General features: G+C 38.4%; 1 protein-coding gene across 3 annotated transcripts; it reads left to right on the top strand.

Annotated features, from left to right (window-relative positions):
• Positions 1-22,292: 22,292 nt before the first annotated feature.
• On the top strand, positions 22,293-63,874 carry MYSM1 (Myb like, SWIRM and MPN domains 1). 3 transcript variants are annotated; one of them, XM_060206286.1, is made up of 19 exons: positions 22,293-22,368; positions 27,012-27,084; positions 30,762-30,832; positions 34,356-34,433; positions 35,417-35,495; positions 42,124-42,222; positions 45,002-45,759; positions 47,670-47,800; positions 48,755-48,855; positions 50,222-50,299; positions 53,228-53,310; positions 55,908-55,962; positions 56,294-56,344; positions 56,868-56,942; positions 57,818-58,006; positions 59,327-59,459; positions 61,519-61,624; positions 61,793-61,850; positions 63,007-63,874. In XM_060206286.1, exons 1-19 carry the CDS (start codon positions 22,304-22,306, stop codon positions 63,172-63,174), a joined length of 2,451 nt encoding a protein of 816 aa, XP_060062269.1. In that variant the 5' UTR covers positions 22,293-22,303; the 3' UTR covers positions 63,175-63,874. The 3 variants fall into 3 exon arrangements, with proteins under 3 accessions (XP_060062269.1, XP_060062268.1, XP_060062267.1); XM_060206285.1 differs by lacking the exon at positions 22,293-22,368 and having other exon boundaries at positions 26,712-27,084; positions 61,796-61,850; positions 63,007-63,170; positions 63,273-63,874; XM_060206284.1 differs by lacking the exon at positions 22,293-22,368 and having other exon boundaries at positions 26,713-27,084; positions 63,007-63,170; positions 63,273-63,874.
• Positions 63,875-72,089: the final 8,215 nt, after the last annotated feature.

The following is a 72,089-nucleotide window of genomic DNA, read 5'->3' as shown; positions in this document are numbered from 1 at the left end:
ACCTCCCTAACACTTCCTCTCCACTATTCCAAGCTTGGGATCCATGATTGCTCAACAAATTGTTTGGCTTCATATGTTAACTCTCTTTTCAATCACCAGGTTCCAGATGCCACCAGGAAGCTGGCCAGGCTTCCCTGGATTGAAGACCCCACCAATGTGTCCTGGAGCTCTGCTTCCCCAGAGACACACCTTACTAGGGAAAGAGAGAGGCAGACTGGGAGTATGGACTGACCAGTCAATGCCCATGTTCAGCGGGGAAGCAATTACAGAAGCCAGACCTTCTACCTTCTGCAACCCTCAATGACCCTGGGTCCATGCTCCCAGAGGGCTAGAGAATGGGAAAGCTATCAGGGGAGGGGGTGGGTTATGGAGATTGGGTGGTGGGAATTGTGTGGAGTTGTACCCCTCCTACCTTATGTTTTTGTTCATTAATCCTTTCTTAAATAAAAAATTAAAAAAAAAAAAAGAAAGAAAACCAGACCAGTAAAGAATTAGAGGCTTGTGGGACATCTTGTCCCTTGGCTGTATAATTAATGACTCTCACAGCACATAATTAAAAATAATTGTGTCCAGGTACATGCTATCTATAACATATGTATGTATCACTTCTGTTACTTGCTTTCTTTTGTATTCTTTTTTCATTTTATTAGATAGGAGAGAGAGAAATTGAGAGGGTAGGGGGGAAATGAGAGGAAGAAAGAGACCTGCAGACCTGCTTTACCATTTGTGAAGCAATCCCCCTGCAGTTGGAGAGTTGGGGATATGAACCGGGATCTTTGCACAGGTCCTTGTACTTTGTACTACGTGCACTTAACCCAGTGCACCACCACCTGGCTCCCTTGCTTTATTTTCTGTATGTATGTGTGCGTGTGTGTTCAGTAAATTAAAATCACATTTTGGTGGTCTGGGAGGTGGCACAGTAGATAAAGCATCGGACTTTCAAGCATGAGGTCCTGAGTTCAATCCCTGGCAGCACATGTACCAGAGTGATGTCTGGTTCTTTCTCTCTCTCCTCCTATCTTTCTCATTAATAAATAAATAAATCATTATTATTAAATTTATTAATTTCTCATTAATAAATAAAATCTTTTTTAAAAAAATCACATGTTAGGTACTAAATGTCATTGTCTTTCATATTCAAAATTGTATTGTTATATTAACTAGATAATACAATTTAAAACTTGAAAAAGAAGAACTAAAAGCTTGTGTTTGCTGGAACAAAAATGAATGTGGTTGTTTTCTTCTTTCTTAAGCAACTTCCAATCTTCCTGCCTCACAGCATGAAAAGAAATTTTCATATCCCCAAACTTTTCAAGTCATACCGACATTATAGCATGGCAGGAAAGATGTGGGCATAGTCGAATAAACTTTGCTATAGACTGCACATCAAGACTAGCAAAGGGCCATTATGTTCACAGGACCCCTCCCTGGGTGAGCAGCAAAGACCTGGTCCCCCATGGTCTTCTTGTCATACCTCACAAGAAGAGTTACCTGCCTAAGGAGGAACTCGTTTCATATGGCCCTCCAGCATATGTAATGGTCAAACAAAACTGTGGGTATGGAGTGCAGCCACAGCCAAGAACAGCTATTGTCCTAGACAGGAATATTTGTTAAGTGAGACTTTGAGTTAAACCTCTGCACTTAATTTATCAACTTCAACCTTCCAACAGCTCTCTCAGGAATCATTATCTATGATTACAGATGTTGAGAGGGAGATTCAGACAGGAAGGGAGCTTTGAACACACACTAGGAAACCCAGAAGATAGCTTGAGCCTTGGAACTCGGTAATTACATGCCCAAGGACTCAGATTTGATCTTAGACACTATATAAGCCAAAGTTGAGCAGTGCTTGAGATTTTCTTTCAAAATAAAAATAAAATGAAAGAATGAAATCTTTCCCAACTAGTAAGTGCAAAGTCAGAATTCCTTCTGGTTTACTTATCCCTCAGCCACTCACTCTTCTCTCTGATAAGCGTCAGTTTTCCATTCTGAGAATCCAAGTTGACTTTTAAATTAGGGTGAGTCGTAAGTAGAAATAGAAAGTCTCTGTTGTGAAAATGTAAAGGTGTGTGTGTGTGTGTGTGTGTGTGTGTGTGTGTGTGTGTGTGTGTGTGTGTGTTCTCTCTAGGGAAGAGCCTTGGCTGTATATGTTGCTCTTCTGAGACCCAGGTTGTCTAGGCCCCAAACTGGGATGGGAAAATGTGGGCCATGGGGTGGAGGGTGTGGGCAGTCCCTTCTCTATGCTCATGTGATGTAATCACTGCACCCAGCTATCAGTCTTCCAAGGTTTCTACTCTTTTTTTTTTTTTATACCAGGTCCAGACTAAGGCTGAAAATTCCTAGTGGTCATAGTATATTTTCAAAGGCTTAGTCAGATCAACAAGAAGAATGTCTCAAAATCTTCACTAATGCATTGAGGTCTGTTTCCAAGACATGGGGCTTAGAGACCAAGAATCTTACTGATTATCATCTGTGCTGCTTCAGGGAACAAAATCACAGTTGAGTTCAAGGTGTCGGTAACTGTGATGGAAATGGGCTTCAGTGAGCATGAAATTAAATCAAATAAAAGCATGGAAACCCTTGAAAAATTCCTTCCTGTCTTAAATGAAAACCACAGAACATCGATGTGAATAATTCCTTGATGTTCAATTTTTTCTTTGAAAGTAAGTCCTTTCAAAGGACTAGGAGATTTGAGAATAGCATGTGGCCTTCCAAACACACTTCATCTGTGAATAATTAATGCAATGTCTATACTTTCTAAATTAATTTTACTATTACCTAAGATTTTTTTTTAAAAAAAGATATTTTAGCTTTTCTCCCCCCTTCCCCCAAAGCACTGCTGAACTCCGGCTTATGGTGGTGATTGAACCTGGGACTTTGGAGCCTCAGGCAGGAGTCTCTTTGTATAACCAGTATACTATCTACCCCTGCCCAAGAAACTCTAACTTTTCTCATTCCATGTGATACAATAAGATCTATGACGTAATGAGAAATATACACGAAACGCATTGTGGAAATCTCACATGCTTTAAGTTCTTGAGTTGGTACCCATAAAAAGGTGATAATCAATTTTCTTGAGTAGGTACCCATAAAAAGATGGTAATTTGTGGATACTCACTACTAATGGGTCTATTACATTATTTTATATATATATATATATTTCTATATATATTTATATGTATCTGAGATTAATGATGAAATTCTCATCCTATAAAATGTGTGTTGTATGTCTGAAGTTGGATATTAAAGACCATGTACAAGTGGGTAAAGATAAGAGACCTGTTCTATTAATACAACATACATTTGCTAAACACCTATGATACACATGGACCAGGAATTGTCCCAAGCTCCTAGAAAGATCTGAAGCTGAGCAAGTCAAGCTCCCAAATCAGCAAATCAGAGCTCACTATCAGCTGGGAGAAGTGGCCTTGCAGATATCCTCACATTTCTGAAAACAAGATGTATCTGACAATTGACAATATATCAAAATGTAACTGGCAGCACTTTTTCTTTCATAATGACACATAAAAATAATAGAACAATTCACTATCAATTAAAGTTTAAAGTTAACGAAATGTAGTCATTGTTGCATTAGACAGAACATATGTTAATGTAAAGATGGCAGAAATTCCCCATCCCCCCTTCAACCAAACAATTTAGTCTTGGGAGAGTTATCTGTAGTATCTGCAATGTAAATCCCAATAGGCAATTAAATGTAAATTCCAATAGGCAATTAAACTAGGAATGGCTTACTACAATGCACTTGATTTATTTTCTTCATAGTAATGAATGTAGGTGGGGCTGGTAATGGTGCATCTGGTAGACCACACACATGACAATGTGCAAGGACCTTGGGTCAAGCCCTTGGTCCCCACCTACAGTGGGAGAAACATCTCAAGTGGCAAAACAATGCTACTGCAGTCTCTCTTTCTCTCTCCCTCTGTCTTCACATTTCCTGTCAACATCTCCCTGTCTCTTTCTAAATTTAATGAATACAATAAAATAATAATAATAATAATAGGCTGTCATTTTGTATAACTTTGGCAAATAATAATAGACAGTGCACATTCCGTTTCCATTTATTTTCTTAATTTGCTTGAATTGTTTTCCAGACCTTCCCTTTTTCAGTCACAATTTTGCTATTCATGTATATAATAGGTATATTAAGAGTAGTGGTTTCTTTTGCAGTATTTAGCTTTTTGTCTTGACTTCACGACTCCAAGTTGCATGACCTGCGTATACCATTGGTTTCTCAGATCTGAAGAACAATGCTGATGCTTACAACAAAGCGAACAATATAAGGGATGACTTTTTTTTCAATATTCTTCTCTTAGTGTATCTGGTATGTATTTCTCAGTTAACTACCTTTCCACCTGTCATTTTTTCTTCATGTCATCTGTATGTGCATTATTTCAATCACAACAGGAAACTACAGATGTTTGCACATAGTTTGTTATTGATGTTTCCTTAGCTTTGTTCCTGCTTTTCCCTTTGTTCTCTCGTACCTTCCTTATTTTTATACTTGGAAAACTCATGCTCAACTTCCAAAACCTAACCTTACTATTGTGCCTTGGGCTTTCTCCAGGAAAAACCTGGAAACCAGGTGTTGGAGACAATAATTTATTTGTGTAGTTGTTTCTCTATCTTCCCCTCCCCTCTCAATTTCTCTCTGTTCTATCCAATACAAAAAAAAATGGGGAAAAAAGGCCTTCAGGAACAGTGGATTCATACAGGTACTGAGCCCCAGAAATAACCCTGGAAGCAAAATAACAATAATAAATTATAATAATAACAATAATAATAGTAAATAGAATAAAGTGAAAGTCTGCACAGGTCCCATTTGATCATTTCCTTTTTTTTTTTCTTTTTCTTTCTTTTTTTCACCATGTGCACTTAACCTGCTGCACTACTATATTACTTTTTTTAACCATGTAAATTTTTTCTTGTAATGAGCTCTTTTAAGATTTGCATATCTGGGAGTTGGGCGGTAACGCAGTGGGTTAAGTACATGTGGTGCAAAGCACAAGGACCCACGTAAGGGTCCTGGTTCGAGCCCCCGACTCACCACCTGCAGGGGAGTCACTTCACAGGCAGTGAAGCAGGTCTGCAGGTGTCTATCCTTCTCTCCACCTCTCTATCTTCTCCTCCTCTCTCCATTTCTCTCTGTCCTATCTAACGACGACTAAAACAATAATTACTACAACAACAATAAAAAAAAGGGCAACAACAACAAAAAAAGATTTGCATATCTGCTTGCAACTTTGAAGTAGAATGTTAACTATAGTAACCATGCTGTACAGTACATCCTTATATTCTTATTTAGAACTGATGCCTAATAAACTATCCTCCAATTTGTATATTGACCTTCTATCTAACTTTGTTATTCCCCCAAAGTATAAACTCTGAATAAATAGACAGACAGTATGACCTCTTGTATGTGTGTCTCTCTCAGTCACAAGAAAGGACTTTGGGGACCTATTGAGATTTTATAATTTCCTCTTTCCTGTTTTGGTCAAAACTATAACTTGGGTCAAAATTGAAATCATAAAAAATAATTTTATATTTCTATAGTTTTTCTCATTTAAAATATCCATTCATAAAAAAATAAATAAAATTTGGTGTATTGCACCAAAGTACAGAATTCTTAGGGGGAAGAGGGATTCAGGTCCTGGTGCATGATGGTGGAAGAGAACCTAGGCTGGGGGTGACAGTGTCTTGCAGAAAATTGAGAAATCTACACATGTATCAACAACCGTATTTACTGTAAATCATTAATCCCCCAATAAAAATATTAAGAAGAAATAAAGTATCCATTTATTGTGTATTTACATAGTGTTCTGATTTTATTATTATTATTATTCTGACTTGGTTCTTGCCAACTGATTCAGTTGCTCATTCCTATAACAATTACCTCTCATTCCATAGGAAGCGTTGAGCTATATTCTGTGGATAAAATGAAGAACAGAAGAGGCCAGGCAGTAGCACAGGTTAAGTGCACATGGCGCGAAGTGCAAGGACCGGCTTAAGGGCTCCTTTTTGAGCCCCTAGCTCCCCACTTACAGGGGGATTGCCTCACAGGCAGTGAAGCAGGTCTGCAGGTGTCTCTCTTTCTCTCCACCTCTCTGTCTTCCCCTTCTCTCTCCATTTCTCTCTGTCTTATCCAACAACAAGAAGAGCAACAATGAAGGCAACAAACTGGGGAAAATGACCTCCCGGCGCAGTGGATTTGTGGTGCAGGCATCGAACCCCAGAGATAAACCGGGAGGCAAAAAAAAAAAAAGAAGAACAGAAGCATATGCCCAAGCTTTAAGTTTTTGATAGTGGGCCTGGCAGACATGTTAAAATAAGAACATTAGGACATTAAAAGTGGAATGAGAGAAGGATCTAGGGCAACAATAAATCACACGGGAGATGTTGCCCCCTGGAGTCTTTATCTGGTGCAATTTTATTTTTGAAAATTTTAAATTGATTTTCAGAAACTACTCCTGATGTCTGGCCTCTCTTAAAAGAAGAAATCAGAAGTTCTGGCAATTTTGAGTGGGAGCACCAAGATGGCAGCAATTGGCCAGAGCTGGAATCCAGATAGTCCTTTTAATGAAGAGAGAGCAGGGAGGGAGCAAGGAAGTAAAAGGAGAATGGAGAATGAGGTAGATGGGCTGGACATGAGAGAAAGTAGAGGGGATATTTTCTTTGTAGTTTGCACATAACTAACTAGATGACCCAAAGACAAACCTATGCAAACCCCAGTACTCCTATTTTCTCCCATTTACAGTGCTTAATAAATGTGAGGTATATAGGAACATGATCTGAAAATTTTAGCCCTGCAAGAGATGATTTCATAGGTCATTTTACAAAAGAAGACGTCAGAGTCTATAGATAGGTTGAGTAACTTGCTCAGTGCAGCGCTAACATGACATTATAGTAGTGAGCAGACTGCATTATGGGCTTGGGAGAAAAGAAGATAATTGTGACACTGAACAGAAGAGTGGGCATCTGTTGTTTCGCTTACTCACAATCCATTTCTTCCTCCCCCCCTTCTCTCTGGAAACAGTACCCTTATTTTTCTTGGGGAGCTACCACTCACTCCTATTCTATTTGCTCCTGGAGGAACCAAGTCTCCCTTTCTTCTGGGTATACCATCTCACACAAGCCTCACCAATAAAATTCATCTTCCTCGAGCTGTAGAGAAGGAGGCACAACTTGGGATTGCCAAGGAGATGCAAGTCTGAGTCATGCTATTGGTACATAACCTAAGATACCATGATGGCATGGAAAAAAATGAGATCAGCATGGCCTGAGGAAATTGTTTAACTAGATTGTATCTTGGTTACCATGTCTGTAAATGAAAATATCAATCCTTTGCCTCAAAGGGCTGTAGAGAAATAATGTATGTAAAATGCCTGGCGCACGGTAGGCACTCATTAATGTTGGCATCCTTCTTTCCATCCCCAAAAAATGTCAGATGGATGGCGCATTACTGTAATTAAAATGTAAGAAATACGTTGGCAGGCTTTCCTTATAACATATTGAGAACAGCTTTTTCAGTAGCTACCTTATGTGATTTCAGGGAACTGGGGAGAGAAAATAAAATAAAAATGCAGCCTGCTTTCCTGGAACAATTCAAGCCATATCCAGCGCCTGCCAAGTGTAGCCTCTAAGTCTATGTTGGCATTCATCTATCATCTCACCTCTATGAAGATAAAGAGGTTTTCCTCTCTGCTCACTGGTCACTGGATTTTTCAAGTGGGAATTCTTGGATCTCTGGCAATCATTTAACTGACTGTTTAGATCATAATGTCATAATAACATTAGTGAGCTCTTATATGACACTTCCTGCTTTGAAAGTACAAATCCGAGCTAATTAGCATGAATGCTAAATGCCAGTTTTTATGGATTAATTTTCTAATTATATTTTACTTTTTCAATGAAAATGCAGTGATCCTTTTTCACCAGCGATGGAGAAAAGCACTGCTTCTCTAATGTATTCAAACACAATGCAGTTGAAATATGTGGTACTTCACTGACTAAATGATCCTCTAACAAAAATCATGAGAATTTACAGGTATAGCACCTCCTCTCAATTCTGTTTTGGGATGAATAAAATAGAGTACATTTTCATAGGGTCAGAAAAGGAAAAATTTGCAAGCCTAAGTTTCCAAATTTCAAGACCTAGGCACCTCAATGAAGTCTGAAAACTACTGGCTTATGCTTTATTCTTAAACCAAATGAGAAAAATACTAGCTCACATAACATTGCAATATATCCTATCCTTTCCACTGTAAATTGAAAATATAACAACAGAATAAGTATAGAGTGAGAAGGCTTAGGTTAGATTCCAAGGTCTGGTATCCAGCTGTGTAGTTGTAACTCCCCTGAGTCTTGGTTTCCTTGCATTTAAAATGGAGGTAATGGGGCCAGGTGGTGGCACACCTGACTAAGTGCACATGTTATAAGGCGCAAGGACCTGGGTTCAAGCCCCTGGTCCCAACCTGTAGGGGGAAAGCTTTGCAAGTGTTGAAGCAGTGTTGCAGGTATATCTCTCTCTCTCCCTCTTTACCACTACCATCTGTCTCAATTTCTGGTCTCTATCCAATAAATTAATAAAGATAATAAAAAAATAATAAAAATAAAATCAACCAAGTTTTTTGTTATAAAATCTATTTTTTAAATAAATTAAATAAAATAAAACTGAGGTGATGATACTTCACAGAATCCCTAAGAGATCCAAAAGATTCTATGATACACAATATCTGAGATATGACAAGTGATCACATTAGCTTTGATCCACCCTTTCAGTCTGCAGTTCATCTTCTTCCCCCAATCATCTAAAATTATTCTGACGTTCATTTGGTTTGCAGGAAGGCAGAACATCATAATGAATTCAAATGTTCTTTTCTATACTTGCGCTATGTATTTTAAAATGTATAATTAAATTATAAAGGTACTAGAAAATTATATACAGGCTACTTTAATGAGAAAAATCTAAGCCTCTGACCACTTGAAAACTTTCCTTTTAACACACTTAAGTTTGGTCATTTTGTCCTCTGTTCTGTGAACAAATCTAGTAAAAAGTGATGTGATGAGATCTGACAGCAGGAAAGGCTTCCTAGAATTGTAGATGTCACTTGTCTATAAAGCTCAGATCCATGTGTTCTGTCAATTCTTTTGTTTTTAAGGGAAAATTATTCACCAAATCTGGGGGTTGCTCAGAACATGAAGAGCAAATATATCAATATTTTCCAACACAACAGTACGAAATCATGGCATTTAGAAATCATTAATTCCACAACCGTTTATTCAGTGTCTGCTATGCAGAGAGCACTGTAATGAGCTAGAGGAATAGAGCAATGAACAAAGAAAGCCTAGTTCTCTCCTGAATCTTACCTTATCATGGGTTTTAGCAAATGCTGGAATCTTTTCTCTACTCCTATTTAACTGGAAACCAGTGATACTCTAGTTCCTTCTTCTTGGACATTAGATGTGTGAATCAGTTCAGACCACAAAGTCCCACAGTATCTTTCTATTTCTTTAGGTTTATCTGGTTGTATCTTCTCTGATGGGGTGATTTCACCACAGTTTTTCTTTTAATAGAACACTGCTCAGCTCTGGATGATAGTGGTCTTGGAGATTGAAACTGGGACCTGTGTGGCCTCTGGCCTCTGGTATAAAAGGGTTTTTTTGTTTGTTTGTTGTTGTTGTTGTTTTACCAGAGCACTGCTCAGTTCTAGTTTATGGTGATGTGAGGAGACTAAATTTAGGACTTTAGGGCCTCAGACATAAGAGTCTCTTAACATAATCATTATGCTATTTACTCCTATCCTATGAGGGGCTTTTTATATCACCATTATGCTGTCAACTCAACCTGGTTTCCACTACTTAGTTCTAAAGACAAGCTGATGCTCTATGATATCCTTGAGAGTGAATGACCTGTAGCCCCAATAACAAAAAAAAATGTACTTAGTGTATATATAAGCCAGAAACACTATCTGATTTTTAATATGGCATCATTCTGAATACCTGCTTCATTAATTCCAAATTTTGCTTTCTTCTTTAGCCTATACTCTATACCTTCTATACTCTATACCCTCTTCCTTCATTGCTTAAAAAAAAATAACAGCATAAATGTGGCTAGGAGACAACTCGTCTTGTGGAGGGTACACTTTGCCAAATACAAGGACCCAGGCTCAAGGCCCTGGTCACTACATAAGTGTCATGCAGAAGAAAATCTTCACAAGCAGTAAAGTGATGCTGTGGTATGTCTTCTGCTGCCCTCCCAGTATTTCTCTCTCTGTTTTTCATCGTTGAAAAAAAAAGAGCTCACCAAGATGGGTGGTATCAAGCAAACACAGTACCTCAGCAAAGTCATAACACCAATGAAAAGAAAAGATATATATATACATATATATATAGTAGAATTAATGTATGAATAGATTTTTAGTGATAATATTCTGTTACTTTGATAGTTACTTTTAAGATCTATGCTACAAACCTTTAATATTTCTCATTGACAACATAGACAAGTGACATTATACCACCTCATGTATAATAAACTGGCAGTAGCGTATTTTATAAATACATTGTAAATCTCACTATATTGATATATTTCTGTTTAAACAGTAAATTTATTTTTAAGGAAATCTAGGTACTAAGATGTATTTTCTAAGTAGTTACCATTCTCTGTGCCTCTCCTTCTTTTATGTAAATTCAGGTTTCCATCTGATTTCGTTTCCTTCTGCCTGCATGATGTTTTTTTTTAATGTTTCTAGTAGTAATTATAGGTAGCTGATGAGTTCTTGCAGATTTTGTGCACCAAGAGACTTAATTTGGCCTTTTTTTTTCCTCAAAGATATTTTTACTAGCTCTACAAATCTCTGTGTTGAGTGATCTTTTTTTTCCTGCCAGTAGTTTTTAAAATGCTGATTTGCCATCTTGTTCCCATTGCATTGCTTCCAACAAGCTTATTTTCACTTTTATCTTTTTCCTCTGTTGGTGACTTTTTTTTTTGACCTGATAAAAGTACCAGGCTCTGCATTGTTCCTTCTGTTGGTTATTCATTATCTATTGGTTCTTTCTCCTTGATCTCTCTGGCTTATAACAACTCCAAATTTAAAAGAATTGGATATTGTACTGCTTTGCAATGTATGTAGTCCAGGTTCGAGCCCAACACCCACTACATTAAAGAAAGTTTCAGGGAGTCAGGCAGTAGCCCAGCAGGTTAAGCGCATGTGGCTTAAGGATCCCTATCGGAAGGGGCTCCCCGTCTGCAGGGGAGTCGCTTTACAGGCGGTGAAGCAGGTGTCTATCTTTCTCTTCCCCTCTCTGTCTTCCCCTCCTCTCTCCATTTCTCTCTGTCCTATCCAACAATGACAACATCAATACCAACAATAACTACAACAACAATAAAAAACAACAAGGGCAACAAAAGGGAAAATAAATAAATAAATAAAGCATATAAAATGTTTTTTAAAAAAGAGAAAGTTTAAGTGCTGTGGTCTCTTTCACCCTCTCTATCTCTGCCTTTCTATTTCTATCTAAAAATAGAAAGATAGATGACAGCAACCCCACTGTAAATGGTATGATGATCTGAATCTCACAAAGTATTCATCCAGAAATACAGGAACTAGTACAATTTTGTTTAAAGATTATATAATCTAAAATAGTTATATAAACTCTTAGGGGCCAAGTGCTGTTGCACCTGGTAGAATGCAAAATGCACTACATACAAGGACATGGTTTTAAGCCCTCAGTCCCCACCTGCAGTGGAGAAATTTCACCTAAAGCAGTTTTGTCTCTCTCTCTCTCCCTCTCTATCTCCTCCTTCCCTCTAAATGTCTATGTCCCTACCAACAAAAAGAAAGAAAGGGCAAAAAAAAGGGGGGAAGGCCATTGGGAATGGTAGATTCTTCACACAGCCCCACTAACAATCTTTGTAACAATAGTGTGTGTGTGTGTGTGTGTGTGTGTGTGTGTGTGTGTGTGTGTGTGTGTGTATACAGCCGACATTTAAATTTGGTTCTTCCTACCACTAAGAATGGCCAAGTGACGTCATGGATTTAGAGAGAGAAATCCAAGGCCTCTGTAAAGCACTTGTTTTCCAACCTCTTTGTGTCAGGTAAGTTGGTGGTAGGCATGCCATAATTATGCGTTGGAACCTCAACAAAAGGTTTTGTTTTTTTTTCCCCAGGGAGTGGGGGTGAGGATTGAATCTATTATAACAAAGAATTTACCTGAAAATTTGTTTTAAATTGGCTGTAGTGGATTGATAGGGGTCAAGATGATACACAAATTTGACCCTGTGTGGGAGGAACAGAGCACACTGAGTCACACAGAGACAGATAATCAGAGAAGAAAGCACATAGTGCCCCAGATATTTTGTGTAAAGCAATATATAAATTCCTGATAGATTTCCATTTATTTTTGTTCTCTTTTATTGGAAGGGATCAATGGTTTATAGTAAATATAATTATTGATACATGTGTAAAATTTCTCATTTTTCTGCAAAACACAATTACTCCCAGGCCAAGTCCTCTTCCACCATCATGCACCAGGACTTGAAATGTCCCACCCCCAGAGTCCTTTACTTTGGTGCAATACACCAACCCCAGTCCAAATTCTGTTTTGTGTGTCCCCTTTCTGTTATTTCTCAGGTTATGTCTATTAATGGGATCATCCCATATCCATTCTTCTCTTTCTGTCTTATCTCACTTCACATGACTGTTTTAAGCTCCATCTAAGATGAGGTGAATACAGTGAAATCATTATTCTTAATAGCTGAATAGGATTCCATTCTGTAAATATATCACAGCTTTTTCAGCCACTCATCTCTTGTTGGACACCTAGGTTGCTTCTAGGTTTTGGCTATTACAAATTGTGTTGCTATTAACATAGGTGTACACAGATCTTGTTGGATGTGTATGTTTGACTTCTTTGGATATATCCCCAGGAGAGGAATTGCAGGGTCATAGGGTAGGTCCATTTCCATCCTCCTGAGAGTTCTCCAAACTGCTCTCTATAAGAGTTGAACCGGGAGTCGGGCGGTAGCACAGCTGGTTAAGTGTACGTGGTGCAAAGCACAAGGACTGGCATAAGGATCCCGGTGTGAGCCCCGGACTCCCCACCTGCAGAGGAGTCACTTCACATGCAGTGAAGCAGGTCTACAGATGTCTGTCTTTCTCTCCCTCTCTCTGTCTTTCCCTCTTCTCTCCATTTCTCTCTGTCCTATCCAACAACAACATCAATAATAACTACAACAAGGGCAACAAAAGGGAATAAATTAAAAAAAAAAGAGTTGAACCAATTTACATCCCCACCAACAGTGCACAGTGCAGGAGTATTCCTTTTTTTTTTTTTTTTAAATTTTTTTATATTTATTTTATTTATTTATTCCCTTTTGTTGCCCTTGTTGTTTTATTGTTGTAGTTATTATTGTTGTTGTTGTTGTTGGATAGGACAGAGAGAAATGGAGAGAGATGGGGAAGACAGAGAGGAGGAGAGAAAGATAGACACCTGCAGACCTGCTTCACCGCCTGTGAAGCGACTCCCCTGCAGGTGGGGAGCTGGGGTTCGAACCGGGATCCTTATGCCGGTCCTTGTGCTTTGCGCCACCTGCGCTTAACCCACTGCACTACAGCCCGACTCCCAGGAGTATTCCTTTACCCTCACAACCTCTCTAGAATTTGTTGACATTCTTGTATGACATTCTCAGGAGTGAAGTGGTATCTCATTGTTGTCTTTACTTGCATTTCTCTGACTATCAGTGACTTGGGGTATTTTTTCATGTCTTGGATTTTTGGATCTCTTCTTTGATGAATATGCTGTTCATATCCTCTCCCCACTTTAGGATGGTTTTGTTTATTTTGATGTTGCTAAGTTTGGTGAGCTCTTTATATAGTTTGGTTATTAGCCTCTTGTCTGAGGTATGGCATGTAAAGATCTCCCATTCCATGAGGAGTCTCTTCATTTGGGTGGTGGCTTCTTTTACTGTGCAGAAGTTTTTCATTTTGATGTAGTCCCTTGGTTTATTGTTGGTTTTGTGTTTCTTGCAATTGGACTTGTATCCTTGAAGATGTTTATAAAATTTAAATGAGGGAGTTAGGCGGTAGCGCAGTGGGTTAAGCGCACATGGCGCAAAGCACAAGGACCAACGTAAGTATCCGGGTTCGAGGCCCGGCTCCCCACCTGCAGGGGAGTTGCTTCACAAGTGGTGAAGTAGGTCTGCAGGTGTCTACCTTTCTCTCCCCTCTCTGTCTTCTCCTCCTCTCTCCATTTCTGTCTGTCCTATCCAACAATGATGACAACAGCAGCAGCAATAATAACTACAACAATAAAAAAACAAGAACAACAAAAGGGAAAATAAATAATAAATAAATAAATATAAAAAATAAAATAAAATTTAGATGAAAAAGAGTGCTGACAATACTTTCCTCTAAGTACTTGTTTGTTTCTGGTCTAACATCCAAGTCCATAATCCACTTGTAGTTCACTTCTGTGTGTGGTAAGATGTAGCAGTTCAGTTTAATTCTTCTGCAAGTTTCACCCCAATTTCCCCAATACTACTTGTTGAAGATATTTTTCTTTATCCATTTGATAGTTTGGGCTCCCTTGTCAAAAATTAGATGTCCATAGGTATGGGGGCTTATTTCTGGGCTCTCAAGTCAGTTCCACAGGTCAGTTCATCTATTTTTGTTCCAGTACCAGGCAGTTTTGATTTCAATGGACTTGTTGAGTATGAGTTCTGGCAATGTGATACCTCCAGTTTTTTTTCTAGTTTCTGAAAATTGTTTTGGTGATTCTAGATGTTTTCTGGTTTGTAAAACTGTTTGATCTGATTTCTAAAGCCTACATGTAAACTAGTCAGTGAGAAAATAGATAAGCTTTTAAACAAGTCACAGAGTTTCAATCCTCAAGGACATACAACTTTTAATAATTAGCCAGCCCTCACAAGTTTGCCTAAGTGTGGAGTCATAGCCCTACCTTAGCAGATTGGGACGGGCCCCTATAAGCATGCTCTGCACAAAGGTAACTAGCCAGAAGCATCATGTGTGTGAAACATCTGACAGATCTCCCTGTTTAGAGAAATATAAAATCAAAGACTTTGAAACATATTTGAATTCTTTTTTATAGATATACATTTATTTATTTATTTATTTACTATCTTTATTTATTAGATAGAAACAGCCAGAAATCAAGAGGGGAGGGGGAGATAGAGAGGGAGAGAGACAGAGAGACACCTGCAGCACTGCTTCACCACTCACAAAGCTTTCCCCCTGCAGGTGGGGGGCTGGGGACTCTAACCATGGTCCTTGTGCATTGTAATACAAGTGCTCAACCAGGTGTGCCACCACCCAGCCCCCCAAATTTGAATTCTATATGGGTCTTTCTCTTTCGTCCCTGGCATTGGGTCAGGAAGCATTTAGTGCAGTTTTATAGAAGACAGTTTTCACATTTTTACAGTTTTTACAGTCTTATTGCTGTCTTGGGACCTGGGAGGCATTTGATATCAATTATAGACAATTTATCCTGCCGGACCTCCCCCTCATGGCCTGCTATGCAAAGATACATAAAAAGTATATCAACTCAGGTAGGGTAGATGGCATAATGGTTATGCAAAGAGACTTATGCTTGAAGCTCCAAAGTCCCACGTTCAATCCTCTCATACCACCATAAGCCAGAGTTAAGCAGTGCTCTTGTAAAGAAAAAAAAAAACTGTATCTACTCTATATTTCTTTTGACTGTTTCTAACCTTGCTCTAAATCAAATTCAACATACAAAATATCATCTCTATGTCCAGCATGCCAAACTTTCATTGGGATTGGTCATTATACAAGCTGTTTAAAGAGAGAGTAGTTACCCCAGTGTGACCCGAGAAGGTCCTAGCAGTATCCAGTTTTGAGCACTGGGTTTCCTTCTTACAAATCTTTCATTCCATCTCCCACCACCACCATATTCATAGTACAACCCATCTTATACACTAAATTCAAAAGTGAGGGGGTCGGGCAGTAGCGCAGCAGGCTAAGCACACATGGCGCAAAGCACGAGGACCCGGCATAAGGATCCCTGTTCGAGCCCCTGGCTCCCCACCTGTAGGGGAGTCTCTTCACAAGCAGTGAAGCAGGTCTGCAGGTGTCTATCTTTCCCCCTCTCTGTCTTCCCCTCCTCTCTCCATTTCTCTGTCCTATCCAGCAACAACAATAATAATAACCACAACAATTAAAAAGAAACACAAAGACAACAACAACAACAAAAGTCTCCAGGAGCAGTGAATTCATGGTGCAGGCACTGAGCCCAGCAATAACCCTGGAGGCAAAAAAAAAAAAAAAGTGAAATAGAACAAACTGAGAGAAGTATGAGAAATCACCTTATTCCATTAAATGTCTGATTGATTGATTCTTTGAGCCTCTATGTTTCAGATGCTGTGACATAACAGAAAATAAATAGAGACCAGATTGTGACATGCTTGGTTTAGTGCACATGTTACAGTGCACAAGGACATAGGTCTCCATCTGCAGGAAGGAAGCTTCAGCAACAGTGAAGCAGGGCTTCAGGTATCTCCCTTTTCCTCTCCCTCTCTATTTCTTCTCCCCTCTCAATTTCTCTCTTTCATGTCAAAAGATTTTAAAAAATAAAAACAATAAAGACTGCTGGGAGCAGTTAATACATCATGTAGGCACCAATCTCCAGCCATAATCCTGGTGGCAATAAAAAAAAAAAAAAAGGCACTGGGAGCATCTCTGGCTCTTCTATTTGTTCTTTGGTCCAATCCCTCTTACCCCTTATAAATTCCTAAGTGATAAGAGAACTAAGAACAAACTTTGTTCTGAAGAGTCTGTGGGTGGGCCGCCAGAAAAATCCTGGATGGGGGCTGGTCACCAGACATACCAACCAGTTTAGAATTTCAGTGTTGCTCACTTCTTTGGAAAAGAAAAGGAGTTAGAAATGGAATAAGTAAGGGATTATGGCTACATGATGATGCTTAAACACACACACACACACACACACGAAACTATTAACAGGGATTTCAAGTAGATAAACACATCCGCATACAGGAAGGGCTCCTGTATTTGCAATCCTCAAAGACCTTGTCCTATGTCTCTTCATCTGTTTCTTCATCTTTATCCTCTAATAAACTAGTGAGCATATGTGTTTTCTCGAATCATATATGAGTTACACCATCAAATTAATCAAAGCTAAGAAGGAGGATATGGGAATCTCCTATTTGTAACTACCTTGGACGGAAGTTGTGGCTAATTTAGCGACCTGCTTCTTATAAGCAGTATCTCAAGCTCTGAGAGCAGTTTTGTGGGGCTGATCTCTTGTGAGATCTAACACTATCCTAGGAAAATTAGTATCAGAATTCAGAAATGTAAAACCCCCTGTTGTGATATGTAATCTCTTGACTGAAGGAAAATCCCCACATATTCAGCGGCCAAAAAAGTCAGAAATCAATTATTCTGTGTGAAAGGAAAGGAAGAAAACACAAAAGGTAGTACCGAACTTTTCCTGTTTGTTTTTTGTTGTTGTTGTTAGTACAGTTAATATTGAGTATTTTGTTAATATAGACACATGAAAAATGTTGTAGTATAAAGCCTAGCAGATTCAGTCCTTGTCCTCAAAGAAGTCACAGTTTAGGTGCAGAAGCAGACAGGTGAGCAGTTCCAGTAATGTGAAAGATAGACTCTAACATAGAATAATACCAAAGACCAATATCTAAGGTCTTGAGAGGCCATAACATCAAAGAGATAAATGTTTGTCTTTCACAGTTCCTAATGAAATGATTTGTAGAAGGAGAATGAACACTCACTCTGCAGAGAGTCAAAAGGCCTGGAATTCTTATCCCAGGCCTCTAACTAGGTCTATGTCCTTGAACAGCTAATTCAGTTTTCTGAGCTTCATTTCTTCATATGCATCCTACATAACTCATTGGGTTATTATAAAGTTCAATAGCCAGAGGGTGATTTTAATTAATTATAAATAACTCTGCAAAACAAAATATGCTATTGTTAGTTTACATCCAGCTTTCTTTTTTTTAGATATTTATTTTATTTATTCCCTTTTGTTGCCTTTGTTGTTTTATTGTTGTAGTTATTATTGTTGTCATTGTTGTTGGACAGGACAGAGAGAAATGGAGAGAGGAGGGGAAGACAGAGAAGGGGAGAGAAAGATAGACACCTGCAGACCTGCTTCACCAGGTGGGGAGCCAGGGCTCGAACCGGGATTCTTGTGCCGGTCCTTGCAATTTACACCACTGTGCTTAACCTGTTGCGCTGTGCCCGACTCTCATACATCCAGCTTTCTTTCTTTTTTTTTTAGTTTTTGCCATAAGGGTTATGCTTGGGGTTCCATGCCTGCATAATGACTCCACCACTCCCAGAGGATATTTCTTTTTCCTTTTCCTTTTCTTTTTCAGAGGAGGAAGTAGAAAATACCCACAGCATTGTTCTACTGATCATGAAGATTCTCCCTCTACAGGTAGAAGCCAGGGGCATGAACCAAGGTCCGCAGGTCTAATAATCTGTGTGCTCTACTAGGTGTCCCACAGCCTGGCCTCTTACTAAATTATATTTGCCGGGCTAGTGTGGGGGGTTTCTTCCCGGGCACGTGCTCTCTGGGTTCGAGAGAACTTGACTGTATTCAACCTGGGCTGCTGCTTAACTCAGAGACACGGGAAAGAGACCAGGAACTTGTGGTGGAGCGGAACACAAGGCAATGCCTTTATTGATCAGAGACAGTGCCTTTATATATATGTATCTTTAACCGGAAGTGGCAAGTGGGAAAAGGAAATGGCTAGGAGAGGGGGTGGAGAAAAGAGCGCGAAGGCAGAAAGCTTCCATAGCAGCTATTGCGAAGGTTCTAACTAGTGGGATTAACCAATACCCTGTAGGCAGGGCGGGTCTCACGCAAAACAATGATGATATAAATAGACCATAGTATCAGTGATGGAACAGAGTAGGGGGTCTGCCCAACATCTTGCTAAATTATATTCTTAAATGTTTCCTAAATTTTAAGATTAGAAGTTGTTCAGCACTTCACATAAGTACTAGATGATCCATTTTTTAGAGGAAGGAAGGCATTACTTCAAAGTAGCTCTGACTTAACATTTTCAGCTCTACAGAAACATGTTTACTTTATGCTTGAATTTCTTTATGCATTTAGCCTCTGCTCCTGCCCAACTAGAAATTAATCTCCATGAGAACAGGGACTGCCTATGTCCAGGACCAAGGACCTGCTCTGGCTCATAGCAGCAGTTCATCACATACCTATGACTGGATGTGGAATAAGAAGCCTGGGAGAAAGTTCATCTTGAGTCCAGCTCTCCATTCTAATTCTGGAGTTTGGTGCTGTGAGCTTGAACTCTCTCAGCCTCTCTGGTTGAGAGAGAGATTGTTAATTTGTATCATGCTACTTGGTATCAGCTCAGGAACTGGCGCAGATCAAGGAAAACAAACCTGTGAAGATCCAGAGCTACAGCAGAGATGGGGGAAGTCAAGTGGAGAATTTTTCTACTCTCCCCTAAATAGACTAGGATCTCTCTCTGTGTCTCTCTCTCTGTATCTCTCTCTCTCTATGTATAAAAAGGAAGCACTGACAAAAACCATAGGATAAGAGGGGTACAACTCCACACAGTTCCCACCATCAGAACTCCGTACCCCATCCCTTCCCCTGATAGCTTTCCTATTCTGGAACCCTCTGGAGTATAGACCTATGGTCATTATGGGGTGCAGAAAGTGGAAGGTCTGGCTTCTGTAATTGCTTCCCTGCTGAACATGGGCATTGACAGGTCAATCTATACTCCCAGCCTGCCTCTCTCTTTCCCTAGTGGGGCAGGGCTCTGGGGAAGTGGGGCTCCAGGACACATTGGTGGGGTCATCTGCCCAGGGACGTTTGGTTGGCATCATATTAGCATCTGGAGCCTGGTGCCTGATAAAAAGAGTTAGGGGGGAGTCAGGCTGTAGCTCAGTGGGTTAAGCGCAGGTGGCACAAAGCGCAAGGACCGGCGTAAGGATCCCGGTTTGAGCCCTGGCTCCCCACCTGCAGGGGAGTCGCTTCACAAGCGGTAAAGCAGCTCTTCAGGTGTCTATCTCTCTCTCCTCCTCTCTGTCTTCCCCCTTCTCTCCATTTTTCTCTGTCCTATCCAACAACGATGACAACAATAACAACTACAACACAAAACAACAAGGGCAACAAAAGGGAATAAATGAATAAATGAATATTTAAAAAAAAAGAGTTAGGATTGTTGACTAATCATGAACCTAAAGGCTGGAATAGGACAGATGAAGATTTGGGAGTCTCTGTTTTGTAGATAGCTAGTAGACCTATTTTAGGTGTATTCCAAGGGCCCATGACTATACTAGTTTTTTTTTTTTTTTTTTCCGCTGAGCCTGACATCTGATATGCAGGTGGATCCAAGTTATTGTCTGGGGAGGTGATGCCATGCCTGAAAAAAGGCCTAGAAAGCTGGATCAGGGAAGAGAGTAGCTCCCAGATATGAGAAAGGTTTATACATATTGTTGACTATAAACCCCATCAATTTGATCTGATCTGGGGCCCATAGTCAGCTTAGGAGTCTATGTGACCTTTGCATCCCTGTAGATCTGAGCTCACATTCTGTGGTCATGAGTAGGAACGTTCCAAGCTGCCCCAATATCAGGACCCATCTTCCTCAAGTGTAGCATAAAGTTATGTTGTCCAGCTTCCCTTCAGAAGATGGAATATTCTCTACCATTGTTGATCCACATTGAGGGCAAAGTCCTTTGGGGGCCCACAAAGGGGTCTATTGTGTTGTTGGAAGAATTAAAATCATCAAAATGAATATTCTCCCCAGAGCCATATACAAATTTACTGTGATATCCATCAAAGTTCCACCAAGATTTTTAAGAGAATAGAACAAAAATTACAATAATTTCTGGAACCAGAAAACACCTAGAATCACCAAAAAAATCTTGAGGAAAAGAAACAGAAATGGAGGCATCACACTCCCAGATCTCAAACTATATTATAAGGCCATCATCATCAAAACAGACTGGTACTGGAACAAAAATAGGCACACAGACCAGTGGAACAGAATTGAAAACCCAGAACTAAACCCCACACCTATGGACATCTCATCTTTGATAAAGGGTCCCAAAGTATTAAATGGAGGAAGGAGCTTCTCTTCAATAAATGGTGTTAGGAAAACTGGGTTGAAACTTGCAGAAGAATGAAACTGAGCCACTTAATCTCACCAAAAACAAAAGTCAACTCCAAATGAATCAAAGACCTGGATGTTATACCAGAAACTATCAAATATTTAGAGGAGAACATTGGTAGAACACTTTCCCACCTATACCTCATGGACATCTTTGATAATACAAACCCAATTACAAGGAAGACTAAAGCAGGAACAAATCTATGGGACTACGTCTAATTGAAAAGCTTCTGCACAGCCAAAGAAACCATTACACAAACCAAGAGACTCTTCATAGAATGGGAGAAGATCTTCACATGCCGTACATCAGACAAGAGACTAATCACCAAAATATACAAAGAGATCAGCAAACTTAGCAACAAAAAAGCAGATATTTCTTTCTTTCTATATTTCTCTCTTCCTTTCTTTTTTTTCTCTTTTTTTGGCAAGTACTCAGTCCAAACACAAAAATCTTTATTTTATTTTCCCAGAAATGCAATTAGTTCCTTTCTTTCCTGTGTCTTCCCATGTATTATTATTTTTTAAAGGTTTTACCTTTTTTTATATTTATTTTATTTATTTATTCCCTTTTGTTGCCCTTGTTTTATTGTTGTAGTTATTATTGTTGTTGTTGTTGGATAGGACAGAGAGAAATGGAGAGAGGAGGGGAAGACAGAGAGGAGGAGAGAAAGACAGACACCTGCAGACCTGCTTCACCGCCTGTGAAGCGACTCCCCTGCAGGTGGGGAGCTGGGGTTCGAACCGGGATCCTTATGCCGGTCCTTGTGCTTTGCGCCACCTGCGCTTAACCTGCTGCGCTACAGCCCGACTCCCCCCATGTATCGTTAACCACATTTTATAATGGAGAGGAGAGAGGCACCAAACATATATATTTGTCCAAAAGCATCATTCGTCAACATCCAAGCCTGGGTTAACTTCTCAAGACTTCACGAACGAACAAAAATCAAGTAGATCTAGAGTCAAGCGGCCTGAGTCACCGCTCCTCTGAAAGCCCCGCCTCCCCGGCGCGGCGAGGGCAGGGACCAAGCTCCAGCGCCGCCCTGTGCCTCCAGGGCCCCGCCCCCCGGCCCTCCACCTCTCGCGGGATCTCCCGTGAGGACAGATGGGGTAGGTCCTGTCATGGCGGCGGAAGAGGCGGACGTGGATATCGAGGGGGACGGGGTGCCAACTGAGGCACAGTCAGGGTGAGGCATGGAGGACGCGTCTGGCGGGGGGCCCGGAGGGGTGTGTTTGCGAGGAAGGCGCCGGCGGAAAGCCTGCGGATCGTGCGGGGACGCGAGCGGAGCGCGGTTTGCAGGTCACCTGGCGGCGCATCCTGAGTGCGGCGGGCGGGGGCTGGACAGCTTTGGGGGCGCCTTGCTCCTTGCTGCTTGCTCCCTGCACCTTGCTCCTTGCACCTTGCACCTTGCTCCCTGCACCTTGCTTCTTGCTCCCTGCACCTTGCTCCCTGCACCTTGCTCCTTGCTCCCTGCACCTTGCTCCTTGCTCCTTGCTCCTTGCTCCCTGCACCTTGCACCTTGCTCCCTGCTCCCTGTTCCCTGCTCCCTGCTCCCTGCTCCCTGCTCCCTGCTCCTTGCTCCTTCTGCAGCAGTTAGATTCCTTCCACCTCCAGACCCACACTCGGGCACCTGTCTTGACAGGCAGCTGAGCTCAGGGGTCCCTGTCTCGTCGCTGGCAAGTCCTGTCACCTTGGGGGCAAGGAGCACTGATCTCCACTGGTCTCAGGTTTCTTCATCTACATAGAGATGGAAGAACTTCCCGGAAAGCCTTTTGCTTTAAAAGAAAAAGGCAGGACTTTCTAGAGCTGGACAGCTCTGTATTTTCTGCATTGACTTCCCCACCCCCTCATTGATCATTACGCCACTTTTTCCCTCTTTCTTTACCAGAGCACTGGTCTGCTCTGGCTTATGGTTGGGGGGGGGGGGGTTTGAACCTGGGACTTGGGAATGTCAGGCATGAGAATCTCTGCATAACAATTATGCTATCCCCCCCAAAATAATTATGACGGGGTGGGTGGTGGCGCACGGGGTTAAGCGCACCTAGTATGAAGCGCAAGGACCTGCACAAGGTTCCAAGTTGGAGCCCCCAACTCCCCACCTGCAGGGGGGGTCGCTTCACAAGCAGTGAAGCAAGTCTGCAGGTGTCTGTCTTTCTCTCTCCTCTATCTTCCCCATCTCTCACAATTTCTCTCTGGCCTATCAAAAAAGGAAGTGAGAGAAAGCAAGAAAAAAAAAAAAAGAAAGGAAGGAAATGGCCGCAAGAGCAGTGAATTCATAGTGCAGAAACCGAGCTCCAGTGATAACCCTGGAGGCAAAAAATAATAATTATTATTATGGCATGTGCTTTGTAAGGAACTGTAGAAATGATCCCTGAAAGTATTATCTTAGGTGCTTTGTTATATGGTAGATGCTTTATAGATGGTTTCTTTACCATTACGTTGCTCCTGGGGATGATAGTATGAAAACCCAACAACTACTATATATATATATTTTTTTGTTTAATACCCATTCTTGAAGAATGAACCATTGTGGTTTTAAACAGAAAGCTTAAACTTGAGAGATCTAGCCTTGACTTCTTGCTCTCTAAATCAGAAATTATTAAGTAACATTTTTAGTGTACTTTCAGAATTTCCATTTAGTGATAGAAGGTGGCTACATCGTCGAACTTCAGTACCAAGAATTTGCCAAGTACTTGAAAGTGTACTTTAAATCCTCTGGGGGAGACGTGGTTACCAGTATCATTATCCTCTGTAACTACACAATTCAAGAGGGATCAGACACACTACATAGCACAAGGCTGAAGTCCTACTTCAGAGCCTCAGTCACCAAAATCTAAAGTTAATGGCAACCCTTAATGATGTGTAAGGAAATAACTCTGACATCCTGAAAGCAAGAACCTTGGGGAGCCTCCTTGCATGATACGAAGATGACAGGTGCCACAGTTGGTTCAAGGCTCAAGCAGATTGATAGGAGGAGAAAGGAACGAAGAGAATGGGAGGTCAATTAAAGACAATCAGAAAAACTTACAGAAAAGGTGTGGGGGTCAAGGCTTTCCGATGATCTTTGGTGTTTCCGGTGCCAACTCATTTCTGTCTTGACTGCAGAGACGTATTCCTAACCTATTCATCGCATTGATTTGTGAGAAGTAAATTAAAACACAAATTCAGTAGCACTAGTTCAAGAATAGCCTGATCTTTAGATTCTGCTGACTGATGCTCCGAAGTAGGACTTGAGCCTTGTGCTATGTAGTGTGACTGATCCCCCTTGAATTGTGTAATTACAGATGATAATAATACTGGTAACCCCGTCTCCCCCCAGAGGATTCAAGTACTTGGTAAATTCTTGGTACCGAAGTTAGAAGATGACAGTGAAACATTTTAGACTCCTTTTTTTTTTTTTCTGGTTGTTTATTTTGTTCTTTTTTTTTAATTTATTTTTTTATTGGGGAATTAATGTTTTACATTCAATAGTAAATACAATAGTTTGTACATGCATAACATTCCCCAGTTTCCCATTTAACAATACAACCCCCACTATGTCATCTATCATCCTTCATGGACCTGTATTCTCCCTACCCACCCACTCCCACCCCAGAGTCTTTTACTTTGGTGCGATATGCCAATTCCATTTCAGGTTCTACTTGTGTTTTCGTTTCTGATCTTGTTTTTCAACTTCTGCCTGAGAGTGAGATCATCCCATATTCATCCTTCTGTTTCTGGCTTATTTCACTTAACATGAATTTTTCAAGGTCTATCCAAGATCAGCTGAAAACGGTGAAGTCACCATTTTTTACAGCTGAGTAGTATTCCATTGTGTATATAGACCACAACTTGCTCAGCCACTCATCTGTTGTATTTAGACTCCCTTCTAATATTCATTGTCATCTTCCTTTTATTCTGCTAGTTCTTTACATCATAGTCTCTCAAAGGGTTTTGTCACAAGTCTCCTACTCACCACATACAGACCATGCTAATACCATCTCTTAAGACTAGGTTGTATTGGACTATCTGAAATTTTGACAGTATTGGACCATTTTTTACCTGCAAAATGGTGATTTTTGTAAGATCCCCAGTTCTGTTACCAACCCAGACTTCTCCTGAGCTTCATATTCATTTGGTCACAGCTCTCAGAATCTGTTTACATTCGGATGCTCCTCAAAACCCTCGGTTCTCAGAGAATACACATTCCTGGGCAGAGTTCTCTCTCAGACTTCCCTAGTTTAGTACATGTCACATTTCACCCAGTCTCCCAAGAAATGGACCTGGCCACTATCCTTTTTCCTTCACTCTTGCCTTCTGTCCTGTCCTTAGTTGTTCCTTGACTCTTTGATCTCCTTTTCTTTCCTGATGTTACAGCCTTCGTTATATCCTGACAAGAACATGTTGCACCTATCCATTGTCATGTTTCATTATCATTTCTTTACTTCTCTGGGCCTATTTGATTCATACCCATCTGCTTCATTTATTTGTTTATTTAACAAATGTTGACTGAGTATCTTTTATATGCCAACCATGTAAATACATACAGAGCTATCAGAATTGAGTCCTTGCTCTCTTAGAACTAACCTTCATGTTATGTGGAACTATCTATTGCATCTTTCAATCCTGTAACCTACTATTTATCACAAATTTTAAAAAATGAACTGACCTTCATATTGGATGAAATAAAATAAACCTTATTATATATTTGCCAGATGGAGATAAATAGAACAAGACAAAGGAAAGAAGATAGATGATTTGTCATATTTATTTCTGCACTTGGGGAGTTTATAAGTGCTGAAATTCTAGAACCTTAGAGATTTTGTGAATATAGTAAAAGGACTGGATTTGGGGAACTAAAAAAAAAAAAGAAAGAAAGAAAACGAGAAGCAACAACAAATTGAAAGTACCTGATGAGGGAGAGAAAAAATAGGCATGCCTAAATTTCTGACTTGAGGCAAAAGACTGGCTCACTTAATGGTGGCCTTTTTGATCACTACCAGGCCATCCCATCACCTGGGGTCCAAGTCAGGGAATCCTAGGATTCCCCCATAGATGGGCCTAGACCTTTAATAGGTCCTCTTTTCATCATCATTAGTCACTTTCATCAGGAACATCATCATAAGCCCCTTCAAGGGCCTCTCTAGGGCCTTACCTTCACTGTAAAGTAGCAATGGTAGGAACTGCCCCACTTTCTAAAGGGAAGCTGGGTCATCCTGCCCTGCCACTGGAGGAAGACTAGTCCTTAAATGAGTGCAGCTTAGAATGTTCCCAGCTGTGACCATGGACTGCGAGCTCAAACTGACAGTGATGCAGAGGTTACACAGGCTCCTGTGCTAAATACGAATAGACATGGGCCCTGGGTCAGATTGATGGGGTAGTTAATTCATGTTTAGGAGCTTCATGTTTAGAAGCTAGTCTCTGCCCTAATCCAGCTCTCTAGTTCTCTTCTCTACTCTGCCTACATCTTCCCAGATAGTATTTTTAGCCCCCCTCTATGTTGCTCAGGCAAAAGTCATTAAAGTAATGGGTCCCTAGGAACATACCTAAAATAGACTTCCTACCCTAAAATCCCTTTTCTTACCTGCTCCATTCCTACTTTCTAGTTTCTATTTATGAAACATTTTGTCCTGCATCATTACTTACTGCTTTTCAGATGCCCAGTTGCAGATGTTACTATGATCCTATCCTGAAATTCATGGGTACTAAGTAGATCAGGCATTTTTGTCATTTGAAATCTGTTGAGGAGAAAAAAGAGCTAAATATTTTAATAACCTCAAATCATTTAAGTTATGTGCATTATTTCCGTTAATAATATAGCTTTCATTCCTGACTTCTTAATTATTACAGAAGTGGTGAGAAAACATCTGTTTTACAAGATCACTATCTGGATTCATCCTGGAGAAATGAAAATGGTCTTATTGTAAGTATCTTAGGGCAGTACGAGGGGCATTAAACTATTGTTCCTCATTTACTCTGAGTGCTACTTTTTTTCTTCAACTTTGTGCTAGTTTTCAGCAGTCACAGAAATGGTATATTGAAATATTTATATTACTTTGTAAATAGGCTAGAAAAAAAATAATCTTCTTTTGACATTGAAAGAGGGACCAACTAAATTTAGGTACAAATTTTATTCTACCACTTACTAGATTTGTGAACTTCAGCTTTTTCATCTAAAAAAGTAGAAATTATTGCAGGATTCATTTATTTATTTAGTACTTACTGTGCAATAGACACTTGACCAGGTTTGGGGGATTATACCACAATAATCAAGACAAGCTCCTTCTTTTTAAAAAAAGTTTTAGTATGTTTATTTATTTATTCATTGGATAGAGACAGCCAGAAATCAAGATGGAACAGGGGGGAGAGAGAGAGAGACCTGCAGCACTGCTTCACAACTTGCAAAGCTTCCTCTCTGCAAGTGGGGACCAGGAGCTCGAACCCCAGTCCTTGCACATTGTAATATGTATGTTCGACCAGGTGCATCACCACCTGGTCCCAAGACAAATTTCTGCTCTCATGGAGCTTATCTTTTTTAAATATGTTTTTATTATCTTTATTTATTTATTGGATAGAGACCATCAGAAATCGAGAGGAAGGGGGAGACAGAGAGGGAAAGAGACAGAGAGACACCTGCAGCCCTGCTTCACCACTTGCAAAGCTTTCCCCTTGCAGGTGGAGACCGGGGGCTGGAACCTGCGTCCTTGTACATTGCAACATGTGCGCTCAACCAGGTGCACCAGCTCCCAGACCCTATATTCTTTATTTATAAGATTATTTATGAGAGAAGGAGAGACCAGAGCAGCACTCAGGCAGATGGTGATACTTTGTCTTGAACTCAGGACCTTATGCTTGCGAGTCTACTGCACCACCTCATAGGCTGTGGAGTTTATATTCTAAAAGGAAGGAGACGGATGATTATCAACTAGGCAGATTAACTATCGTGGAAGATGTAAGCATAGTTCTAGCTGAGAATAACAGAATGGGAGAACTTTCAACAAGTTTGTCAATAAAGGAGACTGAGAAGGTAACATTCAGGTAAAACATAATAAGAGAAGATATGGGGCCAGGTAACTGCTCACTGGCAGGGCATATACACTTTGCCTTACACGAGGACTTGAGTTTGAGCACTCAGCCACCTCATGGGAGCGTCACACAAAGGAGAAGCTTCACAAGCAGTGAAGAAGTGTTCTGATATCTCTCCCCTGTCTTTCATCCACTGTCTGAAGAAGAAGAAGGGAAAAAAAAAAAAGTACATCAATGAAGTAGTGGAATCAGGGAAAGGAAAAAAGTAATAGAAAATAAAGTAGTAAGGAGTTGGACGGTAGCGCAGCAGGTTAAGTGCAGGTAGCGCAAAGCACAAGGACCGGCATAAGGATCCAGGTTCGAGCCCCCGGCTCCCCGCCTGCAGGGGAGTCACTTCACAAGCAGTGAAGCAGGTCTGCAGGTGTCTGTCTTTCTCTTCCCCTCTTTCCATTTCTCTCTGTCCTATCCAACAACAATGACATCAATAACAACAACTACAACCATAAAACAAGGGCAACAAAAAGGGAATAAATATTTTTTAAAAAGAAAAGAAAGTAGTAGATATGCAAAGAGCTGAGAAGAAAACATTCTAGACAGATGACATGATAGCACAAAGGTGGCTGTGGAAAGCACCTGAAGGAGCGCACGTTTCTTTTTTATTTTTTAAGGTTTTCTTTTTTTAATATTTATTATTTATTCCCTTTTGTTGCCCTTGTTGTTTTATTGTTGTAGTTATGATTGATGTCGTTATTGTTGGATAGGACAGAGAGAAATGGAGAAAGGAGGGGATGACAGAGAGGGAGAGAGAAAGATAGACATCTGCAGACCTGCTTCACTGCTTCTGAAGTGACTCTCCTGCAGGTGGGGATCCGGGGGCTCGAGCCTGGAGCCTTATGCCGATCCTTGTGCTTTGTGCCATGTGCACTTAACCCACTGCGCTACAGCCCAACTCCCAGGAGTGCACATTTCTAGTGAAGCACTAGAACCCAGATTAAGTTCCCAGTCCTCACCTGCATGGGGAACACTTTACGAATGGTGGAACAGTAATGCAGATAACTCTTCTCTGTCTTTTTCTCCTGCTCTTTATCCCTTGCTAGCTCTGTCTTATCCTCTGTCAAAAAAAAAAAAAAAAAAGTAACTACTGGGGTTGGTGGAGTCATGCAGGTCCAGTCCCAGTGGTAACCCTAGTGGCAAAGAAAGCCAGACAGCCAGCATCTAGAATGTAGTGAGGAAGGAGAAAAACCTTGCAATAACCCTGATGGGAAAGGAAGGAAAGAAGGGAGGGGTAGAGGAAAGGTAGTAGAAAGGAAGAAAAGGAGGGCAGGAGAGGAAGGTGGGAAAAGGTCACCCTGGTGAGGGAAGGGGAGGGTCAGTGTCTAGAATATAGTTGGGAAGGGAAAGGTGAAAGTGGCAGCTGTGACTAGGTTGGAGAGACAGTTTGGTTATAGTTGTAAGAAGCAAAGAGTCGGATCACAGAGACCTGCTAGGCAACATTTGCTATAATGTGAGAAAAATTTAATGATAGTTTGGCCTGAAGTTCTGACAGAAGAGATGAAAGTAAGTAGATTTAAATTGTATTTTAAAGGAAAGCTGCTTGTTATATAAGATATAAGTATTAAGGGGGGAAAGGAAGAGATTCAGGATGATCCCTGGGTTCCTGAATGGAAAACTTTATGCCTGGAATAGTAATTACAAAGTTAAAAAAGACAGAATGAAAAGCGGATGAAAGCATGTGACAGTGGGTTCTACTTGAGAAACCTACTAGATACCCACGTGGGAATTTTGAGTGTGCATTTGAATATAATAATCTAGAGCTTGGAGAAAGGGCCTTCATTGGAATATTTAAAGATTTTACAGTTGAAAGTGAGTATGATCGTTCAAGGAAAGAGTACTGCTTGAGTGGAGAAAAAAGAATTATGTTGAGTTTTACAAATAGGTGAAGCATCTAGCAAAATGTGTGATGCCTAATAGTTCCTCATATGTGATAAACATTATTTTATCAGGAGTAGGAACCTGAACCTTGGATCCAATAGAGTTGGGGCTAAATCTCTTCTTCCTGTTGACCTGCTTCCTGCACAGTAGAAACATTTGTAAAGTAATAATGCCATCTTGCCATTATGGTGGGAATTAAGATATTTCTAATTGAGATATATAACTAATCATTTATAATCATTTTATTATATGCAGTAGTTTCACTGAATGGAATATGGAAGGTAGTTTCAAAAAGCAGTACATAGGGAGTCAGGCAGTAACACAGCAGGTTAAGTGCACATGGCACTAAGCCCAAGGACCAGCATAACGATCCTGGTTCGAGCCCCCTGCTCCCACCTGCAAGGCAGTCACTTTACAAGTGGTGAAGCAGGTCTGCAGGTGTCTATCTTTCTCTTCCCCTCTCTGTCTTCCCCTCCTCTCTCCATTTCTCTCTGTCCTATCTGACAACGATGACATCAGTAACAACAACAATAATAACTACAACAACAACAAGGGTAACAAAAGGGAAAACAAATAAATATTAAAAATAGTAATCAAAAAGCAGTACATAAAAATATAAACATATTCTCTTTTTTTGAATAGCCTTGGACCCTGGATAGCTCCATCAGTGAAGAGAACAGAGCTGCCATTGAGAAAATGTTGTTGGAAGAAGAGTATCCTTTACTGATAATGAGGGAAGCAAAAGCTTCAGGGTTAAAATCTACAAATGCAAAAATTTCAAGAGACTGCTCTTAATTATTAGATGGATTCTATTTGGCTCCATCCTACTGTCTTCTATAGTGCTGTTTACTTGTGCCAAAGGCAGGATTTTATTCTGCTAGTTCTTACAAAGTGAACATTTGATTGACCACTCTTGAATTTCTGTCATTAGCCGACTCTTCAGAGTCTGAATCTTGAGTAGTGTTGCAGGTCAGTTAGAATCTTCAGTCCAGGTCCAACATCATTTAGTGCAAACCTCCATTTTTCAAGGATATAATTAAAGAATTATATAAAACCTAGAAATGTTGATTTGTTCAAGGATACAGAATTAGAATATGTAAAATTCCTTCTCACTTCTTTTTCAGTATAAAGGCTTGTGGGAGGGATCTAAAAGCACAAAACAAATACAGGCTTTCGATCTGTTTCCCAGAAGCGGTGGATTCTCATCCATGCTTCAGCTGGCAGTTTGTTTTGTTTTCTTTCATCTGTACTAACTTCTTTGGGACTGAGTTTCTTCTATGTAAAGTGAGAGGATTGGGGACCAGGTGGCGGTGCTCCTAGTTGAGTACACGCATTACAGTGTGCAAGGACTAAGGTTCAAGCCCCCAGTCGTCACCTGTCGGAGGAAAGCTTCAGAAGCCGTGAAGCAGTGCTGCAGGTTCCTCTCTCTGTCCCTATCTTCCCCTCCTCCCTCAATTTTTCAGTGTCTATCCAAAATAAATAAATAAAATAAAAAGTATTAAAAATGAGAAGATTGAATAAAATAAATTCAGATAGTATGATTTCTTTTTTTTTTTTAAGATTTTATTTATTTATGAGAAAGATAGGAGGAAAGAGAAAGAACCAGACATCACTCTGGCACATGTGCTGCCAGGGATCAAACTCGGGACCCCATGCTTGAGAGTCCAAAGCTTTACCACTGCGGCACCTCCCAGACCACCAGATAGTATGATTTCTAAAAATTATTACTAATAGTCTATTAAATAGTGGTTTGTTTCTAACTTTCTCGTTTGTATTTCATGGACTTTTGATTTCTACCTCTTTTCTGTCAGGATTTCTCCCCCTCCCCCTTCTCTTTTTTATTCCAGTTATTGCTGTTAATTTCAGGGTATCTCTCCCTTTGGTTTATCATTTTAGACTACCTTCTATCCTCATACGTTGCAGTTCTAGCCTAGATCATTGCTTTTCAAAAGAACATAATATGATCTCATATTTCATGTAAATTTTTCAAAAAGCTACATTTAAAAGGAGGTGACATTTTAATGTATTTTGTTTAACTCACTATATTTAAAATATTTCAACATTTACTCTCTATAAGAACATGCATTCTTTGATACTAAGTCTTTGCATGTCACTATGAATTTCATACAGTATAACTGTTTGTACTAGCTACACTTCAAGTATGCAATAATCGCACATGAGGCTTTTGGCTCCTGTGCTGAACAACACAATTTTTAATTGATGTACATTTAAGACGTCAGTGATTCATTCGCTTCCAGATTGGAAAGAAGAAATGAAGATTATTAGTAATGGGAGCTGTGTGAGCTCAGGAGTCTATTCTCCTTCCTTCCTTCCTTCCTTCCTTCCTTCCTTCCTTCCTTCCTTCCTTCCTTCCTTTCTACCAGAGCACTGCTCAGCTCTAGTCTATGGTATTGCAGAGGATTAAACTTGGACCTTGGAGGCTCAGGCATGAGAGTCTTTGCATAACCATTATGCTATCTCTCCTGCCCCAGAGATGTTTTCTTTCTATCTTTATCCTCAGCATCTAGAACTTAGCATAGTGTCTCATTGACATCTATAGCCACGTAGAGAGTATGTCAGGCTAAGTGTATTGTTTTAAGAAACTTGAGAGGGATACTTCCCAATGGATTTGATAAGTGTTCATATGAAGAAGATAACCTTAAACTCTTCTCTGATACCTTTAAAAGCATGAAAACAAGGGCATGCAAAATAGCTCACCCAGATAGTGCTCCTGTTCCGCCAAGTGTGAAACGCAGATTTGAGTCCAGTTTCTGTCGTTCACCATCTGAAAAAAAGTCAGCCTAGAGCAGTGAAGCCCTGAGAAATAAACAACAATAACAACAAAAACCTCCCAAGTGGCCCCCAAATCACCAGTCAAATTCATATACTATATTCTTCATACATTTTTAGGTAAAACATTTAGGATATTTCTTCTAGTGGGAATGACAGGAGTAACTATTGGGAATGTCATTATAAGCCTTTTTGTAGGCTTCTTCAGGACCATACCCTTACTATGAACTAGCAATGGTAGGGACTGACCCACTTTTCCTCTGTCACTCGAGGAAAACTGGTTCTAATGTGCGCACAGCCTAGAATGTCCCTAACTGTGACTATGGACTGTGAGCTCAGTCTGACAGGGACTCCAGAGTTTGGACAGGCTCCATTGCTAAATATGAACAGATATGGGTCCCAAGTGGTAAAAAGTTGATTGTGTTTATATATTTTTTTCAAGCTTAAGAGCGACTCTCTGCCCTAACCCTACTTCCTCATTCTACTCTGTACTCTGACACCATCTTCCCAGACAATATTTCTAGTCCACCCATGTTAACTATCAAACTCAAATAATGATTACTAAGACACAGGCTCCTAACAATAGACTTCCTAGCTTCCTTCTGCCCTGAGGCCCCTACTTTCATCTGCTCTGTTCCTTCTTTATGGTTCCTATTTATTAAATAATTTGTCCTGCTTTCCATCTTACTGCATCTCAGCCACTAAGTTACAGATGCTACTATAATTCTATTTCACTTCCCTAGGCAGATGACTTCAGTGCTTCCTGGAACCTCACCTCTCCAGAGCCCTACCCCACTAGGGAAAGACAGAAACAGGTTGGAGGTGTGGCTTGACCTGCCTACAACCATTTCCAATGGAGAAGCAATTACAGAAGTCAGTATTCTGTACCCCAAAAAGAATTTTGGTCCATACTCCCAAAGAGATAAATAGTAGAGAAGTTTCCAGTGGAGGGGATGAGACATGGAACTCTGGAGGTGGGGATTGTATGGGATTATACCCCTTTTATTTTACAATTTTGTAAATCAATAGTCACTAATAAAAAAATTAAGAAGAAAAAACAGTAGGAATAGCTAACATTTAGAGAGCATATATGTTGACATGCTATGTGATTTCACATGCAGTGTTTTTACTTATTTTTATCATAATTTTTGCATACTTGGACAGAGAATTGTTTTGGTAGAGTGTATGTGTGACTTTAGCAAGAGTATATGAGTGCCTGTGTACAGGACTTGAATAAAAATTATGGCTGTTCTAGTGGTCCAGGAGGTGGTGCAGTGGACAAAGCACTAGATTCTCAACCATGAGGTCCTGAGTTCAATCCCGGCAGCACATGTACCAGAGTGATACCTGGTTCTTTCTCTCTCTGCCTATCTTTCTCATGAATAAATAAAAATTCTTTAAAAAAATATGGCTGTTCTTTTTCAAATTTCCTTAATAATTGTACAGATATTATTTATCTAAAAAATCACTTCCAGAAAAACTCTGGCTTGATCAAAAGGAAGATGAGAAAAAATATATGAAAAGGTAAAATCAATGTAAAATACTTGTCAAAATCTGAATTGTATTTTTAAAAGCTTCTTTACAAGTTTCCTTTTACCACATTGTACAGTCTACAGAAAAACAGCAAAAGTCATGTTTTATACTTTAAAACCTTTCAGATTAGTGAAAATTGAGTTCAGTACGGCAACATAAAATCAAAAATTTTCATGCAGATGTTGTAATGCTGCAAGATAATCTTATGATGTTATTTATATGCCAGAGTTTCTTTTATGGCTAGGAAGTTCAAGTGCTGTGGTACTAACTTGTGTTAACTAGGGTTTGAACCTGGACCACATGCATGGCAAGGCCTGTGCCTTACCTGATGTGCTATCTCTCCAACCCTAAACAAAAAAATTTATTTGAATTTGTGGACTAGAGAAATTAACCATTATGCATCTTATAAATATACTTTCCCTTAAAAGGTTAGATTTACACATTTGCTATTGCTAAGAGCTTGAGCATTGAATATTACTGAATGAACTGCAAAAAAAAAAAATGTTAACTGAAAGATTAATGGCCTGCTTGAATTATATCAGTGATCTTCATTACTAGTTTTATGTTAACTTCTTAAGATACTAAACATCAAAAGCAATAAGCTTGGTACCCTAGTTGTAGTTTTGTTCTCCTCTTCTGGCTTAACCTTAGAAACCAAAGAAATACTAGTTTTGGGACCAGTACAAGCATTTGCATGTCTTTCAGGATTTGGAGATGTTTTGATGTCTATTGCTTTTAGTGTTACTTTTACTCAGTTACTAGGTCATGTCTTTAAGGGCTTCTATCAACCCAAAACAGAGATATCTATAAAATAGAGTAATAAGCTGTCCTCCCCACTCCCAATTAAATCTTTTTTTAATTCTTAGACTGAATGTTCTGAATTTAGCCCATGGCAATCTATAACCTTTAGCTGCTTAAATATGGAATGTTCCATTTCAGAAAAATTTTTTTGCAATTCCTTTTTTTCCCCTCAGGGTACACTCTCCTACAAAACCAGCCAGTTACTCAGTAAAGTGGACGCTAGAAGAAAAAGAACTGTTTGAACAAGGGCTGGTAAATAGAGCAATTTTTAATTTATAGTAAAAATAATTCTAGAATCAAATATTGATAGAATTATAAGGTTAAATTAATTTGTAGGTACCGGAAAATTTTCTTTTAATTATACTCATCATACTTATAGACTTCCTGCAGTTAAGAGTTTCAACTCATATCTAAATTCCTAAAATGTTTAATTAAAATTGTCTCAATTTTTAGAGATGTCACACTTTGGAGGGTAACTGATAAAATCCAAGAAACTGAGCTACATCTCTATACGTGGCACCAAATAGCTGGGTTAACAGGAAAAGTTAGTTATCTGATTTTTCTTTTTTTTTTGCGCAAAGGAAAAAAAACACACACACACACACACGAACTTCTATATTTGGAATGGTCTGTGTGACCAGCAGAAGTGTTATATATTCAGATGTTTCATATTGTGTATAGAGTTTAGATATTTGGGTGAATGATAATAAGCATTTCTTTTGCATGATTATATCACTGAGATCTATTTAAATGTTTACAAGTTATGTAATGGGGAGGGAAAAAAAAAAAGTACATGCCAGTTTCTAATTCTCAAAATAGGCCTTAACATGAAGAAATGTTTAACAAAAATGTTCAAGAGTTTTATTTTTAAATCTTCAGACCAAGTTATATATATATGTATACACACACACACACACACGCATGATTCAGTTTTATACTAGTTAATTTTAAAGTTATGTGTATTTGTGTATTTTATTTATAGAATGCTTAAAACATGTAAGTTTCACAAACGGTAATTAAAATATCATTGTTAGTGTTTCTCTAAGTATAATGATGTGGAGTAAAATAGTTGTTTATCTCTGTATTGAGATATCATGAGACTTTTCCTCCCTAGGACTTTTTTCCCTGTAATATTGATTGCTTTTTATGTTGGTATTAGGGTTGGTTTTTTGTTTTTTGTTTTTTCAATTTAACCAGCCATATATAAAAAATTAATGATAACTTTGGTGCTTTATGCTTGTGAAAAATCCGACCAAATATAAATTTACCAAATATAAATTTGCGTGTGTGTGTGTGTGTATGTGTGTGTGTGTGTTGTGACTATTTTAGGTTATGCATTTTCAGGTAGTTATTATTGCCATTGACAGCAGTTATATAAGGGTGGCATATGTTTAACTTAAAGTTCAAAAACAACCTAAAATTATAGACTGGTACTATCTCAGCACCCCAAACTCAGCCTATCATAAGACTACAGGAGTAAAAAAAAAAAAAAAAAACTACAGAAGTATAATTCCATACTGTACCCACCACTACCGTTCTGTGCCTCACCCCCTCCCTACTAAGAATAACTATCATATTTTTCACAAAGTTTGGTGACATTTTGACTACTTTTTTATGTTTTTTTCCTTTATTGGGGTGAATAATGGTTTATAGTCAACAGTAAAATGCAGTTGTTGGCACATGTGTAACATCTCAGTTTTCCACATAACACTCTAACCTTCTCCCTAGGTGGTCCTCTGCCATCATGTTCCAGGACCTGAACACCACCACCACCAACCCCCACACACACCCTAGAGTCCTTTTTTGGATTTGGTGTACCAAATCTAATCTAAGTGTTTTGTGTTTTCCCATCTGTTCTTATTTTTCAACTTCTGTCCATGAGTGGGATTTTTTTTTTTTTACTACAAGTTCTTGTGTTTCAATTCTTTACATTGCGTACGTGAGCAAAACCATCTGATAGAGGTCGTTCAGAGAAATGTAGGTCATTTGGCAACAGATATAAAACTACAACAATGAGAGTTCTTGAACACAAAAAAACTGAAGGCTAAAACTCATTGACTTTCCCTCTGTCCCTCTTCCCTTCACACACACACATTTTTTTCCCCCCAAATCCAGGGGGTGGGAAGTAGTAAAATCACTGTGCAAAGGACTCTCATGCCTGAGTCTCAACTTCAGTCCCAGTCACCACCATATGCCAGAGCTGAAAAGTCCTCCAGTGGAAAGAGAGAGAGAAGGAAAAGGAGAAAAAGGGAAGTAATAAGTCAGTGGATGAGTCCAAGGCCTGTTGCATACAGCATACTACCAAGCTGTCTCATGAACCCAAATTTTACTTTTTTTCTTAATTAGTAAGATAAGGGTAAAGAGAGAAAAAGGAAGGGACAGTAGAGATACCTTAGCACTTCTTCACCATACATGATGCCTCTGGTGCCTTCCATGATGTTTCCATGTGGGCTCAAGCCCAGGCTTTCACACATGGTAAAGTAAATTCTCTATTGAATAAGCTGTCCCCATCCCCCTGCCTCTTCAGGTCACCCTTAACAAAACTTTGTTCCAGAAGAAACCATCTCATCCAAATGTTGTAATACCTACGTTGAATATACAACACTCAGGCAAGATACTATGTATTAAAGTTTAACAATTTCTAAATATGTGAAGAAGATAAACTAGGAGAAAAGTTGCTGCCAAGTGGGTGAAATATAATACACAGTCTTACAAAATGAATTTTAACTCATGTAAGAAGTATGACAAATAAAAGGTGCATGCTAAAGTAAGAGATAATCCGATACCTAGAGGTGGTGGTTTTTTTTTTTAATAATTTTTATTTATAAAAAGGAAACACTGGCAAAAACCATAGGATAAGAGGAGTACAACTCCATACAATTCTCACCATCAGAACTCCATATCCCATTCCCTCCCCTGATAGTTTTCCTATTCTTTATCCCTCTGGGAGCATGGACCCAGGGTCATTATGGGATGCAGAAGGTGGAAGGTCTGGCTCTTGTAATTGCTTCCCTGCTGAACATGGGCGTTGGCAGGTCGATTCATACTCCCAGCCTTTCTCTCTCTTTCCCTAGTCAGGCAGGGCTCTGGGGAAGCAGGGCTCTAGGACACATTGGTGGAGTCCTCTGCCCAGGAAAGTTGAGTTGGCATCATGGTAGCATCTGGAACCTGGTGGCTGATAAAAGAGTTAACATATAAAGCCAAACAAATTGTTGACTAATTATGAACCTAAAGGCTGGAATAGTGCAAATGACAATTTGGGGGGTCTCTGTTTTGTAGACAGTTAGTAGGCCTATTTTAGTTATATTCTAAAGGGCCCATGACTGTACTAGGGTTTTTTGTTTGTTTTTTTTTTCTGAGCCTGACATCTTATATGCAGGTGGACCCAAGTTATTATCTGGGAAGATAATGTCATGGCTGAAAAAAGGACCAGAAAGCTGGATAAGGGAAGAGAGTAGCTCCCAAATATATAGGAAAGGTGTATAAATATTGTTGACTGTAAACTCCATCGAGAGGTGGTTGTTAATCAAAAAGAAGGTGTAAATAGTAATTGGTACTTGTAGGACTCTCAAGGAATATAAAGCAAGGACAGCATAATCTTAGGAATAAGCACCAGATTAAAGAAACTCAAGGTATTATATATAAGAAGGATGAAAAAAATAGGAATAAAAAAAGATGTAGGAAAGACTAAAAAAATGTACTAGAGAAAATGACATCATTCGTAGAAACTGCATGTGTGTAAATGACATCTAAGTGTTACATGTAAACATTATATATAGATACATCTAAGAGTCTTTTTTATACTGTTCTTGTTTCATCATTTTTTGCTTGAACATCCTCTGCAAACCTCTTTCTTCTTTAGTTTTAGTCCTTTAGTTTCTGTATATCTGTACTGTCTTATTGCTACTTCCTCTTTGAATGATAGAGTTTAATATTTTAGACCCCTTGTCAAAATTGAGTTGACCATAATTTGGGGGGCTTATTTCTGGGCTTTCAATTCTATTCCAATACCTTCTTAATGTACTTGCTGTATCCTTTTGGCTAGAATTTTGTTGATTATCTTAGTACCTGTGTTGATCAGGGATATCAGTCTGTAGGGTTTTTGTTTGTTTGTTTATTTGTTTTTAGTTGCATCTCTGCTTTTGGTATCAAGGAAGTATTAGGAGTATTCCTTTATCTTTAATATTTTTGGAAGAACTTAAGTAGTAGGCTCCTCCTTAAATATTCTGTAGAATTCATTTGCAAGAGTCTGGGCCTGGACTTCTGTTGTTGAAGAGGGTTTTGATTTCAGTTTCTTCTGCTGGGATGTGAGAGCAATCTGGCTGTCATATCTGTCACCCCATTGATCACCAGGGTTGATTCAGCTGATCTGGCTGGCCAGGCGGTTATCCCCTTCCTCCCTCACCTGCTCCATGTGTGTCCTTTCTGAAGCCGCACTCAAAGAGGTTGACCTTCCTTGAATAGAGACAGACCAGACCGGCCTTCTGTCAAAGTTGCTGTGATCCCCTGCTAGAACCTCCAAACAAGCTATCAATTTATTTTGCTGTAATTGGTCTATTTATACTTTGCAATTCCTCCTAGTAGAAATGTACCTATCTCTTCCAGGTTTTGTAGTTGGTGGCATGTAGTTATTCATAGAAGCCTTGCATAATACTTTGAATTTAAATAGCATCTTCTGTGATATCTCCCCTTTTGTTATATGCTATGATATGATGTGATTGATATGGTATGATATGATATAATATGATTCATTTGGGTCTTTTTTATTTTTGTGAGTCTGGCCAAAAGTTTGTCAATTTTGTTTACCCTTTCAAAGAACCAGCTCTTACTACCTTCATTGATCTTTTGTTTGTTTTGATTTTTCATTTCTACTCTATTCATGTTATTTTGCTCCTTCTGTTTGGTTGTAGTTTCCTTTGTTCTTTTCCTAAAGCCTTCAGGTATGAAGCTGGTTATTTGAGTTTTTCTTCTTATTTCTTAGTATGTGCCTGCATAACTACAAATTTCCCTTTTAGTGCTGCTTTAGCTGTGTCCCAAATATTCTGATAGCTTGTGTCTTCATTTTCATTTGTTTCTAGGAAAATTATAATTTCTTTTTTCACCAAGTGCTTGTTAAGTAGTATACTATTGAGCTTCTATATTTTGGGGTTTTCTCTAACTTTGCTGCTAAATGTTAATTTAATTCCACTATGGTGTGAGAAGATGTTTCTGAATTTACTGATAGTGTCTTTGTGGCCTAATATATGGTCTGCCTGTAAGAATATCCTGTGTGGATTTGGGAAGAATGTATGTTCCACTTCTTTGAGATGAAGAGCTCTGAAGATGTGTAGTAGGTATAACCTCTCCATTTCTTCATTAGTTGTTTCCATATTGATTTCCTACCTTGCTAATCTATCTGCTTGAGAGAGTGGGGTGTTAAAAATCCCCAGCTATTCTGCTGCTTTCTCGGGTATCTTAGTAACTGTTTTACATATTTTATTTCCCCTCATTTAAAGCATAAAACTTTATTATTGTGAGCTCTTCTTGGCTGACCGGTCTCCTGAGCACTATTAGTGTCCATCCTTATCTTTTATTGTTTTATTTTGAAGTCCTCTGCATCAGATATGAGTATGGCTGTCCCTGGTTGTTTTGGTTTTCTTTTTGTTTTTGAGGGTCATTGGCTTTTTTTTTAATATTTATTTATTCATTCCCTTTTGTTGCCCTTGTTTTATTGTTGTAGTTATTATTGTTGTTATTGACATCATCGTCATTGTTGAATAGGACAGAGAGAAATGGAGAGAAGAGGGGAAGACAGAGAGGGGAGAGAAAGACAGACACCTGCAGGCCTGCTTCACCGCTTGTGAAGTGACTCCCCTGCAGGTGGGGAGCCGGGGTCTCAAACTGAGATCCTTACACTGGTCCTTGCGCTTTGCACCACCTGCTGCACTACTGCCTGACTCCCTAGGGTCATTGGCTTTTATGATGGTTTTTCTCCTTTCGCTTTGAGCCTGTTCTTGTCCTATAGGTCAAGTGGGTCACCTACAGAAAGCATATAGTTGGGTCATGCTTCTTGATCTATACTGCTACTCCGTGCCTTTTGATGGGTGAGTTCAGACCATTAACATTTAATGAAGTTACAGATTTGAGATGTTTCAGTGCCATTGCGTTATACGGGTTTTGAGGGTTTTTGTATGTGTGTGGTTGCTTTTGTAAGAGTCCTTTTTAAAATTTCCTGTAGAGTTTGGTTGTAATTGATTCTTTTAGCTGTTCATTTCCTCAGACTCTTTATTCCACCATTCAATTTGAATGCGTGTCCACCAGTTAAGAGTATGTATGGTTGGAAGCCTTTCTCATTTAGTACTCTATAATATCTTGCCATTCCCTTTTGGCTTTTAGAGTGTCTGCTGAAAAATATACAGATAGCCTGAAAGGTTTATCTCTGTGTTGCTCTTTGATATTCTCTCACTGCTTTCAGTAACTTGTTTTATTTTGTTATCTTCAGTCTTTGCTGGTTTAATTATAATGTATATTTTGATGTATACCTATCTGGATTAATTTTGTTTGGTATTCTCTGAGCTTCTTGTGTCTTTGTTTCCCATTATTCATTTGGGGGAAGTTCTCTGTCATTACTTCTTCTAGTTTGTGTTCTTCACCTTTTTCTCCTTCTGGCAGGCCAGTGATTTGAATGTTCTTCTTGAAGTCATCACGCATCTCTCTGGCATTATTTACATTGCCTTTTCACTCCTTTTCTAGGCCTGTCACTGTTTTAGTATTTCCTTCATACTTGATCCTTTGCTCAGTCTCTCTTGTTCTGCTTTGATTATTTGTTTAATGTGACGGTTGCTTGGTATGTCAATATAAATTAATCTAACTCTTTTTTGTTTCCATTTTGATAACACAGGCTAAATTTGGCCGAAGGTGGACCAAAATTGCAAAACTAATTGGAAGTCGCACTGTTTTACAAGTAAAGAGCTATGCCAGACAGTACTTTAGAAATAAGGTAAACATAATATAAACTTATTTGTAATGATAACATTAGGGATAATTAAAATAAAATTATTCAGGAAGCAGAAATAGTTCAATAGTTTCTTATTCAGTTATTAAAGTATAATGTTCAGGTTTACTTTTTCTTCATAGTAAAGGTGTTTTGTAACCATAAGTTTCTATTCAAACATTTATTTTTGCAAAAAAAAATCAGATCATATCATTAATATTTTGAGTGTTACTATTAAATTGACATTATGATATTTTCACTTAATTTCATAAAGTTAAGTAGGAAGTAATGTTAATATACTAAAATGCGGGAGTCGGGCTGTAGTGCAGCGGGCTAAGCGCAGGTGGTGCAAAGCACAAGGACCGGCATAAGGATCCCGGTTCGAACCCGGCTCCCCACCTGCAGGGGAGTCACTTCACAGGCGGTGAAGCAGGTCTGCAGGTGTCTTTCTCTCCTCCTCTCTGTCTTCCCGTCCCTCTCTCCATTTCTCTCTGTCCTATCCAACAACGACAACAATAATAACTACAACAATAAAACAACAAGGGCAACAAAAGGGAATAAATAAATATAAAAAAAAAGAAATATACTAAAATGCAGGTAAAATTCCAAGGAGAAAAATTAGAGGTCTTGTTTACTGAGAAATTCCTCTTATTTTTAAATATTTGCACTATTGAAACTAAGTAACTGTAGCACTTAGGCCCTTAAAAACTAGTAATATGATTCTATAATCTACTATGAAGAATTATCTGAACTTTTTAATAAATTATAAAGGTCCAAAATACACAGTTATGGTATAGTTTCTTAGCATATTCTGCTTGACCTTTGGGAACGCAGTTGTGTGTCTTAACTGAATTATGATGCTGTCTTTTAATGGATTTATTCTTCATTTATACGGTTTATCTAACTTAATGTCTTTTTGGACATATGTGGTACGTAAACAAATGGATTAATCACATTAATCATCTTCCACTTTTTTAAAGAAAGTTAAATATTAGCAGATATTAATGGATTATGAAATATAATGCAAATTTTTTTCTGAATTTTTTGGATAAATGTCAAAAGATTTCAAGTATGTATCAAAACAGTTGTTAAAAGCTGTTTTGGGAGTCGGGCGGTCGCGCAGCGGGTTCAAGCGCATGTGGCGCAAAGTGCAAGGACCCATCAGGATCCCGGTTCAAGCCCGCGGCTCCCCACCTGCAGGAAAGTCGCTTCACAGGTGGTGAAGCCGGTCTGCAGGTGTCTCTCTGTCTCTCTTCCTCTCTATCTCCCCCTTCTCTCTCAATTTCTCTCTGTCTCTATCCTATAATAAATAAATAAAGTTAAAAAAAATTTTAAAAACCTTTAAAAAAAAAAAAAGCTGTTTCAAGTCACATAACCAAATCCCATTTCTCTTTTACTACCCTTTTGTTCTGTATACAGTAAGATAGTTAGCCTCAAGTCAGTGACCTGAGATTCTGTTGAGATACAAGATTTATAAACAGCCTCATGTGGAGCTGACTTATCACTTGTATATATGCATGAGGCTCTAGGTTCAATCCCTAGCACCAGATATGTTGAAGCTATGCTCTAGTTCTCTTGCTCTCTCTCAATAAATCAACCTTCAAAATAAATGAATAAAATCCTCTGAATTTAATTTTCTTTTATTATTTTTATTTACTTATTTATTGTATAAAGAGAGCCAGAAATCGAGAGTGAAGGGGGTGATAGAGAGGAAGAGAGGCACTTGCAGGCCTGCCTCACCATTTGCAAAGCTTTCCCCCTGCAGTTGGGGACAGGCGGCTTAAACCCAGATCTTGGTAGCATTTGTGCTCAACCAGGTATGCCACCATCTGGCCTCAACAGAAACCTCTGTATATGAAAACTTTATTTCAGATTATCACATGTACCTATTAAGATGATCTTTTATTTATTATAGTACCAGATATTTATATCTGTAACAGGTACAGTTTGTAATTTCATGCCAAAATTATAAATTCTGTAATATTGAACTATTTTAAGTTAACCTGCAAAAAAAGTTTGTTTCTGTTGTCAGTGTATTTACCTGAAATGTGACTTTAACCTACTGAAATATGTGAGATTACTTTGAGATTTTTTTAGCATTATAAAAAGTGTTTTGTTAGGGGGTGCCCTGAGAAATAAACCTTTAAAAATACTTTACTGTAAGGGTGTTGGGCGGTAGCACAGCAGGTTAAGCGCATGTGATGCAAAGCACAAGGACTTTGCAAAGACCAGCGTAAGGATCCCAGTTCGAGCCCCCAGCTCCCCACCTGCAAGGGGTTCGCTTCACAGGCAGTGAAGCAAGTCTGCAGGTGTCTATCTTTCTCTCCTCCTCTCTGTCTTCCCCTCTTCTCTGTATCCTGTCCAACAATGACGACATCAACAATAGCTACAACAACAAACAAAACAAGGGCAACAAAAAGGAAATAAATAAATATTTAAAAAAAAACTTTACTATACTGGGGTATACTTTAGGATGACAATCATTGCTTTGTGCTATATGGTAGATCTGAGCCAGGCTATCATTTTAAATCTGATATTAAAAAATAAGGGGTTGGGTTTTTTTTGTAGGCGATAAATATTTGATAAAGATTACAAAACCATGAGTAAGTCATAATTATAAAACTTAAATAGTAACTATTTAACTATAGAATGGCAGCTATAATCCTTTAAAGAAAAATGCAATCCAGGTATAATGCACAGTTGACATTAATAATACTCTCTTTTTGTGTATGTAGTGATGAAATCCTAATATCATGGGGGGGGGGGTATTTTGCTTTTTAATAAGGTGAAAGTAGATGGTCCAGAGAAGGAAACACCAAATCAGAAGAGCAGCATTGACCAACAAGTTAAAAGTGAAGGTGAAAGGACAAAGGCTGGGATACAGTCGGGTCTAAAGGTTCATGCTGATCCCAACTTGAATGCTGTAAAAATCGAAACTTTGTCTGATGATGAAGAAGTAGACATCACCGATGAATCAGATGAGTTCACTTCTCAAGTATCTGAAAGGAACCCTGGCGTTGACTTTACTAGCAAAGCCTGTGAGGCTAGTCAAAGAGAATCCAGTGCTACTAGAAGCCAAGAAGAGCCCATTTCTAAATGTACTGAGGAAAGTCTTCAGGACATACAGTTTGGTGACATGGAAACACTTTCAAGCTCAGGAATTACACTTTGTACTGAAAAGGAGAGCACCACTGAGAAAAAATCAGTTGAATTAAGTGCTCAGAAATATAATAAACTGGTCAAAACCTCTGACAACCCTGATAGAAATGGACTGACAGGTGTTGCCACAGAGTTGCCTTCTCCAAAGCCTTGTGAAATTCAGAAAGATTTGGGTGATGGTGAAATATCTTTTCATTCATCCGTCCAAACGGAGGAGGAGAACCATGAGGAGGAAGAACTTAAGCCACCAGAACAAGAAGTAGAAATAGATAGGAATGTTATTCAAGAAGAAGAAAAACAAGCAATTCCCGAGTTTTTTGAGGGTCGACAAGCTAAAACGCCAGAACGCTATTTGAAAATCAGGAATTACATTTTGGACCAGTGGTAAGGAAGAATTATGTTTCAAAAGGTGTTTTAAAACTTTTGATATGCTTGAGTGTTTTGATTAGACCTTGAAGAATTTACTGTTTCATCTAGCTAGTAATCTGGAGAGCTTTTTTTTTCCAATGGGCAAGACTTAAGATTTATCACAGTTAAACTGTTGTAAAATCTTTGCTACATTATTATCAATAGCCAACTTAGCTTTTCTGTTGAGTGCTTGTCAGGCTGTGGGGAGAGGGGAAGGAGATGATTACCTTAAGAACGGTTTCTTGGGAGTCGGGTGGTAGTGCAGTGGGTTAAGTGCACATGGTGCAAAGTATAAGGACCGGCCAAGGGATCCCGGTTCGAACCCCTGGCTCCCCACCTGCAGGGGAGTCGCTTCACAGGCAGTGAAGCAGGTCTGCAGGTGTCTTTCTCTCCCCCTCTCTGTTTTCCCCTCCTCTCTTTCTCTCTGTCCTATCCAACAATGATGACAGCAGTGACAACAATAATAATTACAACAATAAAACAACAAGGACAACAAAAGGGGAAATAAATAAATATAAAAAATAAATAAAATATTAAGAATGGTTTCTTAGAGAGTCAGACAGTAGTGCAGCGGGTTAAGTGCAGGTGGCACAAAGCCCAAGGACTGGTATAGGATCCGGGTTCGAGCCCCCGGCTCCCCACCTGCAAGAGAGTCACTTCACAAGCAGTGAAGCAGGTCTACAGGTGTCTATCTTTCTCTTCCCCTCTCTTTCCCTCCTCTTTCCATTTCTCTCTGTCCTATCCAACAACAGCGACATCAATAACAATAGTAATAACTACAACAATAAAACAACAAGGGCAACAAAAGGGAATAAATATTAAAAGAATGGTTTCTTAGAACGATGTTAGAAAACTACAGAAAATACTACTGTCTTAGAAGCGAGGGAGAATGTCTTTTAGATAAATATCCTAGTTTGAAGTACAAAGACAAAGGTGGTTATAGAAAGATAGTGTCATTAAATGGGATTAGTTGCAGAAATCATTCTTCTAAATAACTCTGTAAGAGTTGTTAGGATTAAGGAGTTGTAGCCCACCTGGTATAAGCACTTGTTAACTAGTTGCTACTGTTAATTCTCTATCACTCTTAACAGATTATCCCATTTAGTTCATTCAGTAAATATGTTTTTTCATACAAGTCTTGTTCTTTTCATAGTCTTTGTATACTTTTTGATTCCTTTGGAGCCCCTATATAATATCTACTTCTCTTTTCTGCTTCATAATTATTAGACATAATGATTACAAACCAACATAATTTTAAGAACTATTAAGATAGCTTACAGTGAAAAGATTTTCTATGTCAGAGTACGTAGATGAACCTATTAAAAAATAGGAAAATCCAGCACTAAATACTCTAATAGAAAATACTTTTATTGGTCTGGGAGGTGGCACATTGGATAAACCATTGTACTCTCAATCATGAGATCCCAAGTTCAATACCTGACAGCACATGGACCACCAGAGTGATGCCTGGTTCTCTCTTTCCTCCAATCTTTCTCATTAATAAATAAAATCTATTTTAAAAAAAGTGTTTTCAGTATATCATTAGAGTACCCTTTGTATTCAAACATGCACTCTTGTGTTTGGATCAATAGATAAGTAAACTTTTGTTTAAAGTACAACGGGACTGAGATAATTGGACTCTCTTGATTTTAGTCCTATGGAAGACATAGTTCTTGTCACACTGTTACTGTATCTTTAAAGTTATTTATTTCAGAAAAATAGTACATATTGAGTATTGTGTATTAGCATTGCCTTTCTGTTTACATTTAAGAAGTGGTCCATTTTTAAGTTTGGTTTTTTTTTTTACATGTTAGAAGTTTTCCCAGTAAGTCTTTTTTTCATATTTATATTTACCCAAAATAATTGTACTTCCGTCTCTTAACCAGGGAAATATGCAAGCCGAAATATTTAAATAAGACATCAGTACGTCCTGGCCTGAAGAACTGTGGGGATGTTAATTGTATTGGACGAATTCATACTTACCTTGAGTTGATAGGAGCCATCAATTTTGGATGTGGTAATCATCAAAGCCCAACATCTTCTGCTTGACATTTTCTTATCCTGGCAGCATCCATTGATTTCTGTGATACTTAACCAATATTTGTGTATATTTAGGTGTAGCGACACAGTTCACAGAGATGCTATAGAAGAAATATGTCACTGAGGTTTTGCTATAAAATGACTTTCTGTTCTACAGTGAAAATAGCTTAATTCTAGAGAAAAAATATTCAGCTTAAGTAGTTGAAAATGATTTAAAAATTTAGTTCTTTATCAAGTAAAAGTAAAATTACTTTATGAAAAATCTTAACAGTAACCCCTTAAATAGCAATTACCGTCTTCAAGCTGGAAACACTACCTTGCAATATTTGATTTGAGTAAGATAAATAATGAGCTAAAGCACTGTTTACTGGCACTGGCCTTCCAAGCAAAGTCAAGTGCCACAGCTTCCTTGTTCATCAAGAGCAAAATGAAATCTTACTTCTCTGTAAGACTCACAAAGTTAGTAAAGTGAATTAAGCAGCAGAATTAAGTTACTCATGCTAAATAATTCATTTTGTTGAGTTTTCTTTATAAAATATTACATTCATATGAGAGCTGCCATGTAGCTCTTCATCAATGTGATTGTTCAATAAGATGGGACCATAGAAAAAGTCAGGTCTAAAAAAGTTAGAGGGGCCAGGCACCCCGTAGAGCACACATGAGACCACGAAGGAGGACCTGGATTCAAGCCCGTGGTCCCCACCTGCAGTAGGGAGCTTCACAAATAATGGGACAGCGCTGCAGGTATCTCCTTATCTCTCCCCCGCCAACCCCCCCATATCTATTAAAAAGGAAAAAAAAACACCAAATACTTTTTAAAATTTAGAATTTATAGTCATCTATCATATATAGTCACTGTAGGTGTGTTTTCCTATTTGACAAATGAGTTTCATAAGATAATAAATTGTCTGTTTTTCCTAAAATCAAATAGAACAAGCCATATATAACAGACCACAACCAGTTGATAAACTACGAATCCGAGACAGAAAAGAAGTAGAAACATACCAACTTGCCCGACGTCTTCAGTCTGTGGTAAGCGGTCGTGTTTCTGACTGGGTGAGCTCTCTGAACTCCTCTTCCCCCTGTTAACAGTGTGTCTCTTTCTTGTCAGCTGAGTAGAAAAAGATACTTTCTCTTGTGTTTCACCTTAGCCAGCCACTATCGTGGCTTCCATTCAGTTGCATATTTGTTTTTTATAAGTCAGAATCAAGCCAAACAAACCTTGGAATTCACTGGCAAACCATCTGGCATTTGTTTTAAAGTGGTCTTAGACTGTTTGGTCCTTACTTCTAAATCCGATGGATCTTTCAAAGATAGACAGGGCTGGGCAGTGGGACACACCAAGTACACAGATCTGGATTGCAGCCCCTGCTCCCCACCTTCAACTTGCTAGAGGTGATAGATATTCTGCCTTTACCATTGGAGTTGGTGAAACTTGGCCCTAATAATTTATCTGAGGGCTAAGTGGTATGGCACCCGGTAGAGTGGTTGTTACAATGCACAACGTACAGAGTTCAAGCCCCCACCTGTAGGGGGAAAATTCACTAGTGAGGAAGCAGTGCTATAGTTCTCTCTCTCCCTCTTTACCACTCCCTTCTCTCTCAACCCTCTGTCTTTATTCAAAACTTATTAAAATGTAATAGCTTTTAATATTAAAATAAATTATTCAAACAGCTTTGTAAAGTTTTACTAATTGTATTAGCTAGGATCAAAAAGTTTGCTTCCAGTTTTCATTATTACATTTCTTGCTGTGTGTTATTGCAAGTTTTTTAGTACAGATGACTAAAGGAAAAGTGTTTTCTTGGTGGTTCTTTTAAGTCTTTTAATATTTTTGTCCTATAGCTCTAAAATAGTAAAGCAAATGAAAATTAGAAGAGGAATTCCATCCATTGTTGACTTCAAAGCAGTGTATTAATATTGAGCATAAAATATAAAATAGATTTAGCCAGGTGTTGCCAGTGAAGGAATATAATAATTTTAAGGAAACATTAGATCAGCAAAGTAGCTCACTTGGGTAGTGTGCTGCTTTGTCATGTTCGTGACTCAGGCTCAAGTCCAGCGCCTGCCGCATTAGAGGAAGCTTTGGTGCTATGATGTCTCTGTCTTTGCCCGAAAATGTCATCCTGGAGCACTGAAGCTCCAATAGGAAAGAATGTGGGAGGAGAGAGAGAAGAAAGGAAAGGAAAAAGAGAAGGGAAAGGAGGAGGAGGAGAAGGGGAGAGAAGGGTGGGGAAGAAGAGGGGAAGGGAGAAAAAGAGAAGGAAGGGAAAGCGGAAAGGGAAAGGGAGGAAAGAATGGAATGAATTTTGGAAAGTTATCGTTTCTGTGTGTATCAGGGTGCTGTGGCTTCCCCAAAACTAACCCTGTTACCTTTTGCTGTATTTTATTATTATTGCAGCGCACAAGGAGACGTAGAGTCAGGGACCCGTGGGGAAATTGGTGTGATGCAAAAGATTTAGAAGGACAAACATTTGAGGTAACCTTAATTATTATTTTTTTTCAAATGACTCATCAGTAAAAGTTTTATATCTTTTACATCTTAGTGTCATAGACATTTTACTTACTGTGTGTGTGTATGTTTGTATGTGTGTTCCTCTTGTATTAGTCATGTGTTTAGAAGTCACTGACAAACCATTCAGTGTGGTATAGTTAACTAAGAGTTTGATTCATTTTCCAAATATTGATTATCTCTGTGTTCTGCTCCCTAATTAAAAAATATCTGACAAGGTGCCAGAAGTTGACATACCCAGTTCATGTTTCAGCAAACATTTATTACATGATGTTCTAATGTACTAGTCAAAATATGTCAGTCAGCCATTGGCTGTAAATTGAATTACAGATATTGAAGCATTATTCTTACTAATAAGAATTATAACCCTGGGAGTCTGGCATAGCTTAGCGGGTTAAGCACAGGTGGCACAAAGCACAACCATCAGCATAAGGATCCCGGTTTGAGCCCCCGGCTCCCCACCTGCAGGGGAGTCGCTTCACAGGCGGTGAAGCAGGTCTGCAGGTGTCTATCTTTCTCTCCCCCTCTCTGTCTTCCCCTCCTCTCTACATTTCTCTCTGTCCTATCCAACAACGATGACAGCAATAACAACAACAAGGACAACAAAAGGGAAAATAAATAAATAAATAAATGTAAATTAAAAAAAATAATTATAATCCTAAAAAAATATTGGCAAAGAATATACTTATATAATTTTCTTTTTTTTTAAAGTTGTTGTTTCTTTCTTTCTTTTTTTTAATATTTATTTTATTTATTCCCTTTTGTTGCCCTTGTTGTAGTTATTATTGTTGTTGTCATTGTTGGATAGGACAGAGAGAAAATGGAGAGAGGAGGGGAAAACAGAGAGGAGGAGAGAAAGATAGACACCTGCAGACCTGCTTCACCACCTGTGAAGCGACTCCCCTGCAGGTGGGGAGCCGGGGTTCGAACCGGGATCCTTATGCCGGTCCTTGTGCTTTGCGCCACCTGCGCTTAACCCGCTGCGCTACAGCCCAACTCCCACTACTGCAGCAAAATGGGGAGAATGTGTGAATAACTGACTTTGTCACAAGCGACTCTTTCACCTAATTGAATCTCAGGCTTTTGTTTCTAAAGTGTTGATAATAATACCTTGTTCAAAGGATTATAGTAAGAATGAAGAGAAGTAAATGAAGTAAAGTGTAAGGAGGGCCTGACTGGAAGTGTTGAATGAGTGTTGCCTGAGCAGACACTTAGTACATGTTAGTGCTCTTCCTTTCCTCCTCAGTTCTTGCCCCCCACCTCACAGTTTCGGACTATTTTAGGCCTTTGTAAGACATGGTGGGTGGGAGGTTTGACTAGAAAGAGTTTCTAGCATAAAAAATAAAATCTGGGTTAAGTTCCATAAGATTAGTTTCAGGAAATAAAAGGTCCTCTTCCAGGGTTTGATCAGGGAAGGAAGATTTCACATAGGACATGGTGTTTCATCTGTGACATGAAGGACGAGCAGAATTCCAAAGTGCAGAAAGGTAGGTGAAGACATTGCAAATGAAGGGAGTAGCATAAGCAAGCACACAGATGCAGGAAAATACCTAACATACTCTGGAAAAGGTGCGTAGTTCATCTGGACTAGAGTGTAAAGTAACAGTAGAAATGGGGAACAAAAAGGATTTATATGTGTCCATAGGACTTAGACGGTGCCAGACATTATTGTCATTATTGTATGACATTGGCTCGTTTAATCTTTATAATAATACCTTGACATTGTTACTGTTGCTACCATCGTTCAGCTTTGATAAGGAAAAAGAATTACAGACTTAGAAACATCCCCCAAGCTTACCCTGCTAGTAAGCTGCAGAGCTGCTCAGACCGTTTTACCTCTAAAGTCTCAGCTCTTTATAATTACTAGACTGGACTGTCTCTTACTTGTGAAAGTCTTGGGGAGGAGGGGAAGGCAGTGGCGCACCTTGTTAAATGCACACATTAGAGTGCACAAGGACTAAGGTTCAAGTCCCTAGTCCCCACCTATGGGGGAAGCTTTACAAGTGGTAGGGCTGTCTCTCTGTTTCTCTATCTCCCCCCTCCCTTCTCAAAGTTTGATACAGTAGGACCTGTCTTTAGAAATGGAAAATAAGGGGAGTAGGCCAGGCCCGAAGCGCAGCGTGTTAAGCGCACGTGGTACAAAGCGCAAGGACCTACGTAAGGATCCCAGTTCGAGCCTCCGGGTCCCCACCTGCAGGGGAGTCGCTTCACAGGTGGTGAAGCAGGTCTGCAGGTGTCTGTCTTTCTCTCCTCCTCTCTGTCTTCCTCTCCTTTCTCCATTTCTCTCTGTCCTATCCAACAACGACGACATCAATACCAGCAACAAAAGTAACTACAATCATAAAAAAAACAAGGGCAACAAAAGGGAAAATAAATATTAAAAAAAAAAAATTAATGGAAAATAAGAGGAATGGCCCAGTGATTTTGAAGGGTTTGAATCTGCTTGACTGGTACCATTAATTAAAATGGGCAGGTCAGCAGGTGGAGCATATTTTAAGTTTATTGGGAGCTGAGCAGTAGCACACCCAGTTCAGCCCCCAGCCCCTAACCGCAGAGGGAACAGTTCAGCCCCCAGCCCCTAACTGCAGAGGGAAAGCTTCACCAACAGTGAAGCAATGTTGTGGACATCTCTCTTTCTCCCTTTCTATCTCCCCTCACCATCTCAAATTCTCTCTGTCCTATCAAATTAAATAAATAAATAAATAATTTTAACTAATTTTAGCATAACTTAACTTTGGAACAGTTTTTCATATACTATCCAGCACTTCTACTTGTTAGTAGTAAGAAGGAAATGCCTACATTAACTTTGTCTTATTCTCACTTGCTTTTAAATATGGTTTTGAAAGATGTTTATTCTATATCTCAATGGTGACCAACTAGCATTATCTGTTTTAGCATCTCTCTGCTGAGGAGCTTTCAAGAAGAAAAGAAGAGGCGAAACCTGTGAAGTCTTCAAAAGTGCCAAAGTCAATGAAGAGGTATAATATAAATATGAATTATTATATCACTTCACATGCGGATTAGAAAATGTCTGGAAACTATCCTTGATAGCTACATTATTTTGTTCACACTCCATAAAGAAAAAATCCTGATAGAGTGTGAGATTTTTATATTTCCTTAATGTTAGTGTGGGTGACCATGAGCAAAAACTTTTAATATTCCAAGGTTTAATGAGCATAAGATCTAAGTAATATTACACTCAGGCCTTTTTTTATGGCAAGTGGTCACTCAGCTTCTTAAACATGAAGGAGTAATCTCATAAAATGATTGGTTTGCTCTTGGTTTCTGATTATTAGCATAGCATTGTGTTTGCTTCTGGCTTTGATATCGTAATATGAAATTTGTAACTTACACCAGTAAGGGTCAAACAAGCTAAATGCCTTTATTTTCTAGACCACACCCTCACTTCCTGTACACATTCCATTAAATGGACTACAGTCTTGTCAGGGACCCTTTTAAAATGAAACGTGGAAATATTAACAGATCATTTTCAGTGAACAGAGTTCTGATACTTACTAGTTGTGTGTCTCTTAGTAAATCACTCAGAGCCTATTTATTAGCTTTGGATCCTCATTTATAAAATAGTACAGTCAGGGAGTTGGTTCAGGTACCATCATAACATGCTTTGCTTATATTCAGATAAAATACATTTAAATGTTTGTGTGACCAGCATCTCAAGGAAAAAATTCAGTCTACTCATGATGACTTAAAATTTCATAAGCCTGTCATTCTTATCAGCTACCCCTCACCTCCTGTTAACCCACTAATCAACTTTTTAACAGTTTTTTTCTAGGATTTTCCCTATATAGACCATCTGAGTTGCTTACTTCTAAAAATGTGGTATTGTATGTTTTGGAAATAAGCCCAGTAGTCACCTGTCTCAGTCCTCCAGAATTTTTTTTCCATCCTCTGCAACACCTCTATTAAGTACTAAGAGTCGGGAGCAGGACAGTGGGGCAGTGGGTTAAGCACCCACATCAGGATCCCGGTTCGAGCTCCCGGCTCCCCACCCGCAGAGGGTTTACTTCACAGGTGGTGAAGCAGGTCTGCAGGTGTCTGTCTTTCTCTCCCCTCTCTGTCTTCCCCTCCTCTCTCCATTTCTCTCTGTCCTATCTATCAACAACTACAGCAGTTACAATAACAACAATGACAGCGATAAACAACAAGGGCAACAACAGCAAAAAAAAAAAAAAAGTACTAAGTCATTTTGCATCCTGGTTCTTCAATGCTCTAGGGAAAATATGCTCTCTTTCTGTTTTCTCATCTGTCTTTGCATTTAGTTTCTTTTTATTTGTATGAAGTACTTCCTAAGAGGACCTTCATTCAATTCATAGTTTGTTTGTTTCTGAATGCCTACAATGCATAAAAATAAAATCTCTTGGAGCTAACAGTTGTGTAGAAAGGAACTAAATCTTTTCTAGTTGTAGCAGCATAAATATTTTCATTGGTTCTCTTTCTCTGGACATAGTCTTTAAATATTTTTATTTTTCACAATGTATTTCTCAAATCTCACTTCTTTGCCAGTCAAGGCCTTTTTGGCTTTTTTTTTTTTTCTTGAATTTATTCATGATGTACCTGACCTTACTTACATGCCCTTTTTGTCAACCTTTTCTTTTGGCTTTCTCATTTAAAGTGAGTATCATAGAGCCCTCTGTGTAGTTTAATACCTTTGGTAGAATCATTTGACATTTATTTGTTCAAATATTTACTTAGTCTATACTCCATGCTGAGCATAATACAGTACTGAGATAAATGATTTTGAAAGTCGTCCATCTTTCTTGAAATTTCTTTTCAGTTTAATGTTATGAAATTGGTTACAAAATGGTGATCTGGGAGGTTGGCGCCATGGATAAAGCACTGGGCTCTCAAGTATGAGGTCCCAAGTTCAGTCCCTGGCAGCACATGTACCAGAGTAATGTCTGGTTCTTTCTCATTAACAAATAAAATGTTTTAAAAATTTTTTGTTACAAAATTGAACTTTTTGAAATCTATTTTTAGTGTAGGATATATGATTGACCATTTGCAATGTTATTTTGAGGTGTTAAAAGAAATTAAGAGATTCTCCTAAAGATAACATATATCCCCTCCACTTTTAAAAAATAAGTCTAAAAGAGCAATGCTTCTTTCAAAAGGATTGTATAGAGTGTTCTAAAAAAAAGGGGGGTACTGAATAATGGTGAGCACACAGGTTACAGTGCGCAAGGACCCAGGTTCAAGCCCCTAATCCCCACTTACAGGGGGAAAATCTTTTTGAGAGTCATGAAGCAGTGCTGCAGATGTCTTTTTCTTCCTCTCTCTCCCTTCCTTTTTAATTTCTCTCTCTTTCTCCAATAAATAAATAAAATATTTTTAAAAGAATATTTTTAAAAGTCTAGTATTTTCTCACTTGCACAGAACTTTAGATATGGATAATATATATGTAATTTCTAATATATTAAGTTATTATATATTATATATATTAAAATATACATTCAGTCCTCTATGTAATATACATATATGCTCAGATTTGCATGTAAATTTTTTTCTAATCTTATTACTGAGATTATAGAAGTGGATGTTTCTTTTTCTTTTTCAGCTCATTTGATCCCTTCCAACTGATACCTTGCAATTTCTTCAGTGAAGAAAAGCAGGTATGATTTATGCATCAGTAATTGGCCATAAATAAAACCTCCTGTCAGGTATAAAACACTTTTTTTCCTTTTTCTGTGTGAAGTATTTGTATATAAAAGGTTAAACAAGGCAGAGTATCCTAAGGGTTAGATGAGCAAGACAGAAAATAGAGGGAATTTCTCCTGGTTAGGTTGTTTGTTTTTTAAACAATAATTTAAAGAACAAAAATCTGGTTTGTGCTAATGCTTTAACTTATAATGAGAGTATGGTGTGAGAGATAAGGTAGCCATTTCAGCTTGAAATAACAAAACTCAATTTTTATGCTCCCCATTTTGTCTTTTTATATTCCAGGAGCCATTTCAGGTCAAAGTGGCTTCAGAAGTACTTTTAATAATGGATTTGGTAAGGATAATCTGTTGTGTTTCTTTAAATTATTCTGATTTCTATTCTTGTGTATTTTTATTGCAGGCATAAGAGAGAGTGTGGAAGATGTGTATTTTGGATCTTAACTATCTTCTTTTACAAGGAATCTAAAAATAAGTCTTTTCTTTTGAAGAAAAGTCAAAACAATTGCATGTTTCCATATTTTAGAGAAAATTAATGTTGAGTTTTTGTAGACTGTTCATTATCATCAGTGATTTTTAATTTATGTCCTTACAATATTTTTAATAGGAAGGGCTGATACTGTCTTCACTGTGTAAATGGAAAAGTGGTATGTTGGAGTCTTTGAATATATATATTGAAGATGGATCTAAAATCTTAAGTCTCTGAGCACTGGGGCTAGAATCTAATTTTTATACTACTTTATTTTAGAAAAGCATCACTACCAACATATATAAATGGCTCTTATGATAAGTGAGATTTATTCTGATTTTTTTTTGTCAAGTGGGCCTGTTTGTTTGAGTCAATCTTGTATTTCTTTTAGCATGCTCATGTGTCTATGGCAGAAGTGATTGGTCTCTTAGGAGGACGATACTCAGAAGTTGACAAAATACTAGAAGTAAGTGGTCTCTTTTAATTTCTTCTTACTAATCTGATGCCATATTTTTATATATTCAAGTGGTTATAATGTATTTAAAAGACAGATTTAACATATGTGATCAATGAATATTCAAAGGCAGAAACGTGTTTCCAGAAATCAATAATGTGCCACTGAGGTCATTCCCTTAACCAGTAAAGTCCTACGAGATTGAGAAGCCTGTGCTAACGTTAAACTTGAGATATGTCATTCTTTTTAAAATTATTATCGTTAAGTAATGCAGGCCACTGGGGGGAAAAAATGTCTTTGAGCAGAAAAAAATTAATTCTGAATTCCTAGCATGTTTGCAAGGGAAAGGTTCCCTATGATCTAGTCAGAAGGGAGGCATGCAGCTAGAGTTCATCTGCTTTCTAGTCACGTGACCCAAGTTCCCTCCACACTAGGGGAAGCTTCAGTGCTGTGCTATTTTTTTGCCTCTGTATATTTTTCTGTCTCTCTGCCTGTATCTGAAAAAGTTAGCTCTGAGGACTAAAGCCTGAGAATAACAAAATTAAAAAAAAAATTTTTTTTAAAGGCTCTGTGGAGGTTTTTTTTAATATTTATTTATTTATCCCCTTTTGTTGCCCTTGTTGTTTTATAATTGTAGTTATAATTTTTGTTATTGATGTCGTTGTTGTTGGATAGGACAAAGAGAAATGGAGAGAGGAGGGGAAGACAGAGAGGGGAAAAGATAGACACCTGCAGACCTGCTTCACCACCTGTGAAGGGACACCCATGCAGGTGGGAAGCGGGGGGCTTGAACCGGGTGTGGAGTTTCTATATATGCGTATGAACATATAAAAGTAATATAATTAAATGAATTTCCATGTAATGATATAAGAATTAATCCTTTATAGGTATGTGCAGCAGAACCATGCAACAGTCTGAGTACAGGACTGCAGTGTGAGATGGATCCTGTCTCACAAACACAAGCCTCAGAAACCTTGGCTGTCAGAGGCTATAGTGTCATTGGATGGTATCATTCTCATCCTGCCTTTGATCCAAATCCTTCCTTACGGGATATTGACACTCAAGCCAAATACCAGGTGTGTTTATCAGTGTATGTGTCTTGTAAATAGTCACACAGTATTTCTTCTCTCAATTCCTTCTCCTAGTGTTTCTTTTAAAATACTATATTCCTATATGCTCTATATCTATACTTTTGATATAAGTTGTATATATCTTTACATATCTGTGTTTTCTAGTTGTAAGAATTGTACACATTTCTTTTAAAAATTTCAAAATCAGCTATTTTGTTTAATATAGACAAGCTATCAAAGACAACAACTCCCCAGGCCTTTAAAATTTGATGGAAACAATTAGAATAGATTAGGTACAATTTAAATAATCAGAAATAGACTATGTATTTTGCCTTGCTGGAAAAGAATTTTTTTATTCTTCAGTTTACATTTGACATGTGAATATCTTGTCGGGGCAATAGTTTATAAATTATTACAGTAATGATAAAGACTATTAGTATGTTAAGATTCAAAGTTATTAAAGAAAAACATAAATGATAATTAATAACTGAAGTAATGGTAAATACAAATTTTGCATATTAGACAATCTTACGAGTTCTTTCAGAGGGCTGAGGAAACAGCATAATGGTTATATAAAAGACTTTCATGCCTGAGGCTCCAACATCCTCAGCATCACCATAAGCCAGAGCTGAGCTGTGCTCTGGTGTCTTATCTCTCTATATATATCTCTCTCATTAAAATAAAAATAATTTTTTTTAATTTTTTATTTAAGAAAGGATTAATGAACAAAACCATAAGGTAGGAGGGGTACAACTCCACACAATTCCCACCACCCAATCTCCATAACCCACCCCCACCCATGATAGCTTTCCCATTCTCTAGCCCTCTGGGAGCATGGACCCAGGGTCATTGTGGGATGCAGAAGGTAGAAGGTCTGGCTTCTGTAATTGCTTCCCCGCTGAACATGGGCGTTGACTGGTCGGTCCATACTCCCAGTCTGCCTCTCTCTTTCCCTAGTAGAGTGGGTCTCTGGGGAAGCGGAGCTCCAGGACACATTGGTGGGGTCTTCAATCCAGGGAAGCCTGGCCGGCATCCTGATGGCATCTGGAACCTGGTGATTGAAAAGAGAGTTAACATACGAAGCCAAACAATTTGTTGAGCAATAAAAATAAATTTTAAAAAGACTTCATTTATATTGGGTTGGCACATTTTAGTCTGAAAATGTAGTGTGTGTGTGTGTTTCATTTAGTTGCTGTTCAACTGTGAAGTTTTGAGCACACCTTTGTTCTCTTTTCCCTCCATCAGGTGTTTAAAAATTGATACAAATATTTGCTTACTTTTACATTTATGCTGTTGAAATTAATTATACTTTTCTTTTAATTATAGAGCTACTTCTCCAGAGGTGGTGCAAAATTCATAGGAATGATTGTTAGTCCTTATAACCGAAGCAATCCTTTACCTTATTCTCAGATTTCCTGCCTGGTTATAAGTGATGAAATTAGTGCAGATGGATCTTACCGTGAGTTTAAAAAAAAAAAAAAAAAAAAACTACTTCAAACTATTTCTGCCTTCATTTCTATGAATCTAACAAATCAAAGAATTTACATCTGTACACTACAGTGCGCAAGGAACCAGGTTCAAGCCCCTGGCCCCTACCTGCAAGGAGAAAGCCTCACGAGTGGTGAAGTAGAGCTGCAGGTGTCTGTCTATCTCCTTCTCTCCCTCTAAATTTCTCTGTCTCTATCCAATAATAAATACATAATTTAAAAAAAAAGAATTTATATCAGCACAAAAACTATTTGATAGTCAAATTTGTGCATCAACTAGGAAATCACTGTCTGCATGTCATATACCCCAGCCACCATCTTCCTTTTTATGATGTCTTTTTTATTTTTATTTTAATTTATAAAAAGGAAACACTGACAAAACCATAGGAAAAGAGGGGTGTAACTCCACACAATTCCTACCACCAGAATTCTGTATCCCATCCCCTCCCCTGATAGCTTTCCTATTCTTTAACCCTCATAGGACCTTGCCCTCAATGTGGATCAGCAACAGTAGAGAATGTTCATCCTCCAAAGGGAGGCTGGGTAACATACTCTGTCTACCACCTGAGGACAACATGCTTTTTAATCAGGCACCCACTGTGTTATCAGGACCCCTAGGCAAAAGGATTACAATATGGGAGAGAAAAAATAACAAGCAAACAGACAGTGTATATGTTAAATACTAAAGATTTTTCATTAAGCAAAATAGAAAGCCTTTATTTTCAAATTGTTTGTGATAAATGCAAGACTGACTGCTTTCTAATGGATTTCAAATGAAAAAAACAAACAAACAAACAAAAATGACCATAGACTTGGGAGTCAGGCAAACCCCTCTAGGGTTAAATCCAAGCTCTTATATTACACTATTCTGAATAGATTATTAACCTCTCAGCTTCGGTCTTCTCCTCCCCCCACCCCTCCACCACCACCACCCCCCCCCCCCGTTGTTGCTGGGGCTCAGTGTCTGCAGTATGAGTCCACTGCTCCTGTGGCCATAATTTAGATTATTTTTTTTATAGGAGAGAAAGAAATTAAGAAGGGGGGGTTAAGAAAGAGATACCTGCTTTACTGGCTGTGAAGCGACCCCCCTGCAGGTAGGGAGCTGGGGGCTCAAGCTAGGATCCCTGCGCTTAACTTGCTGCACCACCACCTGGCCCTCTCAGCTTCAGTTTTCTTATCTGCTAAATAAGAATAATGCTACCTACTTTTTACTATTATTTTCAGTGTAATAATCTGTGTTTAAAAAATAGGACTGGGGATTGGGCAGTAGCGCAGCGGGTTAAGCGCACATGGTGCTGAGTGTAAGAACCAGCTTAAGGATCGCGGTTCAAGCCCCCAGCTCCCCACCTGCAGGGAGGTTGCTTCACAGGCGGTGAAGCAGGTCTGCAGGTGTCTTTCTCTCCCCCTCTCTGTCTTCCCCTCCTCTCTCCATTTCTCTCTGTCCTATCCAGCAATAATAATAATAACCACAACAACGATTAAAACAACACGGTCAACAAAAGGGAAAAAATACCCTCCAGGAACAATGGATTCATGGTACAGGCACTGAGCCCCTGCAATAACCGTGGAGGCTAGATAGATAGATAGATAGACAGACAGACAGATAAATATAAAACTAGACTAGAATATGTCTTTCTTGCCAGACCAGTTCCAGTTTAAGCTTGTGGTCCAGGGACATTATTTATAGTGATGCTCACTTACAATTAGAACTTTGTTTTGGAGAGTAGATCACCCAACCCCCCAGACAGGTTTTGGTATGGAATTGTCATGCAAATAGTGCTTTGTGTACTTTTACTTTTTGTTGTTGTTACTGTTGTTGTTATAATTAACTGCTTACTTAGTATTAATGTGTTCAGTGAGCCAAGTTCATCCAGCCAATAAATATTTAATGAATGTCTACTATGTTTAACGTGCTATTCAGCCGCTCTACCAAATGGTGATTGTGGAAACACTTAAGGGAATTTAAAGTAATTAAACAGAATTTGGAGATTTTGAAAATAGTTAGTAAGAGTGTGATTTTTGCTTTTCTAGGTTTACCTTACAAATTTGAAATACAACCAATGTTAGAAGAACCACAGTGGGGATTAGTGTTTGAAAAGACAAGATGGATAATCGAAAAATACAGGCTCTCCCCTAGGTATGTTCTGTGGTATGAGATAGCTGCACATCTGCTGCACTTCTCATCAAATTATGTTTGAGAAAAGACCCAAGTTAAATATAAAATTGTGATATACAGCATCAGTGATGGTCTGTTACAAAACTGATTATTTGTTTCATCAGTCTGTTTTCATATTTCTTCCTCCAGCAGTGTCCCCATGGATAAAATCTTTCGCCGGGATTCTGACCTGACTTGTTTGCAGAAAGTAAGCTGCCTTCATTTTAATTGGTCTCATTGTTCACAGACTCTAAAGCTATTCATCTTGATATGTTTTCCCATGATGCCTAGTACTTTGTGGCTGTGATTTCTGTGTGTTCCTTTTATTACTTTTTCCTTTCTAAAACTAATTTCTATGATATAATCAGTAATGTGTTTTGTTGCCCACAATTGCGTATAGAAATAATACAGCTTAGAATAAATTTGTCGGTGTAGGCTGATAAATTTATTCACAGATAATATTGTACGCAATGATGAACCTTAAGAATGGTACTGAAATCTTAACAATTAAATTTAAACAGTCATTTATCTTTCCGGTAGGAAATAAAAGTCATTTACAGATATGTTATTATTACTGTTAATATCATCAGTGTAGTGAATTAAGATCAGGAGACAAGCAACATGGTTTTGTTTTTTTTTTTTAGTAGCAATTTGGAAATGGAAAATTGAAACACACTAAGATTTTTTAAATGTTTTTACTGTCTACAATAGCCATTTTATTTTCTTTCAGAAGATTAGTGTGCATACTTCCCAGGAAAAAGACTATAGCATCCTAACTTTGAAATGGTAGAGTCCTGTGTTTGCCTAGACAAATTTTTTATCTTAGGGGATTATTTTGTTTAATAAATATTACTAAAAAATGTGAGGGGGGGGAGAGTCACAGATTTTCAAAAAAAGAACCAAACGTATCTCTGGTGTGTTGACTTTTATAAAATTCTATAGGAACTGACCTAGTTCTTCTTCTAGCGTTTGCCCTTCTTCCGTAGCCAGTCAACAGCGTCAGGTTGAAAGCTGTCAGGAGCTGCTTGTTGCTGGCTTTGAAAGTGACTGGGATCCATGTGGATTCAGTTGGCTAGGAAGGATCGTCAGTTTCCCCAATGAATGGGTACTCACGGGATGCACCATGAGAAGGTTGATCCAGTGCATCCCAACTGACCCAGTCATGCTTAACAATGGCTTTTTACACTCTAGTTGTACTATTATTTAATGCAAATTCATCTTCAGCCACATTTAAGGCAAATGTGTCTTATTTGAACATTAGGAACTGTGAAATCTAGAGAGAAAAAAAAACTAATGATAGTAATGCAAGTGCTTTTTTGCATTTATTGTGTATTTCAATAAAAGAAACTTTTCTTTTCTAAAAGCTTTTGGAGTGTCTGCGGAAAACTCTGAGCAAAGTGACCAATTCTTTAATTGCTGAAGAATTCTTGACTCAAATAGAAAACTTGTTCCTTTCCAATTATAAAAGCAAAGAAGAGAATGGAGTATCTGAAGAAAACTATGCTATGGATTCAAAAGAATCACTGATGTAATTACTTTAAGACATTTTCATCTCACAATGATAGCTCCTTCTTTGAAATGACTGTGATTTCAGTTAACAGTGATACAGCTCTGATGTTTCTTCTTTAAGTTCACAGAATCCAAACTTGGCCACATAAATCCCATGGAAAGAAAGATATATGAACTTCTTTTCACAGAGATTTTGAGAGTGTCATGTCTACCAACTACATGTATACCTACTCCAGTACTCCAGGTAGAAACCTTAGCTAGTAAGCAGAACAGGACACTGAGAGACTCTGCTTTACTAGCATATTCAGCTTGACAGATGGGATGTGTTTCCAATATATATTTCTCCCTCAACTCGTCATTTCACTTGTAGTATCTCAAGTCTTACTAGAACAATTTGCTTTTTGTCCTGCGTGTTTTGGTTGCAAGTGAGTAGCATGAATGAAATCTCTTGGCTCAGGAGCTACCATGCTGTGAGAGGCAAGAGAAGTCATGAGGAAAAGGTCTTAACAACTAGAGAAGTCGTCCAGAGGGATAGAGCTAAATTATTAGTTTATAAACTATAGATATTTTTCCTCCATTTTCTATTATAGTAGCAAGGACTAAGGATATGCCATTTTCTCAGCTACCTGAAACATTTTGTATGAATTCCACATCCCAGCTTCATTTATAGGTCCATGCAAGTTAGTATATAAAACCTCCTTAAACTGGAAGCTAGGCAGCTATGACTTTCCAACTAGATTTCTTCTCTATTACCCACTATCGGAAAGAAAGAAAATTATAACACAGCTTGAATAAATAAAAGATTTAGGGGGAGTTGGGCAGTAGCGAAGCATAATGGGTTAAGTGCACATGGCACAAAGTGTAAGGACTGGCGTAAGGATCCCGGTTCGAGCTCCCGGCTCCCCACCTGCAGGGGAGTCACTGCACAGGCCGTGAAGCAGGTCTGCAGGTGTCTTTCTCTCCCCCTCTCTGTCTTCCCCCTCCTCTCTCCATTTCTCTATATCCTGTCCAACAACGACGACATCAGTAACAACCACAAAAATAACTACAACAATAAAACAACAAGGGCAACAAAAGGGAATAAATAAATATTAATTTAAAAAATCTTTAAAAAAAGATTTAATCAAAAAAGAAACTTTCAGAACATATGAAAACAATCCAGTTTTTGTAATTTCTGGATCTGAAACAAAGGTTAACAAGCTTCTTATGTAAAAGAGCCAGTAACACAGCCATTTCAGGCCACAAGTGGTCTCTATCATCTTTATACAATACTGAAAAAATATAAAGGCCACTTTTAGTTCATGAACCTCACAGGAGAACAGATTGTAAACCATTATTATCTAGAGAATGCAAACAGTTGGAATTTTTTATCAGCTACATGATCCTCAGACACTGAAAGGTCTTACATCATCTTCACAAAACAGAGCTTAGAATTGTAGTTTATACAGAAGAACTTTTTCAAATAAGTTAGCAGTCATGCTGCCTGTTTCAGTTCACTTCTATTAACAATTTATTTATACCCATTCTCCAAGCATTCTTATTCATTTCACTGTATCTAACCTGAGTATGAATGTGTGTTTTTGCTTTTTTTTTTTTTTTTTTTTTTACATTGGATGTAAGCTACATCCCAGGAAGATTCAGACAATAATGCAAGGAACAGTGAACCACTTTTTGGTGACCTGGGTGATTTGGGGACAGGGGGAGATACAATATACCTTATCTGCACTTAAACTCTTGAGAAACTGAATTCTAAATTATCTTCTTCCTATCCTTCTGGTCTAAAATTTTATGGTTCAGGGAGTCGGTGGTGACACACTGAATAAAAGCACATATGTGCCCGTGCACAAGGACACACATTCAAGCCCCTGGCACTGTGCAGGGGAAAAAGCTTCACGAGTGGTGAAGCAGTACTACAGTATTTCTCTCTTTCTGTACCTCTCCCTCTCTCTCTGTATCTCTCTATCTCCCTCCTCCCTCTTGCCTCTCTGTTTCACTCTGTGCTAGCAAATAAAAGAAAGATGAGAAAAAAAGAAATAATGGTCACTATGAGCAGTGGAATTATCCTTCAAGTATATATATGAACCATATTTATATGGTTTATTCTAATTATTATTGGGCTGTTCACTTGGAACTGTTTATTTTGAAATAGTACAGTTCCTAAAGTAACATGATTTTAAAATTAAGTGTTTTTCACGTCTCTGTGTATTTAAGAAAAAACGTTGAGTCTGACTCTATATGGCAATTACTTTGGAGATGGGAGTACTATCAGTGGGATCATAAAAGCCCTGGACCAAAAATCAGAATGCCTAATTCTGGTTCTAGCTTTGCTCTGTGACAGTGGTCCAGTCACATAACCTGTGTGTACCTTGGGTCCTTTACCTGAGTGCCAGAGTCTTACATTTATGACTTACTGATTCCTTCCAGCACCAAAAAGTCTGGTTCCATAGGAGACAGTGACTCATTCCTTTGTACTCTTCTTCCTGTAGGCATATTTTCGTCATTGTACACGAAGAACACATTGTAGAAAGTACTATTAATTACTTTTAAAGATTAACATTTCCCTGAGATACTGATGAATTTAAGTGGTAGAAAATAACAGAAGTTGTTCAAAGTTGTTTTCCAAAACCCAGGTTTCTCTTCATGCCTGCTGTTTGTTTGTTTTTTTTTCCCTAAGTTTATTTATTTCTCTGCTCTGTCTCTCTCAGATAGGGAATCTTTTACCTAGGAAATGAAAAGCAGAAAGAAGAGAAACGCCGTGATACTGTTTGACCACTCACAAGGCTTCCATTTGATTGGTGTCCGGGACCAGAAACCAGGTCCTCAAAGCGAGGTCTCCACACACAGTAGTGTGTGCCCTGCTGGTGAGCCATGTGCTGGCCACACCACACCAGAAGTCGAACCAAATTTTTAACTTAAGCCATACTGTGAGGAACTCTTTAAAGTTTCAAGAGCACAATATATAATGTGTATTTACTAATTTTTTTTATTCTTCTGATAATAGGGCACATTTATCTTATAAAAAATTTTAGGGGTCTGGGCACTTGGCGCACCGAGCTAAATGCACATAGTGCAAAGTGCAAGGCCAGGCGGAAGGATCCCGGTTCAGCCCCTAGCTCCCCATTGGCAGGGGGAGGTCACTTCACAATCGTTGAAGCAGGTCTGCAGGTATCTTTCTCTCCCCCTTTCTGTCTTCCCCTCCTCTCTGTCTTACCCAATGGGAAAAAAATGGCTACCAGGAGCAGTGAATTGGTACTGTAAGCACCAAGACCCAGCGATAGATAACCCTGGAGGCAAAAATAATAATAATTATTATTAAGCATAAGTATAAATAAGATATCTCAATCCTACTGTCTAGAAAATCACAGTTTTAGTAAGTCCTTTCCCATTTTAAGCGTAAAAAAAGTCTGATCTTCTCTGCCTCACCTTTCATTCTCTCTACTTTCTTTTTCCTCTCATATTCTGAAAATGTTTTTGTTTTTGACACTATATTGTTTTTGACTCTATATATATTGTTTTTGACTCTGTATTCCTGTCACTGCGAGACTTCTGCAAATAGATGCAGCCAAGGCCTTGCAGAAGCACAAAAAGTTTAGAACTGAGTGACAGAATAATACAGGAAATTTAAGAGGCAGATTCTCACAGAACTTATCTCTGGTAATGTTTACCTGAGCGGACATGAGATTTGAGTGCCTCCAGGTCTCTTCTGATTGTGCTCAGACTGTTGCACCGTATATTAAAAACTATAAAGCAAAACCTAATTTAAAAAAAAAAACTATTTATTAATGTATGAAAGGGAGAGAAATCCAGAGCCATCATCTGACGCATGGCAGCTCAAATCAGTGGAACAAGATCAAAGAGATCGGATTCCGTTCCCTCCCATCATTTTAACCTTGAACCCTGAATGCCTTGAATCAGAGCTGCATTAGGCTTTTCATGTCCCTATACACGTTTGCCCTCTTGAACCCCTTCTTCCATAAAATCAGAATGTTGCAATTTATTTGTATAAAATGAGTTTTCAACATTCCATATTGTACTTCCTTCAGTTTAGAAGTGTTTTTATTTTTCATTTTTGAATATAAATTAAAACATTTTGTGAGCCACTAGAAATTTTGTAGACCTGAGATGCCATGCATGGGCTTACATAAGTTGGCCCTGCCTATGTTCAGAAGGTTACCTGCCTTTTCCCCTGCAAAACTTACATCATAGGCCTAGGGTAGCATTGCCAAGAACATTATAGTCTCCTTTGTTTCATCTCTATGAAATTGCACTGCAGGAGTCAGGCGGTAGCGCAGTGGGTTAAGCGCACGTGGACCGGTGTAAGGATCCCGGTTCGAGTCCCCGGCTCCCCACCTGCAGGGGAGTCGCTTCACACGTGGTGAAGCAGGTCTGCAGGTGTCTATCTTTCTCTCCCCCTCTCTGTCTTCCCCTCCTCTGTCTATTTCTCTCTGTCCTATCCAACAACGATGACATCAATAATAACAACAACATTAAAACAACAAGGACAATAAAAGGGAATAAATAAATATTTAAAAAATGCACTTCATTCTTTACTGATATATCCAAACCCCAAGAGTACTGTTTGGAACCATTCATCAAAAAGAAAGGATGCTGTGTTTAGTTCTAATTTTCAGGTAGATGTTTTTATTCTAGTCCGTAATCTATAGTTTTGAAGTTCATACCCCATAGCACACCATTTATCTTCTCTGTTTCTCTCAACCCCTTTTATTCAACCCCGCTGCCTCTTATCTGTTAACAAGATCATCGGATCATTTGTTGAAAGCTGGTTCTGAAGACTAGAGATGAGTAGACCTATTGTATCTGTTTAATGCCACCCAGCCCCAGACACCTCTCCATATCTTTCTTCCACCAGAGAAAGGGGTAAAGTCTAGACAGGATGTGCAGACTTTAAGCAAGATCAGAGAAAGTGATGGTGTCTTCAGCCTGCCAGCCTGAGCAGGCCTCCTGCTCTTCAGTTTTCTTTCTTCATTTTTGTCTTTCTGGCTCTTAAGGTGAGCTAGAAAAACTAACATACTGTGAATGTTTTGGCCTATACCTACAAAAGAGCCATGTGGGTTTTTTGTTTGTTTGTTTGTTTGTTTGTTTGTTTTTTCCCTCAGTCCAAAGGCAGCCATCCTGTTATGGATTTCTCTGTGGAAATTAAGTCAAAGTACCCTAATTTTAGTTCCAATTTAACCTACCCTCCCCCCTACTATTAACTAGAGCCTAAGTTTAAAGGTAGACATTTTGACATTTAGGAAATTTTATTTCACCCAAGCACAAAGAAAAGAGCACATCATTTTTATTATCTTCATCAGGGTGACAAAAAAAAATTAACAAAAAAAGTTGATCTATATAGCTTAGTTGTTTTCTTATAAATTAATACTCTAGTAGTACTTCTAGAATATCACTGTGGAGAATAATGTAGTATACTTTAGCTATTTTCTGACTTTTTTTGTTGTTAACCTGTGATTTGTACTTTCTGTTATTTTCTGAGTCTGTATTTTAAACTACCATAAAATCCTTTCTGGAGCAGGGCAGAATATGTTATCCTACTAAATCAGGAGAAATAAAAATATCCCAGAAAATCTGTAATTATGTCAGGGCCTTATACCAAACTAAATTTGAGAAGGTAAAATTAACTCATAATATCTGGATTACTTTTTCCCTTAGTGTTTATGAATATATTTGTAAGAATTTTAATTTCGGGGGAAAATGCCTGTCCTGCTATCTTTGAAGTTTCCTATAATAGTCTCTTAGACGTTAAGAAGTATGATAAGTATGATTTCAACTTTGTATTCCTGGCTTCTTCATAGGCTTTCACATTTGTTTCAACCTATGAATTATAAAGTAGTATTTAGATTGTAGCATGATATAAATAGATTGGGCATATATTTACATTTGGATTTTTTTTCTCTTTTTCTTTTTATTTTTTAACCAGTAGTGATAGAGATTGAACTAAAACTTGGTGCCTCAGGCATGAAAGTCTTTGTGCATAACTTTTATGCTGTCTCTCTAGACCCTACATGTTGACTGTAATTAAATTGTTTATTACATCAGAGTTTGCTATGATTGATAAACCCAACTGCTATTCATAAACCCAATTGCTGTTACCCCCAAATGTTATGAGTGTTTATGGATTTCTTTTATTAATTTGAATTTTAAAACTGTAATATAATGATTTTAAAAAATTTTTTTACATTTAAATGTGATGTTACATTGTAAATACCTATTAAATAATATTGTAAATATTAAGACTTGTACAGTTATGACAGCTTTTCCTTACAGTGATTGAACTTTCTTCTTCCCATACCTATCTGTGACACATTATAAAATTTCTGATTTTAAACTTTGGGATTTTATTTTGTGGTAAAAACTAAGGGAAAAATTCTCATTCTGAATATTCTGTTATAAATAAAATTTTGAAAATAAAGTGGTAAATCACTTTGCTCTTTCTATGCTACTAGCATATGTACACATAGAATTGCAAAAAAAAAAAAAAAGATTGCCACATTAATTCAACAAACATTTGTTTGGGCATCTGTTATGTTGAATATAGTAGGGAACACAAAAATCAATATATACTAGCTTAAGAGAAAGTCAAGAAGCCTAATCTAGCTGGGACACTAAAATAGAACTGATTTGTTATTGACTATATAAGCACTGTAAAAGATTTCAAGGGTAATAGGTGTTTATACAATCCCTAGATTGTGAGCAGTGAGATCAATTTTTGGAAGATTGTCTTTAAACAGCTGATATGGTTTGGTTAAGCGGCATTTGAGGGAAAATGTCCCACAAGGAAGTCTAGCCATGGAGTAAATGAGAAATACTTAGAGAATGGTGAGTCTTTGTTGATATGAATCTGTTAATTAAGAAAGTAACAGACATTCCATCAGCTAAGGGTTCAGGGGGCATAAAGTGAGTGAAAAAATACAGAGCAGTTTACTGAATGACCTTTTATGTTCTTGTCTTTTCCCTAAAGCATAAGAAAACCTATCAACTTTTAAAACTGTCATACAATCTATTTCAGTTGCTATACTTATCATGAGGGGCATGTTTCTGTATTGGCACATGCACTTGTTGTCACTCTTCTCAACAGGTACATAGTATGTTCAGAGTTGCCATAATTAATTTGATCAGCATTCAGCTGATACACTTTAAGTTGTCCCCACTTTTCTATAAAAATCATTTTGAGGGAGTTTTTGTTTTGCCGGCACACTTAATGTTCCTCTGAATAGAATCATAGGAGCTTAGTTGCTAGATCTGCGTGCCCTTTAAGCTTTAGTATCTGCTGGGAAAAAAATAATTTTTTACAAGCTAATTTTCCTTATAATACATCCACAGTCATCATCTTGTTTATAGAACCAGTTTGAACTCAGACCCAGTAATAATTTAGGTGGCAAAGTACAATAAAATCCTAAGAGTTCTAATTCCACAAGGCAGTTATTTCTTTGGAAGTTTATTTCTTCATTTCTCTATACAGCTGATATGGATCCTTGTTAATTTAATATTTGCTATAATATTCTGATTGCACTTAGTATCATATTCAGCCTTTGACTTCAGATAAGCATTGCCCAACAATACTATTTGTATTGTAACTTTTTTTGTTTACTGTTGCTGTGTTTCTACATCACTGATTCTCAATTTTGCTAAGAAGCATAGCTAAGTAAAACAAAAAACTTGTGTCTTTTTATTTTTCCCCATTACCTTTCCTGCTATAAAAAATAAGGTATATAATAACCCTAATAGCTATTACCTGGTGTAATCAAATCATTTTTCTTCCACCTACCACCCACCCTACCCCCTCATTCAAAAGGTCACCTCAACATGCAGAATTGGGGAACTGGGTTGTGGTGTACCTGGTTGAATACACACATTCCAATGTTCAAGGACCCAGGTCCAAGCCCCTGGTCCCCACCTGCATGGGTAATGCTTTGTGAATGGTGAAGCAGTGCTATCTGTCTTACCCTATCACCCCCTTCCCTCTCAATTTCGGGCTGTCTTTATCCAATAAATAAATGCAATTTTTTTAAAAATGCAGAATTAGCACGTTTCAGCAAGCAAGTTAACTGCTCAGTTTATTTTGCCTAGACCAGTGACTACTGGACTTCCTTTTGTTCTGAAACACCTAACATGTCTCAGCAATAATTATAACTTCAATAACTAGAAGACTGTCTATATTAGACTATGTTTTGCATAATATAATAGCTTAGTAGAAATCTTGATATGTTTCTGAACACAGTTATCTTCCTAATTATAAATAGACTATTCTCCCCTATTTATGTTCCCTTGACAAGGAAGTGTATTTGTTCTCAATAAGATCAGTTTATTTCCTACCATTCCTAGAAACTCTTGCTACTTTCCAACAGAACTTGAATGAGATTCTGGCATCTTGGGAGGGGGGGAGGTGACAGTTTACAATTGTGGCCCTATGTATTACATAGTTTGTCTTTCATATCTTAAATTTAGTCTTCATTGTGACAAGCTGACTATACTACAAAAGTTAGTTTGCTTTTATGCAGTGCCTCATGTTGGATTCCAGCATCATGGAGTTGGAGAGCACTTTAGGATACCTAATGATAACTGCTATAACAAGCCACACCCTCATTTTCAGTGTCTTGCTACAACAAAAGCTTATATCTTGCACAAAGTTCATTCTGAGTGCTCTGACTGACTCCTAGGCAGCTTGACTCTTTTGTTTATTATTTTTTATTTTACGGGTGATTTAATAATAATGATCAGCAAGATTGTGGGATAAGAGGGGTACAATTCCATACAGTTCCTACCACCAGAGTTCCAAATCCCAGCCCCTCCTTTGGAAGCTTTCCTATTCTTGATCCTTCTGGGGGTATGGACCCAGGATGATCATGGGGTGCAGAAGGTGGAAGGTCTGGCTTCTGTGATTGCTTCCTCGCTGGGCATGGGCATTGACAGGTCAACC

This window comes from Erinaceus europaeus, chromosome 13 (assembly GCF_950295315.1).
Source record: "Erinaceus europaeus chromosome 13, mEriEur2.1, whole genome shotgun sequence".
In the NCBI taxonomy this organism is placed as follows: Eukaryota; Metazoa; Chordata; class Mammalia; order Eulipotyphla; family Erinaceidae; genus Erinaceus; species Erinaceus europaeus.
The sequence above is the reverse complement of the archived record's forward strand: the minus strand, read 5'-3'. Positions and strand labels throughout refer to the sequence as shown.

Coding starts and splice junctions, on each gene's coding strand:
- MYSM1 (XM_060206286.1), top strand. CDS start 22,304: ATGGCGGCGGAAGAGGCGGACGTGGATATCGAGGGGGACGGGGTGCCA. Junction 55,963..56,293: donor TCTTCAGTGAAGAAAAGCAG/GTATGATTTATG, acceptor TTTATATTCCAG/GAGCCATTTCAGGTCAAAGT. Junction 61,851..63,006: donor ACCTGACTTGTTTGCAGAAA/GTAAGCTGCCTT, acceptor CTTTTCTAAAAG/CTTTTGGAGTGTCTGCGGAA.